This window comes from Dipodomys merriami, unplaced genomic scaffold (assembly GCF_024711535.1).
Source record: "Dipodomys merriami isolate MVZ:Mamm:240054 unplaced genomic scaffold, mDipMer1.0.p SCAF_30, whole genome shotgun sequence".
Taxonomy (NCBI): domain Eukaryota; kingdom Metazoa; phylum Chordata; class Mammalia; order Rodentia; family Heteromyidae; genus Dipodomys; species Dipodomys merriami.
The window spans coordinates 15,877,003-15,949,091 of NW_027204493.1; the positions used below are offsets into that span (position 1 = coordinate 15,877,003).

General features: G+C 40.6%; 1 pseudogene; it reads right to left on the bottom strand.

The window, feature by feature from the left end:
- Nucleotides 1–20,773: 20,773 nt before the first annotated feature.
- Nucleotides 20,774–23,707, bottom strand: LOC138840697 (ubiquitin carboxyl-terminal hydrolase 17-like protein 6; annotated as a pseudogene).
- Between the last annotated feature and the right edge of the window lie 48,382 nt (nucleotides 23,708–72,089).

Consider the following 72,089-nt stretch of genomic DNA (forward strand, 5'->3'; position numbering starts at 1 on the left):
AATTAAAGGTAGAAGCTCGTGGACTTTTCTGGGTTGGTTTTGAACTGTGATCCCCCAAGTCTCAGCCTCTTTTATTGCCAGGATTACAGGCATGACCCCCTGGTGCCTAATTAAATTATTTAAACATTTTTCATTTTAAAATTAAAATTTATGGAAAATATACTATCAGCCATTGTACAAGATTCTGGGAACCTGCATGAGACTTTTAATCAGTGAAGAGATAGAGAAGTTAACAAGGCAGCATTGCAAGTGTTATAACTTAGAAAAGCCAGTCTGAACATTCTCTGTGTAGATAGCAAGTTCTTGTTTTACTTTTTAAAAATTATTGCTTAGAAGAGTTTTCCAGCTTTACAACTTACAAGTTTTTTAAATCATTAAATTTGAGAAAAAATTGGTGTATTTCACATAGAACTGTGAGGTTTTTTTTTTTTTTTTGGTCTGTCATGGGCCTTGAACTCTGGGCCTGAGCACTGTCCCTCAGCTCTTCAGCTCAAGGCGAGCACTCTACCACTTGAGCCACAGCGCCACTTCTGAAATGTGAGGCTTTAGGTATTTGAACTTGTCTTGTTCAATGGCCGATGTTAAGCAATCCTTGCAATGATAATACTCCTTAAGCAGCTTCTCACTGTTCTTACTGAAATGATATAAGTGGTCTATTTTTTTTTTTTTTTTTTTTTTTGGGTCCGGTCGTGAGGCCTGAACTCTGGGCCTGGGCGCTGTCCCTCAGCTCTTCAGCTCAAGGCTAGTGCTCTACCACTTGAGCCACAGTGCCACTTCCAGCTTTTTTCTTTTTGCTTATGTGGTGCTGAGGAATCGAACCCAGGGCCTCAGGCATGCAAGGCAAGCGCTCTACCACTGAGCCACCTTCCCAGCCCCAAGTGGTCTATTTTCTTTGACATTGCATTTAAAATCAGCAAAAAATAAGTGTCTAGCTGAGATTAGACTGAAAGAAGAGTTTGTGTAGAGGTGTTTGCTAGTAGTGGTAAGAGCTGCCAGTGCTCAGAAAACACAAGCAAAGCTGCAGTAGGCAGGAAGACTAGAAAAGTGTATTGGAGCCTGGCAGAGGTAGAAAATGATATCAGATGCTGGCAAATGGCTGAAGTTAGCTTGCTTTAAGTCAAAGTGTTAAAGGCCTGGGATGATCACTAACCCCTTGTGTCAGAACTTTGGTTGAATCTTTATTCTTGTCACTTACTAACCTTGGACAGCAGGAAGATCTTGTTACTAGTAACTTACATTCCTAACAAAGTGGTGGTGAATTGTATAAATCCCTCTTATTAAATCCACACTAACATAAATGTATGCCTGATTCAACTTACTCTGTCAGATCACGAAAATGCAGTTCAGGGTAGGTGACTCTTTAGGCATTTGGGGAATTGTAAGAACAATAGTAGGAAGTTAAGTTAAGAAGTTAAGTTATTAATTGCTTGGCCCTATGCCAAGTCTTTTTATATATTATCTCATTTAAATGTGGAACTTTCCAATCCCTTGTGATGTGGTGTTTGCTTATGTCTATCTCTCTAGTGGACAGAGGTCAGGATCAGATCTTCATCTTTATACCTCAGCACCTTTATATCTTATGTTCTCATGGGAAGGACTTGATTGAGCCCCATTTATGCATTAAGGCATCTACTTTATACAAGCTTTATGCAGTATGTACTTTGGTATCTCAATGGACCCATGGGTTGAACTATCCTAATGAAATTGATGTTCTCTGGCCTAACCCGGAACAAGGGAACTCTCCAGAGCAAGGGTTGACATTTTTTTTTTTCTGTAAGGGGCCAAATAGTAGATACAGTTGGCTTTGTACGCTTTTGATTCTTTTGTAAATTCCTTTTCTTTCTCTGCAATACTGGGGTTTGCTTGTTAGGGAAGCACTATAGCATGTGATCAATGTCCCCCCCAGCCTCCATGTTAGTTGCTTATTGTTATTACTGTAACTTGTCTTAAAACAATGTAGATTTATTAATCTTATAGTTCTATGGGTCAGAAATCTGAAATGGGTTTCACTGGGCAAAAAAAAGCATTGGTTCCTTTGAGAGATTGGGGAGAGAAGACTGCTCTCCTGTCTTGGAGAGGCCACCTGCATTTCTGGGCTCACAACCATCTTCTAGTTTCAAAGCCAGCAATCATATTACTCCCAAGCTTTGCTTTTGTCCTCCCTGTGCCTCCTTCTCCCACCTCAGAAAGAGGAGATTCTTAGGATCATTTTGAGTTACACTGGTGTGAAACTGGCAGTTCTAAGATGGAATCACTTTGGTTAGGGAGAGAGGATTCCATTGTCAAGCTTGGAGATCATCTGATAGGTTCCACAATGACTTGCAGCCAGGCTTGAGTGAATATTAACGCAGCTGTAAAGCAGGTTGCCCAAATGATCTGGGATCTGCTAGAGTCCTAGAATCTGATATTGACACAGCAATTTGGACATTACACATGTCTGAACCAGACAACTTTTTTGGGAGGTCATTTTGTCTGTCATGCTCCCAAACCAAGGAGCTCTTACCAGGTAGAGGAAACAGATGCCAGGTTGGAGAAATTTGGCCTAGTTTCTAGTTAATGTATTTGAATAGTTGCATGATTTGGATATGTTTAAGAGTATTTAGTATTTTATTTCTTGCCTATCAAACAAGGAGGTTATAATGAATGGTCATTCTTAGACCTCTTGCAAAGCCTGTATTTGCTAATAGATAACAGTATCCAAAGCTGCTGAGAGTGGGAGAAATCTGTACCCTCATGCAGTGTTGATGAGGATGTGAATCATTGTCTTTTTTTTTTTTTTGCCAGTCCTGGGGCTTAAACTCAGGGCTTAGGCACTGTTCCTGAGCTTCTTTTGTTCAGGGCTAGCACTCTACCACTTGAGCCACAGTGCCACTTCCAGCTTTTTCTGTTTATGTGGTACTGAGGAATCGAACCTATGGCTTCATGCATCTTAGGCAAGCATTGTACCATTAAGCCACATTCCCAGCCCTGGAGATATAGATTTCATTGTCTAATAAACCCATAAATTTCTTTGTCCTTTCATTCTGCATTCGGGTGGGGGGGAATTCCAGTATGTAGAAATAGCTTTCATTTTTTTGATAACTCATATAAACATGTTTCTGGATATGCAGATGTATTTTCATCATCATATGCATATGTATATCATATATACACATTATGCTAGCAAAAATCATAAAAACATCAGACATGTTCATAGAGATTTTTTGAATAAATTTTGATATATTCATGCCATGATTATTTAAAACTATTAAAATTAACTATATATGCTATTTGAGGAGATACTTTTGAAATATTAATTGGAAAAAGTAAATTTTAGAAAATGAAGAATGGCATGATTTTAGTTTTGAAAAAAAATACGGTATATGTGAATCAGTGAAGGAATGTAACCTATGTATCTTTGAGCATAGAATAATTACTTCTTCAGAGGTTGGATGGGATAGGGGGTAGGATTGTAGGAATGTACAAGGCCTGACCAAATAAGATAAAAATATTATCTAACTTTTGAATAAAAAAAAACATAAAAGTGTCTGGGAATTCCCTATGCCCTCCATATTTATGGGAGATACCAGATGGATTTTAAACTGTCTTGATTCTCTCCAAGGAATCTTCCCACTGAGCAGTAAATAGAAAAGATAGCGACTAGCAAAGAGGGGGGAGGGGACATCCTCAGAGAAAAGCTTTTATTTTAGGTCTTGGGGCTTCAAGAGAAGCTTTTATCCATGTAGAACTGACAAGCAAGAAAAGGTTATAAATTCATCATTTACGGTTCTATTTACAGTTTTAGCATTAGGGGAAAGCATCTCTGAGCTATATGGACATATTAGCTGAGGGAAACAATTTTGAAATGATTCCTCTCTGTCATGGCTAGTATGTAGAACATATCTAGAGAGCTAAATGGGGATATACAGAAATGACACTACTCCATTAATGAACTTGTTAGATTGAAGTTCTTAGCTGAAACACCAGAACACTCTTAATATTTGTTCACAAATATATTACTGACCAGCAGAGGGAGCTAAAGGGCTCTTCATGTTTTATCTAATGATGCAGCACATGGAATAAAGTTTACCCTGGACATCCAAGAAACACCATACCTTTAATTTTCTGAAGTTAATTTACATATAGAATTACAGGTAGATTGTTAAGATGATACCAAAATTTTATACAGAAAAGCTTATATATATATAAAGTATAAAATGACACAAAAGATTACCTCCCTCCACTGATCTTCTATATAATTCTAAGAAATGACCATTTAAAATTGCTCCTTTTGCCTTGAGAAAAAGTATCTTTTAAATAATACAATAACTGGATATATATTTAAAACATATTGGAGGGGCTGGAAGGTGGCTCAGTGGTAGAGTGCCTGCCTTTCATACATGTAGCCCTGAGTTCCATTCCTCAGAACCACATAAACAGAGAAAGCCGAAAGTGGTGCTGTGGCTCAAGTGATAGAACACTAGCCTTGAGCAAAAGAAGCTCAAGGACAGTGCCCCAGGCCCTGAGTTCAAGTCCCAGGACTGGAAAAAAAGTATTGGGGGTTTCTTAGTGAAAAAATATTTTTCTGTCCCATTGTTTCTTGGCTTCCCACTTCTCACTAGTGTCATCAGCTGTGGGCATGTGGTAGAGTATCCTGAAACAGATTACATGTAATGGGTCTTACTAACAAATTGATAATTCTAAGAACAAGCAATACATCCACATAGATCAAAATCCAAGAAGACTCTAATAGGTTGGATATAACATTATTATAGTTACAGGTCTCTATCAACCTAAAGTTGAGAGAGAAGCCATACTATCCTTTCTATCCCTTTGAATTCAGGGCTTGCAATGGCCAGAGAAGTGTTCTGTCTATCACTTGAGCTACACCCAGGCCACAGGTTAATAATCTTTTTTTTCTGCAGAATTCTCCATTGCCTTTCAGCACCTCATGCTATACTTCAGACATTTGCTGTCATCTAGATTCCCAATCTTTTGTATGTGACCCCCTCCCTCTTTCCCTCCTTTCCTCTTCCTTCTCTTCCTCCCTCCCTCCCTCCCTCTCTTTCTCCCTCCCTTCCTTCCTCCCTTCCTCCCTCCCTCCCTTCCTTCCTCCCTCCCTCCCTTCATTCCTTCCTTCCTCCCCTCCTCCCTTCCTTCCTGCCTTCCTGCCTTCCTGCCTTCCTGCCTTCCTTCCTTCCTTCCTCCCTCCCTCCCTCCTTCCCTCTCTCCCTTCCTTCCTTCCTTCCTTCCTTCCTTCCTTCCTTCCTTCCTTCCTTCCTTCCTTCCTTCTTTCTTCCTTCTTTTCTCAGAAATTTTGTGGTGGGTAGGATTTAATTTTGCTAGATACTAAACAGGCTTTTTCAGTTCTTGACAATTTTTTTTGCATTTCTTTAATTTTTTCTTTCCAGCAGGATATCTGTTTATTCTATTATGTGATATAACTTTGTCACAACAGGGTCATACCTCTCATAATCTTTTCCTATTATTTGGTAGAATTGTAAAGGGAAAGCAGTTGGCCATATTTAACCAGGCATCTCTGACCCACATACTGTTCGAAGGTTTACTGAATGAGGAGTCTGATAGTTTCTGATCCATGTAAAACATTTGCCTGAGCACTAGAAACAACTTAGTACCTAAGTTTTTTTTTTTGTAAAAGAAATATTTAGAAAGTTTCTCTTTGATTTCATGCTTGCCTTAATACCAGAATTATAGTAGAAACGATAGGTATAGAACAGTCAAGTTTCAGGGAAAAGGGTGAAGAACAGGATTGGCTGTGGAAAAGAAGATCAAAGCGCATGAGACTGATTGAAAGTTCTGGTTTTGGGACAGGTAAGTGGCCCTGACTTTGAGCTCTTTTTCTTAGCATTTCTGAAACATCCTTGTTTCACTGAATGTTTCTTCTTCCAAATCAAAGTATTATCCACCATGAGCCCTGCTTAGCCTTAGACTGAATCTCAAGTTCTATTGAACTTTTCTTGCTCTTCTCACTCAAGGCTGGTGATCTACCACGTGAGTTGCACTTCTACTTTCTTTCTTGACCTTCTCTACCATCAAAATGTAACTTAAAAATATTCATTCATTGTGCTCAGTGGTGCATGCTTTGTAACCTTAGCTACTTGGAAGGTAGAGATTGGGAGGATCATTGTTCATGGCCAGTTCATGGCAAAAAAGTTACTGAGACCCATCTTGATGAAATGGTGTGTGCTTGTCATTTCAGTTGTGCATAAGATCTAAAGTAGGAGAAACATACCCCCAGGCCCAGCCAGACATAAAACAAGACCCTACTTATAAAAATAACTAAAGGCCAGGTATTCATAGCTCACATCTGCAATCCTAGCTACCTAGGAGGCTGAGATCAGAGGATCAATGCTCAAAGCCAGCGCAGGCAGGAAAGCTCATAAGACTCAATCTCCAATTAATTAACCCTCAAACCGGAAGTGGCACTGTGGCTCAAATGGTAGAATGCTACTCTTTTGGTTGTGTGTGTGTTTGGGTATGTGTGCATGCTTGGGCCAGTCCTGGGGCTTGAACACAGGACCTGGGTGCTATCCCTGAGTTTTTGTGATCAAGACTAGCACTCTACCCCCTGAGCCACAGCTACACTTCTAGCTTGTTGTTGTTGCTAATAGTTAATTGGAGATGAGTCTCATGGACTGACTTTCCTGCCCAGGCTGGTTTTGAGCCACAGTCCTCAGATCTCAGCCTTCTGACTACCTAGGATTATAGGCATGAGCCACTGGTGCCTTGCTAGAACATTGGACTTGGGCAAAAAATGCTCAGAGACAACACCTAGGCCCTGAGTTCAAACCTTAGGACCAACTCTCTCTCTCTCTCTCTCTCTCTCTCTCTCTCTCTCTCTCTCTCTCTCTCTCTCTCTCTCTCTCTCTCTCTCTCTCTCTCTCTCTCTTTCTCTCTCTCTCTCTCTCAAGCAAAAAGGGCTGGGAATGTGGCTCCAGTGGCAGAATGCCTACCTAACATGTGTGAACCCTTAAATTCAAACCCCAGTACTACCTCCCTCCTCCAAAAAAAATCCCTTCTCTTTGATCTGTTCTATACCTACCAGTCTTTTGCATATACACTAGTTCCATACACAAAAGTGTAGGTAACTTAAAAAATACAATTATCCTAGTTTTATATCTCAAGATGTTGTAGGGCTAAGTCCCAGGCTCTGTCTCATAAACCAGCCTGTTTTAGATGCCCAGCTTATTTTTTATTTTTTACTGTTATTGTAAAGGTTATGTACAGAAGGTTACAGTTACACAAATCAGATAATGAGTACATTTCTATTTGGACAATGTCACCCCTTCTCTTGCTCTCTCTGTTTTCCCTCCTGACTCCACAAACAAGTTGTATAGTTCATTTTCAATATAATGTCTAGTGAACAAACAATAAATTTTAAGCCAGTAATGCACAAATGAAGGCAAGTGAATCTATCTCCTTAAACATTTCTTTGTGGTAAAAATATTCAAACTTCTCCTAGCTTAAAAAAATACATGGTACATTATTGTTACCTGTACTCACTTTACTATGTGGTGTTACATGATGGTAACGATACCCAGGTATTTAATTGAACATACTTTGTAATTCATTTGGCTATTGCAGTGACAGTCAAAAGACTTGGGAGGGAAAGGATGGAAGATGTCAATAAGGATTCGTTAAGCTCTTTAAAAAAGGAGCACCAGAGGGCAGCAAAACACCATTCAAAGGCAGTTTTGTACACAACAAAATTCAAAGAAAAAAATGGTTCTGCAAAGGTGATATGTGAAACATTATCTCAAAAGGGCTGCTATAATGCGGAACTAATTCTGTCAGGAAGTTCACATTCTTCTGCTCTCCTAATTTTTCAATGCTTTCCTCTACACTCCCTGGAAATCCCCATATATCATTCTCATGAAGGACTTTCACCATCTATACGTGGCATCTGTCCAAATGCTGGGACCCAGAGGGGACATTCCTAGTACTTTCACAAACACTACTTTGTTCTCAAGGACATGCTATCCCTTCTGGGGAGAGGCAATTCGAACAGCTGGTTTCATGAATCTTGAGGGATGAGAAGCCAGAATTCTCCATTCTTTGGGTCTTTCAGTTAATGTGGAGTCTACCAAGAGCCCCCTCCTAACCCCAGGGATAGAGCCTGATTTAGGTGACCATTCCCCATCCCAAGGGAGATTCTCTATAGTAAAAGGTTAAATGGTATTTTGCCATGTGTTATATTCTAGTCCATCCATCTGTCTTCTCTGACAACTCTGGGAATGATCATCTTCTTAACTAAAACTTCCCACATTCACCTGGCTTTGGGGCAAAAAGCAGATTTGTTGCATTTTGGTTGTATAAGTATAAGGTGGCCAAATGTACTTGCAGAGTGAAGCTTTTCCTTCTGAACTCTTTTTTTTTTTTTTTTTGTTTGGTCCATCATGGGGCTTGAACTCTGGGTCTGGGTGCTGTCTCTCAGCTCTTCGGCTCAAGGCTAGCGCTCTACCACGTGGGCCACAGCGCCACTTCTGGCTTTTTCTGCTTATGTGGTGCTGAGGAATCGAATTCAGGGCCTCATACATGCAAGGCAAGTGCTCTACCACTGAGCCACCTTCCCAGCCCCTGCTCCTGAACTCTTGTGGTCTTGGTGCCAGATGATGTTTTCTTGTATGGGCCTCTTATGAGGGTGCTACCAAAGCCTAGACTATTGGGTCATTTTCCCAGGAGTATGTGGCTTCCACAGGTCACACAACCTCTATTTCTTCATTTATCAAAGAAGTTGATGTAGATAGTGGCTTCTAGTAAACACTATTCCTCTGAGTTTGATTTGAAGGGAGTAGATCTCTAGATCTAGGTTCCATCTTTTACAGAATCACACTGGCCCTGTTTGTTTATTTTACTGCTGGAGAGTGAACAGAACGGCAATGCTGGCTGGCAATGTGGGTCCCTAACATGTATTTGGGTGTTAGAGTCAGACAGATGGATACTCATTCCAAAGTTGTTCTGGTTTGTTCCATAGGACATGAAAAACCAGGCTAGCAATGGATAATATTCTTTCTGACCTTCACCTATTCATGTATTCATCAAAATTTTATGGAAATTATATTGAAGTAAAGGCCTTTGTCAGTACATCTGGAAATCTGATACACTTAAAAAATTTCACTTAGTAGAGTAATAGAAACCTAGGCTATAAAGAGAAAAGAGGGTTGGAGGCATGACTCAGTTGGTAGAGTGCTAGCCAATGAATATTAAATATCAGGTTCTGAGTTTGAGTCCTAGTGTCAGACCTAAAAAAAGAAAAGTTACCTGGATATCAATACTTATAAAGTTTGGTGACTCAATTGTGTTAGATAAAATGGACCTCCTAGGACACATGAAATGAGAAATAAGTGAAATTGAATTAACTGGCTGGTTTTTTAAGTGTTCTGGAAAGAGAACCAGAACTCTTCCCACCTACCGGCAGGATGATATTCATAAAGAGGGTTAGTGAGATGCTTTGTTTCCTTACTTTCCAAAGGGAATTATAAAAACTCACTGTTTATTTCCCTGGATGAAGATTAGGATTGAGTTCATGTGTGCAAAAGTACTTTTCACATTATAAGAATTTGTTCAACTTAATCATTGCTGCAGTACTGTCACTACTTCATAAAGCAGGCGTGATGGGAGCTCTTCTCTTTACTATTATTATTATTGTTTTGGGTCCAGTCGTGGGGCCTGAACTCTGGGCCTGGGCACTGTCCCTCAGCTCTTCAGCTCAAGGCTAGCGCTCTACCACAGCACCACTTCTGGCTTTTTTCTTTTTGCTTATGTGGTGCTGAGGAATTGAACCCAGGGCCTCAGGCATGCAAGGCAAGCGCTCTACCACTGAGCTACCTTCCCAGCCCCTTATTATTTTTTTATTTATTGTGAAAATACTGTACAGAGGGGTTACATGGGCAAGATAATGAGTACATTTCTTATCAAGCATTGTAGCCTCCTCCTTTGTTTCCCCTTCCCATCCCTTCCCATACTCCCTCCGCCCCCCCACCCAAATCTCCTCCCCCACCCACCAAAGTTGTAAAGTTCGTTTTCGACTTGTACATCTCATTGTTGCAATGGGTCCACTTGTATACCTATTTAAACCATTTGTTTTTTCCCTTCCCCTCCACAAATTATACCAGCATCAAATACAGTGAAAGCAGGGGTTATACCGTGGGGGGAGGGACATACAAAGCAACAAAGAAATAATCTTGTAAATGTGTTAGAAACAATAACATGAAAGAAAAAAATATTTGAATACATATCTTAGGGTTCATTTCCCTAACATCAGCTTATCTGACCTTTTCTGCTTGACTCAGACATATACTAGTTATTGCAAATAAGGGAAACCATGGGACCTATGTTTCTTTGGCCTTGGCTTAGTTCACTTAATATAATTTTTTCCAAGTCTTTCCATTTCCAAACAAATGGGGCAATGTCAATCATTCTGATGGAGGCATAGAATTCCATTGTGTATATATACCAATTTTCTTGATCCATTCATCTACTGAGGGGCATCTGGGTTGGTTCCATATCTTAGCTATGGTAAATAGTGCTGCAATAAACATAGTCGTGCTGGTAGCTTTAGTGTGGTCTTGTTTGTGAACATTTGGGTAAATGCCCAAAAGTGGGACTGCTGGGTCATAGGGGAGCTCTATGTGGAGTCTTTTGAGGAACCTCTCACTTTACTATTATTAAAGGTAGCCATTGACTAGGTTGATGTTCAGGTTGAATGAACATCATGCATAATCTTTCTGTTTTTTTTTTTTCTCTCTCTCACTTTCCCTGAACCATAGCAACCATATCTTCTGTTCTCTAGTCAGCCAACGCCTTTACTCAGCATTCATATAATCCACTAAAAATGTGCCCAGTGGTTTTAAGAAGCTCAGTTGAAGCCTTCCTATTATGATTGTTTACTTCTTCTGCAGATGTAAGGTTTTGTGGTAGACTGTGGCTTCAGAGATACACAGGCTTCAAGGAGGTTTGTTTGGGATTGGCTTTCTAAGAAAACACAGCAGAGTGAGCGTGAAAAATGCTGACTCTAGTGTGCCCTTGTGTTGTTTCCCTCCTCCCTTCCTGCAGGCCAGGATTCTTTCTTATCCTGATTTGGGCCTCAAATTAAGGCTTTTCTGCCTCATCTGTTGAAAGTCCTTTTCTACATGTTGAAGGATTGGTGCATTTGTATACTGTGTTACAAGAGGATATAAACAAGACTTATTGAAAGGGCATTTGGGGACCAGACGAACGCATGCACAGAGTCTGGAGGTATACAAAGTTGGCTATGTGGGTCCTGAGGAACGTGGCAGTCTGTCCTCTCATGGTCTCTTCCTTGGGTGGGGGGAAGAGGAGTTATTAGATGAACTTGCTCATGGTCACTTTTAATGTCAGTATTCTAGTGAAGCCTTCTGCGAGAAGCAGAAGCCAAGTTTGTTGCTCATTTTCCATCCCCACCACAAGGGAAAATTCCGGATGTCAAAAAGAACTTAACCAGATGGCTCGTGTTCTGTATTGTACCACCTCTTGCTCAGCCCCTTGATCTTCCCAGGGGCAAGTGGCTCCTTCATTCACAGGACATATGCTACACCACTGGCCGTGTGTCTTACTGAAGACAGATGTGAGATTAGAGTTATTTTCATCAACATTGGACTTAGGGGGTCTTGAGCTTCAGGATCAGGGTATATCACAGTCTCTGTGGTGAAAGTCCAATTAAAAATTCCTAATGAGTCACAAAGTGTTACATATACAAAAAATGGAATTTTGCCTTTGTGAAAGCCAAAATGAAAAAGTGTAATACAAGCCCTACTTTAAAACTGATTTTAGCCGGGCACTGGTGGCTCACGCCTGTAATCCTAGCTACTCAGGAGACTGAGATCTGAGGATCGAGGTTCACAGCCTGGGCAGGAAAATCTGTGAGACTCTTATCTCCCATAAGCCACTCAGAAAACTAGAAGTGGCACTGTGGCTCAGTGGTAGAGCTAGCCTTGAGCTGAAGAGCTGAGGGACAGCGCCCAGGCCAAGTTCAAGTCCCATAACCAACAAAGAAAAAAAAAAGACTGTTTTTATTTATTTATTTTTTGTGCCAGTACTGGGACTTGAACTCTGGGCTTAGGTTCTGTCCCTGAGCTCCTTTTTGCTCAAGACTAGCACCTTACCATTTGAGGCACAACACCACTTATGTTTTTTTCTGTGATTAATTGCAGATAAGAGTATCATGGACTTTCCTGCCCAGGCTGGCTTCAAATGGTATCTCCTTACAGGTGTGAGCCACCAGTGCCTGGCTTCCTGATTTGATCTTTGATAGATATATCACTGTCGAATTGCTATCACAAGTTTAAGAAAACTCAATTTCTATACAAAGTAGTTCTATGAGAATCAGGTCTCCTCTGAGGTGGGGATATGAACTACCCTTTGGGCAGCACTGCTCTGGAGGCCTCCAGTCTCAGCTCTTACTGTGTCCCTGGGACAGAGTATCTATTCTTTGTGCTTTGGTCTTTTTACTCACAGATGTCTGTCATCACAGTGCCAACTCATAGAAATGTAAGACTAATGGGTAGTACCTGTACCTCTTAGACCAGGACATTGCTTCACTGAAGTGTGACCCCCAAAGTGACCAGCCCCAATTTACAAGCAGCGTCTTTTGTGAGCGCCCTATGTCACTGAGATAGTGCCGGAACCAGGAAGCAGAACAGAGACCGGTAGCCACTGGTCCTGTGCTGTCTCTTTAGACAGCAGGGCTTTTCTGACAAGTACTCATTTAGGTGAGACAAAGTGGTCGGAACTGCAAACATTTCAGGCCTTTTGCCTTTTTTTGTTTCTCTGTGTGTTGCCTGTAGTTTTGCTTGGAGAAGGAGATTCTATCAAGCCATTCTGTTTATCTTATTTTATTTCTGGTTAGTTTCTCTTTCTAGTTAAAACATACAAAAATTTTAGATCCACAGTATGGTAGAAGGATGTTTAGCTCTAAAATAAATTGTTTTTATCAAAACTAAAAGCAACAAGGACTAACTTAATCCACATACCTTTGGTTTAGAAACCCCAAATTGTCTTTCAGACTAAAAACATACTTTTTTCATTTTTTACATTAATTTTTTATTGTTACTATAAAGGTTATATATTTCTGTTTCTATTACATGAGTCAGGTAAAGTGTATGTTTCTTGGGCTGGGAAGGTGGCTCAGTGGTAGAGCACTTGCCTTGCATGCATAAGGCCCTGGGTTTGATTCCTCAGCACCACATAAACAAAAAAAGCCGGAAGTGGTGCTGTGGCTTAAGTGGTAGAGCGCTAGCTTTGAGCTGAAGAGCTGGGGACAGCGCCCAGGCCCAGAGTTCAGGCCCCACAACTGACAAAAAAATAAAAAAAATGAAAGAGTACATTTCTTTTTGGACAACTTCACCCCTTCTCTCACTCTCTTGTAGTTTTTCCCTCTTGTCCCCACCTACAAGTTGTATAGTTCATTTCAACATCGTGTCTAGTGAGTACCACTGCTAAATTTGTTCACCCTTTGTCCCACCATTTCTCCTCCCAAAGATGGATAAATGAACAAACATGACAAAAAGAAAAGAAAAACAGTAACAAAGAAAACAAAACCCTCTTTTTTCCATTTCCTGGAGTTCATTTTGATAAATATTATTTTGTATGATCAGATGCACATAGGCATTGTGCCTTTGTATTCCTCTCCCAAGAGTCATTTAATTTGTATGTGGTATCTTATTTCTGGTGATAGTTTAGGTATGTTCTAAAGGCAGGACATATTAGTGACTTTTTGTTGTTGTTGTTGTTCGTGGGGCTTGAACTCTGCGCCTGGGCGCTGTCCCTCAGCTCTTCAGCTCAAGGCTAGCTCTCTACCTCTTGAGCCACAGCGCCACTTCTGGTTTTCTGGTGGTTAATTGAACTGCAATCCTCAGATCTCAGCTCCTGAGTAGCTAGGATTATAGGCATGAGCCACCGGCACCTGGCGTGACATGTTTTAAAGCATTTAGTGAGATCATTCTATCAAATCATTGGCCAAGCTGAATTCTGTAGCATGTACCATAAACAGGCAACCTAGCCTTATGTTTGCATTGGAGTTTTCCTATAATACAACAACAAGTTAAAATGGGTAAGAAATCTCTCTTTGCAGGGCGAATTCTAGTTTCTACTGGCTTGTATCTTGCTAAGGAGTTTTCTTTCACAGCGTTTTGAGCACCAAGTAGAGGCTTTGCAGTAAGTCTATGTTTCAATATCCCACTCAATTCTTTAGGGAAAAGTGTCTCAGTTGAACAACAGAGCTTTATCTCTATACACCTATAGAGTCAATACGATATCCTGAGTAAGGTAGAGTAACATTGTTCAGAAGGATCTCATTTGTCTACGGTGATTCCTAGGTGTCTTCAGTTTGTATTGCAGGCCTTCATCATGAATTATAAAGAAGCAGAGGGAATGTTAAGTACTCGCTGTTCCCAGGGTTAGATGTCCACTGCAAATGCTGATGGGTACTTGCTTTACTATGGCCTTTGCCCCCACCAAAGATGTACTTAGGGCTCTTTGCTCTTTATGAATTGCTGTCTGATTGCTTCATTCCTTAAAGTTCCAACTGAGCAATGATCAAACTATGTTTCTTGGTGAATCGAGGTGAATCACAAGACCAGCTATAAGCTATTCTCTGTCCCATGTATACCACAGTTCTTTACACTTCCGTCTTCTGCCGAAGGCCATCTCAGAATATGGTGCATTCCTGCATCCTGCATGCATAATTGTGGGGGCTGTGCACAGATAGTGCTGTGGTTCTTCATTTTTTCCCAAGGTGCTTTAAAGATCTTCAGTAAGTTGATACTGCCCATTCAAACGAATTTCGTTCCCCAAGTTGTCTAGAGTTGCTTAGATTTACTATATAAATGCCATTATTTGTGTGTGTGTGTGTGTGTGTGTGCTGGTCCTAGGATATGAACTCAGGGCCTGGGCACTGTCCCTGAGTTATTTTGCTCAAGGCTAGCACTCTACCACGTGAGCCACAACTATACTCCCAGCTTTTTTGATGGTTAATTGGAGATAAGATTTTCATAGACATTTCTGCCTGGCCTGGCTTTGAACTGTGATCCTTAGAGCTCAGCTTCCTGAGTAGCTAGGATTACAGGTATGAGCCACTGGCACTGAGCCATGTGATTATTTTTTGATAATATAACATCAAAATTGTTGCCAAGTGCAGGTGGTTCATGCCTGTAATCCTAACTATTCAGAAGGCTCAGATCTGAGGATCATGGTTCAAAGCCAGCCTGGGTAGGAACATCTGTGAGACACTTATCTCCAATTAACCACCAGAAAACCAGAAGTAGCTCTGGGGCTCAAAGTGGTAGAACACTAGCCTTGAACAAAAAGAGCTCAGGGACAGAGTCCAGACCCTGAGTTCAAGCCCCATGACTGACAAGAAACAAACAAACCCCTACTAGTTTTGAATTTGATTTGGAATTAGCATGAAAGCATGATTTATATATTCGAAGTATTAAATGTCATTGATTGAAAAAGTGTTTATGTGAAATGAATAAGTGTCTTTTTCTAGCCCACGTCAAGCACAGTGTCTCTCACTGAGTTGTAGAGTATAAAGTCACTTCTGAGAGTTCCTTGAAAGCAATCACTTTATGAGACTTAAAAGAGAAGTCACCGGAGGAAATCAGCTTCTGTGTCTTCTCTATCTCCTCCTTTCTGGGTCTCTGACAGTTCCAGTATCCTTGACAGCTCAGATCCACTTCATTGCCTGGACTCATTGTGCTTCGTTCTTTTTCTTCAGCTACATCTTCTCATCTACCAACTTTGTCTTCAACTCTCTCTACTTTGCCAGTATAGCGTGCCTTGGTGACCCTGAATTTCAATTTGTTTTGTTTGCAAATCCACAATGCCACTTTCTATCTTCTCCCATTCCCTATTGAAGTTGTTTAGTTTTGTTTTGATCTCTTTGAACACACTAATCTTAATAGTTTCTGAGTCCGGTCTGGGAATGTTATGATCTAGACTCTCTGTGTATGTGTCTTATCCTACTATCATTTGTGCTGGTTGTTGTTCATGTCATGTTTATGTTTCTTTGAGGCCTAATGATATTTTGTTGTGTATTGCATATTGCATTTGAAAAAAATTACTTGTTGAAATAATTTGTGGCCTAGCTTTATCCCCGGAATGGATTTTCTTTGGCCTCTACCAGGAACCTGGAGGTATCTGGTGTTGGCATCCAGGATAATGTGTGCCTAGTTGCAGGACCTTGAGGGTTTTGGTCACCCAAATGACTTGCAAACAGGATGCATGTGAGAGTAAGTTTAACTGCATTTATTTCTAGAATGCAGCCCTCAGGGAAACAATTCCAAACACCAGGTGGCTCATGAAACCTCCTTTTATCAGAGTCTATGCTCAACCTTCCCCTCACCAGTCTCAAAAAATGTTGACAGTACTTCTCTGTCTTTTATCTGCCTTTTCAGGGCAAAGGCAGACACAGATGTAGGTCCTACTTTTCTGAATATCTACTTTTGATTAGATCATTGCCAAGTAATTCCTCACTCTCTTGTTCACTATTTGATCCTTCTATGGTAACATGTTTGTATATTTCATCTGACTTGAAAGTTGTCTTTAGCAGAAGAGTTGCTTTCAATTATCTAGTCTCCCTTTAATGGAAAAAGAATTTGGGAGCAGAAGCAAAAAATTCCTGCTGTTTGTCTCCAAAGTGATAGCAGAGGTCAGAGGTTAGAACTGCTTTTTCTGCTCCTCAGGCTCCTCAGAAGTCAATTGGGGTCATCAGGTTCTCTTCCAATTGCACTATTCTCACTGGATCATACCCAGCTAAAATGAAACATGAAAGAATAGTGACCTCTTCTCAGTACACTCTGCACTCTCACTTTGGTGGCAAAAGCTCAAAAGCTATGCACATATGACCATATAAGATGATGCTAAGTGAAATGAACCCCAAGATAGGGACACAAGAGGTTTTATCTTTGTTGTTGTTGTTTTTAATGTACTATGTGATTTTTTTGTTTCCTTTGTATGTTCTTCCCCCTATGGTATATCCCCTGTTGTCACTGTACTTGATTTTGGTTCTCTATTCTTGTATACACATTTGTCTAATTTGGGGAAGGGAAGTAACAAAAAGCTGAAACAAGGACACAGGATGACCCATTGCAACAATGATACCCACAAGACAGTATATTGGAAATGAACTTTACAACTTGGGGGGGAAGTGACGGAGGTGGAGGAGAGAAGGGATAGTGGGAAAACAACAAAGGAGAGAGTAACAATGCTCAACAAGAGATGTACTCATTACCTTACTCATGTAACTATCACCCCTCTGTACAGTATCCTTACAATAAAATAATTTTATTAAAAAAAGAGAAAACATGGAAAGTCACCTTCTCCAGACCTGACCTGCAACTTACCCAGAGCATGTACCTGCTTTCATCCTGCCTTGTGACATGGGTTATACATACATGTTCTGATCCATTTTGAACTTTGACAGTTGTCTCTGACTTTCTACTATTATCATGTCTGTGAATTACAGGAGAGCTTGCCACAATGAAGACTTCTGACCTTACCCAAAATTTCTGATTTATTGGTTTAGGCTAGAGCCTGATTGTTTGCATTTCTTCTAAGTTTCCATAGGATATTGCTGGTTTGAGGACCATTTTATTAAGATCCCTAGTCTCCTTCAGCCTTTTGAAGGTGGGGAATGGTAATTCACTCTTCTTGGGCTTTGTCATTAACCAACTTAATGTTAGAACATATGAAGAATTTGTGTATGTCATATTCATGGCCCCAGGAATAATTTGGGGTTTGCTGTTGTTGTTTTGATTTTGATGTTGGGATTTCCCAAAGTGTGCTATGGGGTTCAAGATTGCTCTGCCGTCTGTGGTAAGATGCACAGAACCCTGTGTCTATGAGTTTTCCCTATTGTTGTAGAGAGAGTTGGCTCTAGACCAATAACTCCTTTGAGGCCCTTTCCTCTTAAGGATAGTTCTTCACTTGGCCTTGATACCTGAGCATGCTCTCTTTGATGAATACACATTAGTGATAACTGCTAGAAATCAGTGTGGTAAATTTAATCTGAAACCAGATTAAAAAAAAAAGAGCATGGAGCCAGGTGGAGAAGCAAAATGAATGAGAAGATAAATACCTAAAAGTAAGAGGAGAAAAAAATCCTTCAGTTCCTAAAGCAGGTGGCCATACATGAGCTCTGGCAAGTTTGAGATAAATATCCCACAGGAAAGCCTCGTGTTCACTGTCCCCAGCTGGTGGATGGGGACAATATGCTCTATGGGGGAGGGTATGGGAATAGGCACAGCTTTTCTTGCCACGTGCTGGTCTTTTGTGTGGGCCTTTCCACCCTTACAGCCCAGTGTTCTCTTGATAGGAGGAATTTTGCCTGTCTGGTGAGCTGGTAACATCATTAGAAGGTTTGCGACTGAAGGGCATTTCATTTGAATTAAATTCAACAAATGGTTGACCATCTGCCACATGTCAGGCATCTCTAGCCACTGGAAGTAAACAACAACAACAAAAAAACCCCTCTAACACAGTTTTTGTGCTTTTATTCTAAAGGGAGAGGCAAGGCGATATGGTAGGGGTGGGCTAGAATGGGCAAGAATGAGTAAGTAAGTTGACCATGAACTTTTATTTATTTTTGTTTTTTTAATTTATTTTTTCCAAATTGAATAGATTCCATATTTATTAGAAACTTTGGAAGAAAACAATTCAGTGTTGGATGAAACACTTGAAGAAGACTGTAGTTTAAATTACATATACCTGGGCCCCTGTGGCTATTGCCTGTAATCTTGGTTACTTAGGAGGCTGAGAGTTCAAAGCCAGCCTGGGCAGAAAAGTCCCTGTGAGACTCTTATATCCAATTAACCACTCAAAAACTGAAGGTGGTGCTATGGCTTAAAGTTGTAGAGAGCTAGCCTTGAGCAAAAAGCTCAGGGACAGTGCCCAGGCCCAGAGTTCAAGCTCTGCAACCAGCAATAAATAAAAAGAAAAAATTAATAAGTTACATATAATTTCTTATCAACTCTGTACAGGGAAAATAGGACATGAGACATGGCAACATAGGACTTCAAGTTACCAAGTGCTGGGACATTTTCCCACTCTTGAGAACGAGGAGTAATCCCTATTAAAAACATAAAAAGATGGGCTGGGAAGGTGGCTCAGTGGTAGAGCACTTGCCTTGCATGTATGAGGCCCTGGGTTCGATTCCTCAGCATCACATAAGCAAAAAGAAAAAAGCTGGAAATGGTGCTGTGGCTCAAGTGGTAGAGCACTAGCCTTGAGCTGAAGAGCTGAGGGACAGTGCCCAGGCCCAGAGTTCAGGCCCCATGACTGGACCCCCTCCCAAAAAAACCCCAAAACATAAAAAGATGAACAATTTATACCAAAGTTCAAAACATACCATATGTTATACACAGGAGATTCAATGGCCATGAATTTCACAGACTAGTAACACCATATGGTATAAAGAATCCTATTAACTGATTGATAAAAATCAATACAATGTAGTTGAAACATCCAACATGTCAGGTGTCAACTCAGCAGAATACTTTCAATCCATGATGTCTGCTTTGTTTATTATCCAGCTCTGTCAATCCTGGAAAGGGAGACGGTTCTTCTCAAGAAACTCCAGAGACCACTTACAGTAATATAGAGTTGACATCCATGGAGGTTAGCCAAATCATGCACACCACAGAACAGTTCAGACAGAAGAGGTCAGCAGGGTCTTGTGCTGCATCATGAGCATTTTCAGGGTTCCAGGGAGACCCGTATCACTTTCAAAGCTTCTGGTACACCGCCACCATAGAACTGCACTTGTACTGCTGATGACACAGAATTCTCCCCTCTAATTCAGCATGCACAATTTTGAAGAGGTTTAGAGCAGCTACAATGCTGATTTGTCCACATGAACATGGTTGTTTCTACCTAATTACAATTTTTTTACATTTATACATTACTTTTATGTTTCATCTATTGTTCTCACAGATATATGCAATTGATTTAATCCTATTCACATTTATTTATTATCCCTTGCATTACCACCTGGTAGTTTTTCTACCCTTCAATATGGGACAAGCTAACTTTGTAAATTGAGATCCTTTCAAGATCCCAGTGTCTCAGGCTTTTCACCCAAGCTACACAGGAGGTTGGGATCTGAGGATTGCCCTTTGAAGCCACCAGGGGCAAAGAAGTTCATGAGATTCTTATCTCCAATTAAACATCAGAAGTGGATCTGTGGCTCAAGTCATACGTCCCTAGTCTTGAGGATAAAATCTCAGGAAAGTGCCACACTCCAAAGTTCCAGAGCCAGGACCAGCACCAAATTTAAAAAGTCAATGACGTTATGAGAGCACCAAAACACACTTCTTTCCTTGCTTCCCTGGCGTGTTCCTTCTCTTGTTAGATCTGGCCCTAGTGTCCTCACAAGGGTGTTGGCCACTATTTCTGGACATCTGACCAGTTGTATTCTGGCAAAAAAAAAATTGAGTAAGGATTTTTCCTTATCAGAATGACTTTCTCTCATTTCACCTCTGTGTTTTGACGGGTGAATCATGACTAGATTGGGATCCTGTGTGAACTCTATTTTCCTGAAGTTGACCTCAGACTTTGGCCGGTTTTGTTCCTGGAAGAATTCCCACTGGACGAAGGAAATTTCTTTCAATGCTGCACTTTCCACATCTGGCTGTGGCTCTAAGAATTTCAGAGGAGAGTACTTTTTCATATCTAGTTGGTGTGCTCTTCTCTCCTTTTCTCCTGCCTTGGGTTCTATAGGTCCCTGCCTGTTACCACATCATCACTGTGTCTGTTATCACACTGCTTTTCTGTATATAACAGAGGGCATGGTCATGCTGATCAACACAGATGAAACATCACAAGTGGTCACCTTAGCATAATCCATTTTATATCACTGGACATTCCCAGCTTTTATGTAAGAGAAATAATGTCCACTGTGACTGCTCAACTCAGCATGAACCAGCATAGCATAAAGGTCAGACATAAGCAGTTCCTCACTCTGCTGGGACATGTAGGGTTGCACGTCAAGTCTCTCAGGAAACTATGCCTCCCTCTTAACTTTGTCCCCTGTCAAAGAAGAAAATCTTTTAAGTACAAGAATGAGGACCTTTCAGGCACTTTGCGGCGTCAAGGTCTTAGAAGCAGACACTTTCTGTAGACAAGCTGCACAGTGATAGGAGTCTTTCCCACTCAGCTCTTTGGGCTTTTACTAGTCTTCCCAAAGCCTGGCCAATAGTCTGAGTTCCTGCGATATCCAGCGTGATGTCCAGATAAGGGTCAAAGGTTATTTGAAATGCTATGGCACTGGAGACACTTGATTTGAGACCTCCAAAGATTTCGTGGATTAGGCTGGGCTCCTGAGCTGGAAGATCTAAGTCCTTAGGACAAGACTGGCAGGATTTCTCCATGGAATCAAAGATGAACATTAGGAATGCATGGGCATCTTCCTGCTTGTACATAGTACATATGGAAGCCAGCACCCAGGGCATATGAAGGCTGACTTATGTCCCCAGAGTGCTGGAAAGCCCTTTTCATGTGAGCTTGCATCACACACAATATGCAGGTTTTCTGGTGGCAAGATATCTGGGAGGTCCCACAGGACAGCTGGTGGCCAGCAAGTAGGCCAGCAAGTAGACACTGTTTCCTATGTTGTGGAGGCTGGCACCAACAATGATAGATTGCTTCCAACTCAGACAAATGTGCCGACTATCAAGGAGACACTTCTTCTGAAGGTTTGTATCTTTCCCAGGGTGAGTGGAAAGACCCTTCCAAATTCAATTCAGTGCTCTCCATAAGTCCAGGAGCAATAAGCATAAAATCCCTCTTGAAATCAGGAGCAAATGATGATGCTTCCTCTTTAGAAGTAGCTGCCAAATGATGAGTTTTTTGCTCTGCTCCAGTTTCTTTTATAGCTCAGCCCCTCCTGCCATGCCTTCTCCTTAGAATTGTTTTCTGCCTGAATCCCTAAAACCCACCCATCTCTACCTACAAGTAAAACCATTCAGCTTCTAGTTTTTGAGTTGAGATGGTATGATAGGGTGTGGTATTTCACTTTCTCGGAGTGCTCAGGGTAAACCTGTTCCCCTTCTCTATGGATAGACTGAATATTTGAAAACTTGCCAAAGGCACAAATTGGGACTGGATTCCAGTAATGACATTTCAGATCTCTGAAAAAAAAGGAAATTGAAGACAGGGAAAATCTACCAGATCCCTGAAAGATTTCTATCATTGTGCTGAAACTTCACCCTTCTACTCACACTTATACAAATTGCAGTAATTTTCACTCCAACCACATGTCCAAAAAATTGGTTTTCCAAACATTCACCTGTTTTCACTTTAATAAATCAAGACACAATATTGTGAGCCCATTTTACTTAAATGATCAGCTATATTTGGCCCAAGGGATAACTGACCCAAACAATTTCTTTTCTTAAATTTTAGCTCATTATACAGTCATGTCATAGATCTTGATGTTAAAAATATCTATCCATATAAGTCTGCCTTATATCCTTATTCCTGTTTTCCCTCACTTGTCATGTTTTACATATTTGTGTATCCCAGGGCTTAGTCCCATAATCTTTCTTCTCATGGTTCTTTCCACTGTGTACTTGCAATTATTTCCATTTTTAAAATTCCCAGCTCTGTTCTTTAATTCAGGTCCTTAATAGCATTCTGCCTACTGCCATCTCCCTTTGGTTATATCAAAAGATCCCAAATTGAGCTTTGGGATATTTATCTACAAACAAATCCTTCATTAGTATTCGAATAAGTACTAATTCTTCCAGTTGCCTTGTCAAATACCTTGAAATCATTTCAGACTTACATATCTTTTCACATCTCATATCTGCTCTGTGATTAGGTTTTGAGAAATTAATTCACAGACTATTTCAGGAGCCAGTCTTCTCTTTCCCATTCTAATTGCTATCACATACAGATTTAGGAGTCATTCTGTGAAAACTGACCATGAACTTTTAAATACAAATTAAGACACTTGAGTGAGGGAAAGGGAATCCTAAAAAAAAAAATGGAAAAAAAGGAAGGAAAACATTACAATGGGACAGTGGAAAGAAAGATGTAGGATTACCTTATCTTGCAAAAGGCCATAAAAGCCACAGAATGGGGCTACTCAGTGTAGCTTGGCCTAGCTAGTACTTGTGGATGGGTGCTTGTAATAGAATTCCCAAAGACCACTTACTGGGGCTAGCCTTGAGTAGGATTTTGAAGCCTGAAGGACATTGCATTTTAAAATCAGGAAATAACTGGAAGAAGAGCAGTGTTTTCCTTAAATCCTTTAAATTCTACCAATGAAAGTTTCCAATCATAGTACTTTGGGAGATCATACATAGGCCTTGGCATAGTGAATGCTCATCATGTGTGCTTCGTTTTGGAAAAATCAGAGTTCAGTTGATTCTCTCACAAACACTTGGAAAGACAAACAGCCCATCCCCTCCCATCTGTCTTTCTGATTCTGTCTCTGGCTCTCTTGCTGTATAAATAAACCTTTATCTTAAAGTCAAGGTTATACCAAGGTCAGTTCTGGGCTAGATGGCAAGTACTCTATATAGCTTTCAATGTATAGACAAAGCTAGATTCTTTGCATTAGAGCTCAATGTTGTCTACCCAGAGTCAGCATTCCCTCACTTTGTCTCTGCCTCCAGTCTTCTCTTCACTGCTAGGTTTCTTTCCCAATTACCTCACTCGCATTTACTTTCTCACCTGCTGAGAGCATGTTCTCACAGAAGCATAATTGCATAGCTATGGCTTATATTTTGCTACTACCTTGGGTATAGTTTGCTGCAAATCAGGACATTTATAATACCAAGGAGATGTTGAAATAGTCTCCAAATAGCAGACATGCAAACTTTTTGCCTGATTAGCTGCTACTTATTAAAACATATGGTTGAAGGACTGAGTTGTCAATTTTGTGTATCTACAAAGTACTGGATGGCCTTGTATAATGAGGCAAATTGCAGAACACTGATGTTTATGGAGCAGTAAGAGCTGTAGATTTCAGAGGCACAGACCATGAATTTTCACTAGGAGTTTCAAGTTAATATAAGCTTTCTGCATTATGTATTTTCAATGTCTTTTGCGCTTGAAAAGACTGAGCTCTATTTGTTTCCCTTGTTGGATTACACTTCAGTCTACTTTCTTTGACCTTGTAATCAGGAGATGTTTCTGTGTATGACCAAAGTGGAAAAGGCTTAAAGGTTTTCCTTTCAGAACTTTGCTACTAAAACGCAGTGTTTGGCTGTTATGAGTTGAATTGAAAAAGATATTGTAGTTCTGACTTTCAGCATGCCCAGAATGCAGCATTATTTGGAAATAGATTGATGGTGGATGTACGTAGTTAAGCTGAGGTTACACTGGCGTAGCTGAGGCCCCCAGGCCAATGTGACTGTGCTCTTATATGAAGAGGGCCATGGAAAGACACAGAAGACAGAGGACACATCTATATGCCAGGAATCTTGACGATTGTTGATAAATCACAGGAAGCTAGGAAGAGGTAAAGAAGGATCCTCTATAGGTTCCCTGACAGCTCCATTTTAGACTTCTGGTCTCTAAAGGTATGAGCTAATACATTTAGGGTGTTTAAAATTACCTCATTTCTCATAGTAACCCTGGAAATCCAATGGCTCAGGATGTCTGGGCCTGTGTTTTTCTCCTCTGGATGTTTCACTTATAATAATTGGTGGTGATGTGGTGTAATGAGGCCTGGCAGAAAAAGGGCTTCCCAGGACCCTGGGGCAGCCATCCTTCACACTGGTAGGTTCCTCTTTCTGGAATGTTCTAAGCCTTCTCTTGTGGCAAAATGTTCTGAGTGGATTCCTTAGCTCCTTTTTTTTGTTTTTTTTTGTTTTTTGTTTTTGCCAGTCTTGGGGTTTGAACTTAGGGCCTGGGCGGTGTCCCTAAGCCATTTTGTACCCAAGGCTAGCACTCTACCACTTGAGCCACAGTGCCACTTCTGTGAGTAGTTTTATTGGAGTCTCATGGATTTTTCCACTGGGCTGTCTTTGAACCTTGATCCTCAGATCTCAGTGTCCTGAGTAACTAAGATTACAGGTGTGAGCCATGAGCGCCTGGATTCTCCCGTCTTCTTTGGATGATAAGTAGAGGATGTGGATAGGGTGCTTTTGATTCTGACATGGCTACCCTTGTACCTTCTCCCCGTGCTTACAACAGAAGATGATGAAAATTTGCCCTGAGACACAGGGGAAAAAAACTCTTTATTTCCACTGATGCTGCTAAACTTGGGACCAAGGCAGCTGTCTATTCCCCTGTAATGATCAGGGTCAGCATCCCTGGGCTCATGCTAAGTCCCTGTTTCCTGAACTTTTGGCCTCTGTCTGGTAGTACTCCAGGGCTTTTCCTAGCTACAGGATTTACTACTGAGCAAATTAGAAATCTTTCCTGCAGTTTTCAACAATCCAGGCCTACCTGCAAATCTCCCAAACACTCCTCTTTTAATCTATTCTTTTTTTTCTTATTTTGCTCCTATTCCACCTTATAGATCTCTCTGTTAGAATACTGGATAGTAATTAAAAAAAACTGCTGTTGTTGGATCTAAGAAGCCTTGAATTTCTTTAATTAGGAACTGCATATTTATTTGTTTTCTTAGTGCTGTGCTTTGATTGTATCTAGAGGTCTGATGTTTTGGAAGATTTCCTAAACAATAAAGTGAAAAATGAAGCAATTCTATTGGAATCAACAGAATGTCTCATTGGCAAGAGTCTAAAGTTGTTTCTAACATAGTGGTTTTCAGTGTTTACAAGCAAAACCCTTATGTGGAAGCCCACGTGTGAGGCCCATGCGAGGTGGGTTGCTTGGGTTGAAGTGAGGTAGAAGGGCCAGGATGCTGCATTCTCTCCCTTTCTTCCTACCAAGTCCTTTAAGATGACCTCTGTGGAACTTTTAGGGTGAGTAGATAGATCACTCTTACATGATCATCTCGTTTAGTCTCACAAAATTTTGTTTCTATTTGGCTTCTCCTCTCTACAAAGTGTTTTTTAGAAACCATAAGTTTATGCCTCCCCTCCTCTTCTTCCCTCCTTCCTTCCCTCCCTTCCCCCTCTCTGTCCCTCTCTTTTGTTACCCCTCCCCCCCATGCTGGTAAAAATACTGAAGAGGATGACATATGTGATTCAAAGTCTCCTAGGGTCATCTATGGATTTCACAATTGCTGTGTTCTTTTGGGAATAGAACCAGTTTAAAAGATTTAAATTTGACTAAATTTCTGCTCTATACTAGGGCTTACGCATGTAATCTTAACTACTCAGGAGGCTAAGATCTGAGGATTGCAGTTTGGATCCAGGAAAGTCTGTGATCCCCTTATCTCCATTTTAACTACCAAAAAAAAAAAATCCAGAAGTAGAGCTGTGCCTCAAGTGGTAGAGTGTTAGCCTAGAGCAAAATAGCTCAGGGACAGTGCCCAGGCTCTGAGTTCAAACCACACTCTTTAACCTTTAACCCACCATTCTCATTGCACTTGAAATTCTTTCAAACCATCATTGTATTATGAGAAGTTAAAAATCAGTATAGTAATATGTCCTTTCTCTTCTTTAAAAAATGTTGTTGGAACTGGTCATGATAACTTATGCAGAATTCTAGGCATGGATATACACACAGTCAGAATAAAGGAGGATACTCTTAGAGGAAGAATCTGAAGACATAACTCCTCTGAACATTTAAAATACCATTTATTGAAACAACTTTCAGGAAATGGAAACGTGTTTTTATTTTGCTGTTGTTGTTGGTGGTAGTGATATTGTTTTCACATTTTTTTTTGTCTTTTTAAGGGGGGGGGCAAAAGGGAACTCAGGAATGGAGGGAAGAAGGGTGAACAAATACAGTCATGGTATTGAATATACACTATGTGGAAAATGAACTATGCAATTTGTGGGCAGGGATGGGAGGGAGAACTGGGGGAAGGTGAAGGAAGAGGTGACATTGCTCAAAAATAATTGTATTCATTACTGGACCCCTTCCACATCTAGGAGATATGGAATCATGATGAATAAGTTACTGCAATAAAGAATTCCATTTTATTAAAAATACTTTAATAAATGAGAATATAATGATACATAATTGTAAGGTCTGCCCCGGGCCGGGCAGGCCCTGTGTAGATGCCTCCCTATGCTTGGCTAAGTTTCTGCCCAGTACCTGCATGACCTAGGTCACTGGCACACCGGGAAGCAGTCATCTTCTCCTCCAAGGTCACTTCCTCGGCTGCCCAGGTCACACCTCCCATCAGACAGGGGGAGGGTCCCAGGCCCTGAGGTCACATCCAGATCCGGTGTGGCCACACCTTTCCCCCACCTGGCCACACCTCTTCCGGTCCCTGGCCTAGCTCAGTCCTGGCCTAGGGATAGGTCGTCCCTTCTGCCATGCCTCTCCACCATGTATGGCGGGGCAGCAGTTTGGTTATACATTAAACTCCTCTTCCTGCCTGAACACCACGTGGTGTTTTCATTGGCTACCTAATTAAACCTACCAATTTACTTTACAAAAATCAGATAAATGAAGCTGGGACTGGTAACTCATGCCTGTAATCCTAGCTATACAGCAGGCTGAGATCTGAGGATCATGGTTCAAAGCCAGCCCCGGCAGGAAAATCCGTGAGACTTTTATCTCCAATAAACCACTAGAGGGCTGGGGAGGTGGCTTAGTGGTAGAGCGCTTGCCTTGCATGCATGAGACCCTGGGTTTGATTCCTCAGCACCACATGAGCAGAAAAAGCCAGAAGTCATGCTGTGGCTCAAGTGGTAGAGCGCTAGCCTTGAGCTGAAAAGCTGAGGGACAGTGCCCAGGCCCAGAGTTCAGGCTCCATGACCGACAAAAACAAACAACAACAATAAAGCACTAGAAAACCAGAAGTGGCGCTGTGGCTCAAGCAGTAGAGTGCTCGCCTTGAGTTGAAGAGCTGAAGGATAGTACCTAAGCCTAGAGTTCAAGCCCCATGACCCAAAAAAAAAAAAAAAAAAAAAAAATTAGATAAAGGAACATTTTGATATGAATAAAAGAGAAACTATGTAAGGATAAAATAAAAAAATTATAGTTTTACTGAGAGCATTGTTTCTGATCATTTTTCTATGTCTGATACATGTTCTGATATACCTGAATCAAATTCTCACAGGGGATAAGCCACACAGATGTTTTATTGTATTTTTCTTTTATTTGTATCATATTTGTATATATTGCATATGCTATTATATATAGCATACTACATATTGCACACAATTATATATTTATTAATAGTATTTACACTATAAATCATATGTATACTATTATAGCACACATATTTATATGTGCACCCACATACTCTCTTTATTTGAAATGTAGTCTAGAAACCACTCTATAGAGGATTTCAGAATGGCATTGAATAGCAAAATGACCCTTAGAAAGTGGCTGCTGCCCAAGGAGCTGAAATTGGCAGGAAGGTAAGCAAATACTCATTGACAGCAGGTGCAGTCCCGTAAGCAGATGCAAACATAGCGTACTCTGCTTACATGGGTTGTCTGGCCAGAGGAAGCTAGAATAAAATCTGGGCAATTGTTCTGAAAACCACAAAAGAGCATCTGAGTCTTATATGATGTTCCACATTTGTTTCTGCTTAGCTTGAGAACAGGATGCTGCATCTGGCCACTGGTCACAATAAGGTTTCAAGTTTGACAGCCATTTTTTGGCCGTTAGGGAAACTTGTGTGAAGGGGTAAACTTTCTTTTTGTTCTTTCTAGTCTCATAGTTTTTCCTGCCCAGGCTGGCTTTGAACTGAGATCTTCAGTTCTCAGTTTCCTCAGTATGCTAGGATTACAGGCATGAGCCATGGGCACCCATCTGGACAAACTCTTATGGCTCCAGATTTGGTCATTCTGTTCTCTGTGTCTCTTTGTCCTATCTACCCAATGTGCTCATGTTGATCTACTCACTGGATAGTGTAGGGTACTGTTTCTCAATATAGGGCCACACTTCAGAGTGTTTTGGCCTAGTTAGTAATTTGGAAAAGTCAATACTTATGATTGTTTCCAATTTCTCCTACAGAAATTTGTTGAAACTAGGGAGAAGAGAAAGTTTTAAATGTACCTCTTTTTTTTTAAAAGAAACATTTATTAGAGAAACAGGTGGCGAGTGATCTTGCAAAATTGCAACTCTGAGCCCATTAAACAAATACCCATCCTCTCTCCCCTGACACCTGGGGAACAACCATTCTAGTTCCTTTTCTGTGATTTGATTAATGGAAGTACCTCTTAGAAGTAGAGTCAGAGTGATTACCCATTTGTATTTAGCCTACTTTGCTAAGCATGTTGTCTGTAAATTTCACTCATGTTGTAGAATATCAGAATTTTCTTTCTTTTTCTGTTTGTGGTACTCAGTTTTAACTCAGGGCATCACACTTGCTAATCCACCACTCTATCACTTAAGCTACAATCCGGACTGTGTTTGCTTTAGTGATTTTTCTGGTAGTATCTCAAGTGTTTGCCTGGCTGGCCTCAAACTCCTAACCTATGGCTGGGATAAGAGAGATGCACTCCCATGCATAATTTATTGGCTAAAATGGAATCTCAAGGTGTGCCTGGGCCACACCATGATCTTCCTGACCTTCTGCCTCTGAAGTACCTGGGATTACAGGTATAAGTCACCATGCTTAGACTCAAGACTGACTTTTTTTTTGGTGCTGGTCTTGTAGCCTGAACTCAGGACCTGGGAGCTGTCTCTGAGCTTTTGTGCTCAAGGCCAGCACTCTACCACTTTGGACCACAGCTCTATTTCCATCTTTTTTTTTGAGGGTGTGTGTGTGTAGAGGATAGGGGGCAGTTAATTGGAGATAAGAGTCTCACAGGTTTTCTTGCATGGGCTGGCTTTGAACTATAATCCTCGGATCTCCTCAGTAGCTAGGATTGATTGTAGGCTTGAGCTACTGGTGCCTGACTAAGGCAGACATTTAAAAAAGAACCCATAGAGTCTTGATTTAGACTCTATAGGGACACATAGAGGGCACTTTGTGATTTTTCTTGGCTTAGTTTTCCTGTGAAAGATTTTTAGTTGTTTAAATATTCATGTGTCCAAGTTTCAATATGCTGGGTCCAGTTGGAGTCTCTGGGGATATGGATGGAAGAACAGATCAGATGGTCCAGATTATTCTACAGGCAGGCTCTTTGCTTGGTGGCCTCTAAAGAAACAATGCTCCTTTAACTTGGGGTGATGGATCTCAGTGAAGATGGAGGATGGGGTATGACTCAGCCCCCTTCCCTTGGGGACATGTAACCATTTCTGTAGGTATTTTTGGTTGTTATAATTCGGAAAAGGTGCTACTGTCATCTAGTGGGTAAAGGCCAAGGATGCTACCGAACATGCCACAGTGCCCTTGATAGCTCCTGGAACAAAGAATTATCCAATGTGAGTAGTGTTGACGTCAGGAAGTTCTGACACAGCGACAAAAACTCAAGGAGGTCACAGTCAGCCAAGGGGGAACTTCCAGTCATGACATGTACTGATGATTCTCCTCTTCAAGAAGGCGTGGCATATCCTGAAATAGAATAACGTTCATCTACGTCAAATGCTCAAAGTTGATACAAAAGATCACATCAACAGCAGCCTTCTTACCTAAACACTGTTTGTCAAAACACAAAAGCCCTTCCAACAGCTGGCATTCCACAAGTGCAGCCCGGCCCTGCTCTGGGAGCCCCAACCAGGACACGTCAAGCTAATGTAAACAGGACGAGCCTTTTCAGCTGCAGCGTGTTTACCAGGAACCTGCTAGAGTAAACGAGGTTGTTGTTTAATGGAGTGGGCAGGAGTAATCACTGGGGTTCTTCCTTTTGCTGTGAGGCAACAGCTGTGGGGGTGCATTTGATAGGATTGGCCAAAGGGGGAAGAAGACTTAGAAGAGCTATCTAGAGGGATGTACTGATTGACTCTAGTGATGGAAGATTCCCTGAGAGAAGAGCCAATGTAGAAGCCAAAAGTCTGAGTTCCCTCCCCATTTGGGGCTCTCTTCCCTCTTAAGAGTTTGACATCCTTTGGGCTGGGAAGGTGGCTCAGTGGTAGAGTGCTTGCCTCGCATGCATGAAGCCCTGGGGTCGATTCCTCAGTATTACATACACAGAAAAGGCTTGAAGTGGTACTGTGGCTCAAGTGGAAGAGTGCTAGCCATGAGCAAAAGAAGCTCAGGGGCAGTGCCTAGTTCCAGAGTTCAAGCCCCAGGACTGCCCCCACCTCAAAAAAAAAGAAAAAAGAGTTTAATATCCTTGAGTCCAGGACTGAGCTGAAAATAATATATATATATAATGTACATAATATTATATATATATATATATATACACACACTATATATATTCCCTCATAGGTGGAGAAAATACGCTTTACAGTTTTAATAAAAAATGGCAAGAGGTGTTTTTTTGTGTGTTGTTTTTGGTCAGTAATAGGGTTTGAACTCAGGTTCTGGGTGCTGGTCCCTGAGCTTTTCTGCTCATGGCTACCATTTTGAGCCACAGAGCCACTTCCAGCTTTCTGGTGATTAATTGGAGATAAGAATCTCATGAACTTTCCTGCCAGGGCTGGCTCCCAAGGACGATCCTTAGATCTCCTGAGTAGCTAGGGTTATAGGTGTGTGCCACCAGTGCCCTGCTACGAGTTTTTTTGGTGGTAATATTTAAATTTTCACCTACAAAAGATCAAGAAGAGAGAAAGCTCTTAGAATTGAGAGAAAAATATAGGCCTGTTAGGCATTGCTAAGAGACTACACACTACTCTAATAAGAGTATATGCATCACTTTTTTTTTGACAATTATTACTACACTTCAGTGCCAACATGGATCACATTTTGAATCTGGCTGAGCTTAGAAAATGGTCTTGTATAACAAATACTTCCCAGCAAAACACAAGCAAGTCCTTGTCCAGGAGTTTCCATTTCAGCAGCAACTCTCCCACCATTTCTTCCTGCTTTGGGCTTCATTGATGTATTAGAGTTATGGTTGGTCCTCAGTGCAGTAGTTAAAAGTCCAGATATTAGTGGGCTGGGAAGTTGGCTCAGTGGTAGAGCGCTTGCCTTGCATGCCTGAGGCCCTGGGTTCGATTCCTCAGCACCACATAAGCAAAAAGAAAAAAGCCGGAAGTGGTGCTGTGGCTCAAGTGGTAGAGCGCTAGCCTTGAGCTGAAGAGCTGAGGGACAGCGCCCAGGCCCAGAGTTCAGGCCCCATGACCGGACCCAAAAAAAAACAAAAACAAAAAACAAACAAACAAACAAAAAAGTCCAGATATTAGGGCCAAGCATGGTGGTTTAGACCTGTGAATCTCAGCTACCTGGGAGGCAAAATTAGGAATGTTCATGTTCAACGCCAGACCTGGAAAAAAAAACAAAACATAAGACCTATTTGTAAAGTAACTTAATCAAAAAGGGGCTGGAGGTGTGGCTCAAGTACTAGAGTGCTTTCCCAACAAGTGGGAGGCCATGAGTTCCAATTCTAGTTTCTAGTACTCTGGGCATAGCATCAGTGCTAGGGTCAATCTCAGCTCTGCCACTTACTAGCCCATGGACTGTTGTTAAAAGCTTTTTGTATGCTATATAAAGTAAGGAAGAAAATACTTCTATCTCCCTAACACAGTTATGCTGATTTAAATGACAATCTTTGCAAAGCACATGTGGAACCATTTCAGGAGAATGGTGAATATTATTTGCTAAATAAATAACAGTTGGCATTTAAACCAGAAGCTCTAAATTCACACTTTAGATTGTAAAGTTAACAAATATGAGAGACTGTTGCTAACTCATTACCGGGTAAAGGTCTCCTAAAGGTTACTGTGCTCCTTGAACCTGAGGATGGCCAAAACTTTCTAAAGTTACTTTTTGAAGTTATCTTACTGGCTTCCCCTGTGGTAGGATTATCAGCTGTGTTATCAGAATGCTTTACAGCAGACGATGAGTGTGGCTTGACTTGTGTTCCTTCAGATTCCTAACATGCAGTCCTAACCCCAGTACCTGGGAATGTAACTGTATTTGGAAACAGGAATTTGCAGAAGTCGTTTGTTAAGATTCAGTCCTTTGGCTGGGCCCTCATCCAATACATGATGTACTTATTTAGAAAGGGGAAACTTGGGTACAGACCCACACTCACGAGGGTGCTGTGTGAACATGACGGCAGAGATCAGGGTGATGTCTCTACAGGCCAAAGAATACCACAGATTTCCAGCAAACCACAAGAAGCTAGGAGAGACACAGACACAGATTCTTCTTCACTGTCCTCAGAAGGGACCAACCTTGCCAACAGATTAATCTGCTAGGCCTGAATTCTGGCCTCCAGAATGGTTGGCAATAAATGTCTGCTGCTTAGCCTTCCAGTGTGAGACTCTTGGTTACCATAACCCATATCAATGTGAAATTCTGAACTTTCGGGAAACAAGCAAGTACTTCCTGAAAGATAGATCTGCCAGGTAGATCAATAATCCATTGGCTTTTGCCAATGTTTTGTTTAGTGATCCCTGGTCTCAGTGTTCTCTGGATCCCCTTATATTTCTCCAGTGGCAAATATCTGCTGTTCCAGGTTATGTGTGTGTGGGGACGAAGAATGGAGCTCTTCCTTTAGAATTTGCATGGTGTACATAAATAACGAGCATATGGAGAACTGTCGAGCCAGAGGCGTTTCAGAATTAAGCAAGGGAAGGGGGACTTCATTTGTCAAAGACATTTCCTGTTCAAATTCATCACGTGTCCCTATAGCCTCCCTTCCCTGAGTCCTGCCCTCCTCGCAAACCTCAGATATGAAGAAGCATTCTATGCAGTGTAGGCTCAAAAGGATGCTTCAAGAAATGGGTAAGAGGGGACAGCGGGGGAGGGAAAGTAGAAGAAAAATGAGGGAAGGGGTAAAAAGTTTGACAAGAAATGTACTTATTACCCTACTTATGTAACTGTAACCCCTCTATACATCACCTTGAAAATTAAAAAAAAATCCTATACCATGATAAAAAAAGAAATGGGTAAGAAAAAAAATAGTACACCTAACAGATGAATGGAAAAAAAGCCCATTTCTTTTTATGTGTACAGTGTCAGAATTGTAAAAAAAGAAATGGGCAATAAACATATTGCTAGTGAACATGCTAAGTGTGCCTAAATTGTTTCTATATAGGCTAGATTTTAGACAATAACCCCTGTTGTTTTCTTTCAGATACAAAATCATTCACTGAAAATCCACCTGTAGGCTTTTTGAATGGAAACCTCTCATGCTAGTCATTTGTGTGCCTGCCTGCCCAAACTGTAAGCAAGACTGGGCCAAGCTTAACGTATAGAAGAGGTGGGTTAAGTGGAAGGTGTAATACAAATACTTCCACGCCAAGTCATCACACTCTGAGAAGGAAAGGGTAGGCCTAGCCCTAAGGATGTTTTGAACTTCTTGCTCCTGAATTCAGGGCTCCTCATTTATAAATTCTATTTTTCACTGTTCTGTGGACGCTTTCTAGCAGCTCCATCTATGGGCTGTGGAAAGTCCCTTTAATGTGAATAGTCCATTAGCTGCCAGAGAAGGGGTGAAGCCCAGTGTGAGGAGGCAGGGCCATTTTCTCATCACTTGCATTGTCTGGTAGGCAGCCTGAGAGACCCATGGATCTCTCTCAGCCCAAACCAGGGGCCTGGAGAAGCCACCAGACTTCCGTTACTGCTGGTGCAAATGCTCATAGTGTTAGTTGAGGTAATTCCTCCCTTCCTCTCTCCCTTCCTCCCTGCCTGCCTGCCTTTCGGCCTTTCTTTCTTCCTTTTCTTTTCTTTTTTAAAATTGGTTGTGGGGCTTGAACTCAGGGCCTGGGCACTGTCTCCCGAGCTTTTTTGCTCAAGGCTAGCAAAGGGCCTTTGAGCCCTTTGAACCATAGCTCTACTTGTGGTTTTCAGGTTTAATTGGAGACAACAGTTTCACAGACTCTCCTGCCTGGGCTGGCTTTGAACTGCAATCCTCAGATCTCAGCCCTTTGAATAACTATGATTACAGGTGTGAGCCACTGGCACTGGACCTTGAGGTGATTTCTTATAAGAGTTCCAGAAGAGACACTTGTATGTTCAAATGTAGCCGCAGAAAGACGTGATAGTGATAAATATACATTATACGTGGATTGCCTTATGTTTTGAAATTTGATTCCTCTTAGACAAACCTTCTGATAACCAGTACATATAACTGAAAATTTGTAGAACCATTTGGAATATACAAATAACAAAGTTAGTCATGATTCTCCTAGCGTTATTTTTTGAATGTGTGCTGGAAAGGTAATCTCCAGTGATGGGACATTCAGGATGTGAGTAGTCAACAGGGGTTCTGTTCTCCTGACTGGCTCGTTGCTGTTTATTAAAATGTTCCAAGATGAGCTTAGTCATGATCTTCTCTCTTTTGTGTGCTGTCGGGCTTCCTCCCCTCTGCCATGGGAAGAGCAGCAGGAAGGCCTATACCACACAGGAATGGCTTCATCCTGGAGTACCCAGGCTGTAGAACTACGGAAAGCACCTCTCTGCCCTTTATTAATTGCCCAGTCTCACCTTTCTTTTTGTAACAGTGTGAAACAAACTGTAACACCTATTCATACAATCACCTATTCAATGGCATGGCACCTGTGAAGGAATACAGAACATAAAACATGAAACTGAAGGGTCAGTTTCAGGTAAAATCTACTGAAGAAGTATAGTATGCCAGAAAATGTTGTAAGTTCAACATCATGTGTTTTGGCTTGTTTGCTATGGTTTTTGGCCATACTAGGGATTTAACCCAGGGCTTCGAGAATTCTGGTGAGTGCTTTGCCACTTGAGCCATGTTCCTAGACCTTTTGCATTTATTTTGCTTTTGAGACAGTTGTCTGGACCGGTCCTGAACTCACAATCCTCCTGACTCTGCCTCCCAAGTAGCTAGGTATGTACCATCACACCGGGCTTGACTCACCCTGTATCGAATGCTGGCTCCAGAATGACTCTGAATGAAAACCATTTGGAGAACTTACTTTTTATTATCGGAGAGTGATAATATGTATGAATGTCAGGAAAAGTCATTTAATAGTTTGAGGGGAAGCTGAGAGCAGATAATTATTGTTTAAGAAATAATAAAATAAATCTAATCCCAGCAAAAAATTCCTTTCCTCATTCACAGAAGAGTCTAATCTCTGAATAATGTTTTCAAGGTCAAGGCGTAAACCTTACTTTGAAAAAACTGGCGTGTTGCCTAGATTCAGGAGCTTGGCTTTTAGACATAAATATACTAATCAAAAACAGCTTTCCGGGAGATTTCATTGTGCTTCAAGTCTACCACTTGCACATAGTAGGCCCTGAAATGAGTGTGTGCAATGGATAAATAGAGGATTCTACATTGGAAAGGTTGTTTGTTGAAGGCTGTTCTTAATAAAGCTCTCACTTTTCTACTTGTTCATCTTTTTTAAAAAAATGATTGATTGCAAAATTTTAGTGGCTGTGAGGGAACTTTGTCTTTCCTTTTTCAGGTTGGTACAGTCTATCAGGGTGAAGAGTTTGGCTGTCCCTTTATTTTCAAGTCTATACTTCACCACACATTTTGCGAGAGGCCCTGGGTGGATGACTCCTTTCTTGTGTCTTTTTTGTTTTCAAATCCATTCGGTCCTTCCTTGATTCACCATCTTTGTCCCTTGGCAGATGAAGCAGACCTGAAGTTTGGATCCTTCTGTGAAGCATCTGCAGTTAGGTGCTTGGAGGGTGACTTTGGTGAAAGAACTACTTCCAACCATAGCAACCTGAGAGGCATTTTTGTCATGTTAGGGCATTACCTATAAGACAAAATTAATGGGCTCCCAGCCATAAAGCTACAGATGATAGATATTACTACCTGGGTTCCAATTAAGCCTTCTAATGATGCGGGACCCCCTCGACCTCCTGCAGCGGGACCCCCTCGACCTCCTGCAGTAGGAATTTCATTCTAATAACCAAAGCTTGTATGTTCTAGTAGACTGCCCCATAACCCTCTGCCGGAACCACAAACAGGCAGGGACATCTCTGCAACCCTACACTGAAGGTACTTCCAGGAAGATGAGAGCTTTACCTCACTAAAACCAGGATTGATGTTTTCCTCTTTTTCTGTGAAGAAGGGAATGTGTACGCTCTTTCCTTTGCCCTTCAAGGAGGTATGACTGGGACAAATTACAAGGGCCTGGGTGGGATGAGGAATTCAAGGCCAAGCAAAAGAAAGTACCCTAAACATCTGCTTCCTGAATGACTTCACAGTTAGTACCTGCTGAGAAGACTCCCAGAAAGATACTAGTCTCCTGAATGATGAGACTCTTCTTACAGTCCTAACTCTCGGTCTTTTTGGCTGAGTCACTCAATTCATATTTTCTCAATTATGTTATAGTGTAATGGGAGTAGATGTTTACTAAGAATTGGTTCATTGGAGAGTAAAAGATAGCCACGAACCAAATGTATAAACAAAGTAGAAATGGAAGTTTAGAGGAAGGTTTTCAGTTGGTGGCATGGTCAGGAGTTGCTGCTCTCAGCAAAAGCCTTCTGCTTCTTTAGCTCCAGGTGTCAAGGAAATTCTAGGGAAGTGAAATGGGTGGGTGAAGAAGGGCATATTCTATACATATAAGACACTTCCCAGACGTTGAAAGAGATACTTTCACTTACATAGTACTGGCTAGAACTGACCTGCAGATACCCTAGCTTCAGTGGAAGCTTGAGTAATATGGGCCTTCATTTTGAGAAATCAGGCACTAAATACTAAGGATTCCATTGTGAGGGAGCGGAGGAGAATGATGGGCTGGTGTCACCTGGCAGTGTCTGCCGTGGGATGTTTGATGTCAAGGCTTATCACTGTGGCCTTGAAGACATTGCCGCACTCTCTAGCTGTCCAGTTACTTTTCATTTGGAATCTGCACTGGGAATTGCCTACACCACCTTTGGTTTTGCTCTAGGTTTTTCTAAGTAGCTTAATTTGATTTTGAGATCCTGGCATACCTTAACAGACCCTGAAGTCATTTGCTAGCGGTTTTTTTTGAGGCGGGGTGGGAGGCAGCTTGGGTTCATGGGAGTGCAGCATTGCTTTTAAACAGCGATTTAGTAGAAAAATGAACTTGGGGATAGTCTTGCTGGAAAAATCTGCATATCTAGCAAACTCAGAAGTGGTACATTGCTGCAGTGCATAGACCATGTTTACACATAAGAACTTAGTTCACTGAGAACAAGTTCTAGTTCTCAGAGTCTCAGTTTGTAGCTGGGCATTCAGGACCCGATGGGGTGGTGGTGGTCAATGTGTCTGACAGTGGTTTTAATTTGCTGCTGTTCATGCAAATGTCCTGGGGAGCTAATTAAAACATGGTTTGTATGATCCCAACAACGATTTTCCATGTGATAGGGCTCCAGTGGTGGACAACTGATTTTCATAACAGGTGTTCTGGGTAATTTCTGATACAAGTAGTCAAAGAGCCACATTTACAGGAACATTGGTACCAGGTGTCTAAGTAGTCAGGGGCGTGGTGAGGATTTTGGCTTCTTAGCTCATGTTACTCCTGGTATTCTTGGATATCTGTGTTTTTGTTTAGATTAATTAATCAAAGAGAGACAAGTTGCCGACCTTTATGTCTCAGGGAAATTTTAACAAAGGCACATTTCTAAGAGGTTGACTTTCATAAAAATCAATATAGCAATTTTGTGGTAACCATTTTTTTTGGGTGCTGGTCCTGGGGCTTGAACTCAGGGCCTGGGCACTGTCCCTGAACTGCTTCTGCTCAAGGCTAGTACTCTACCACTTGAGCCACTTCTAGCTTTTTCTAAGTAGTTTATTGGAGATAAGAGTCTCACAGACTTTTTGGCATGGGCTGGTGTTGAACCATGATTCTCATATCTCAGCCTCCAGGGTAGTTAGGATTATCAGCATGAGCCACCAGCGCCCGGCAACCATGGAATTTAGTTTTCACAGTTCTGGAGGTGGAAGTCTGAGATTCGGGGGCAGCATGGTCTGGTTGTGGCCAGGGCTCTCCTAGTTTGCAGGGAGCTGTCTTCTACAGCCACCTGCTCAAGCTCCAGTCTCTTCCTTCTGTTGGCCACATCCTCATGAGCTCAGTAAATCAAATGATTTATCAAAGGCTCCACTTTAGAATTTGGGGTTGTGGAGGACCAACAGCCAATCCATAACAGAGGCTCTGTACCACCAAGAACGGTGCTGGCTGGTTCACCAGAGGTTGGTGGGGACAGAGTCAGATATAGGGGAAGGGGTGAAGAAAGGGTCAAGGAGAGGCTGGGCTCTGGTGTTCCTCTGTGCAGGATTCCCCATTGAATAGACATTACTTTGTGTGATTCTCTGGACCACTCATGAGGTGCTGGCAATGTTCCCATTTTATCTCACACATTTGTTTTAATGATTTTTTTGAACATATTATATATTTTATTTACAAAAAGTTGGAGGACAGGAATTTTTGAGAGAGTCATGAAAACGCCAGGTGTTTGTTCCTCTCTTTTTATGCCATTTTCATTGCTGAAAGGCATTCTTTCTTGTTTATTGCTTTTCTTCCATCCTCAGATTTTCATGAGCAGTTTTGTGTTCGAATTGTCAGTATTTATAAAACCTAGTTCAAGTATAATGTAGACTTCTCTGTCATCCTTTTTTTTTTTTTTGGTCCAGTCATGGGGCCTGAACTCTGGGCCTGGGCGCTGTCCCTCGGCTCTTCAGCTCAAGGCTAGCGCTCTACCACTTGAGCCACAGCACCACTTCTGGCTTTTTTCTTTTTGCTTATGTGGTGCTGAGGAATCGAACCCAGGGCCCCAGGCATGCAAGGCAAGTGCTCTACCACTGAGCCACCTTCTTAGCCCCTCTGTCATCCTTTTTAGGAGACCTAGATCACAGATCCTTTCATATGGACTCATGTCAAACTCCAAATATCAAAATTCTCTGTTTTCCTTAAGTTGAAGAGATGATGAATGCATTAGCGTCATTTAATCTCTTCTTCAGTGGATCTAATAGCTCCAGGTCCCATTCACTGAAACTATTTTTCCTCTGAGGAGAGAAAAGTATGTTAGCTGTAGATGTTCATTTTTTTTTTAACCTTTTAGAAGATTAACAGACAGTTGATGCAGCAAAACTACATTAATTTTATTGAAAAACAGGCTGAGTCATACCCCCTGATTCTAGTCTTGTGTATGTGTGTGTGTGTGTTTGTATGTATGTGTGTGTGTGTGTGTGTGTGTTTGTATGTATGTGTGTGTGTGTCCTGGGGCTTGAACTCAGGTTCTGGACATCCCTGAGTTTTTGTGCTCAGGGCTAGTGCTCTGTCACTTGAGCCACAGCTCCATTTTTGGCTTTTTGGTAGTTAGTTGGAGATAAGAGTATTATGGACTTTCTTGCCTGGGCTGCTCTTTTGCTTCAAGCTGTGATTCTCAGAGCTCAGCTTCCTGAGAAGCTAGAATTACAGGTATGGACCACTGGCAGCCAGTTTCTAGTCTCCATTTTTAACAATACAGCTTTGTTAACAAGAGAGTGTCCAGTGCTATAGTCATGTGGGTGCCCCTTCCCCTGTCTGTGAGAATATTTGAAGCTTGATAATGGGTTCTCCTCAGTTAAAACACTGATGTATTATATCAATCAAGGTTCTCTAGAGAAATAGTACAATAGAAACAATCTGTATCTAGGGAGAAGTTTATTATAAGATATTGGTTCAACATATAGAAAACTGAAGTTGGATTCTTTTTTTTTTTTTTTTTTTTTTTTTGGGTCCAGTTGTGGTGCCTGAACTCTGGGCCTGGGACTGTCCCTCAGCTCTTCAGCTCAAGGCTAGCACTCTACCACTGGAGCCACAGCACCACTTCTGGCTTTTTTCTTTTTGCTTATGTGGTGCTGAGGAATTGAACCCAGAGCCTCATGCGTGCAAGGCAAGCACTCTACCACTGAGCCACCTTCCCAGTCCTCAAGTTGGATTCTTATATATCAACCTGCAAGAACTCAATATAAGATCAGATACCCTGAAAATATTACAGGAAGGGATAGGAGAAACATTAGGGCTACTTGGCACAGGCTGAAATTTCCTAAATAAAGACCTAGAAACACAACAAATCAAAGAAAGGCTGGATAAATGGGGTTGCATGAAGCTGCAGTGTTTCTGCCTGGCAAAGGACAGAGTTATATCCCAAAAATTTCAAGGAGGCATATTGGAGCCTCAAGTCCACCATCAACTGTTTTGCATTTTGTGTGTATGTGCCAGGCTTGAATTCAGAGGCTAGACATTGCCCCTGAGCTTTTTTTGCTCAAGGCTAGAATTCTACCACCTGAGCCACAGTTCCACTTCTGGCTTTTTTTGGTCTTTAATTGTTGCTAAAAGTCTCACAGACTTTCCTGCCTGGGCTAACTTGGATCCATGATTCTCAGATCTCAGCCTCCTGAGTAGCTCAACTTTCAAGCATAAACTACCAATGCCCAGCCTGTTTGTGTGTGTGTGTGTGTGTGTGTGTGTGTGTGTGTGTGTGTGTGTGTGTGTGTGTGTGTGTGTGTGTGTGATAATCAGTGAAGTGCTACTATAAGAGGAAACAGAGAGGGGACTCAGGACAAAGCACTGTGTTATATATACTCAAAGATCCTGATGTGAACTTCACCAAGTTTTGGATCCGATAGAGTAATTTCTATTTGCCTAGTCCCTGGCCAGGGGATGAAAAAGACAGAAGAATACTATATATGGAAATGTATGAGCTGTACAGAGGAGGTGTAGCTTTAGACGGTAATTTACATATCAAAGGTATGTTCTCAACTCTCCCTTTGCTATCTTCAAGAATTAGCTAGCCCTAGAAGCATGAGGGCTCAGGAAACCACATGTCCTTCATTACTTTTCAGTTTGCTATCTTCCTGTCTCTCATAAACACTATTTTCTACCTGTACCACAAGGTATAAATAACATGCTTCCATGAGCTTTTTGATAAACAAATTTCCAACTTTGGTCATTAATGAGTCCTGCGTTTGAGGACAGGTGACTTCCTTTGTGACAGATCATGGACAAGTAACAAATGGTATAACCATTGCTTTCTTTCTGCTTAATAACTATTCTATGGATAATTGAAGCTTGTTGAATTAATTTGGCCAGAAAGTCTTTTTCCTTCTTTTCTGGGAATACAGCCAAAGTTGTGCTTTAAAAAGGCACATGGACACATGTTCATATGGAACAAATTTGCTGGCAGAAAGAAAATAGTGGAGGAGTTAGGAAGGCAGAATAACGCAGGAAGCAACACCAGAGGAGAGACATATATAACAGCTTTAGAAGATTATACCAAATGAGTAAGATAGTCCCCAGGAGAAGGAGATGATGCTCTGTGTGGTTTTGTGCATTCCGTTTCTTTTTCTGTGGGTCATCTGAAAGGAACAAATGCTGTGGTGAGGGAGGGGAAGCTGATGTAGGACCAGAGCCAATACCTTGGGGTAGCAATGCTGCCTTTGTTCATGCTTCTTGAATGCTAATAGGAGCTGCTTTTCCTGACCATGCAGAAGCAGAACTAGTTTCATGTAGCCTAGAACAGTTTGGATGGGAAGTGTTTCCCTTTTTGGTCTCACAAAAGGCATGTGCCATGTTAGTCAATTCCGCTAATTTAAGTGGGGGATACTAGAAACAGAAACATGACTGTCTACCTGTAGTGGCAGATCACATGCATGGCTTTTTATGTGTAACTGGTTTTGAGGCCTTTGCCATTCTGTTTTTGCTCTTTAGACCTGCTTTATGGGGGACATCTGTATACTTATCAACCTGCTTACTTAAATATCAGTAATATTTTTTTTAATATAAATAGAGTTAGATTTCTCTTAGTCTACACATTTGGATCCAGTCTAATACTTAGATGTCAAGTTGGGATGTCAAGTTCTAAATTCCTGGATCTTCATGAGCTATGGAATATCTGCTTTCATCATGAAATTGTAACAAGGCAATTATAGTTTGTTGAATTTGAAGCTGAAGTTGGTGAGCCTTCTGGTGAACTTTCAATGTTGAACATCATTGACTTTCACTTTCATCTCTCTCTCTACCTTGATCTCTGACTTCCATGGGCCATATACCCCATGATGGCTGGATTGGGGGCCCAAGGCAGCAGGTTGAAGGCAGACAGACCTATCCTTCCTGGACCCTCTGACCCATTTCTTGGGAAGTGGTTGTCTTCTTCTCCCATAGGACTCAGCTCCTGGTGGGGTGCCTCTCCTTTGTTCTGCAAGTTACTCTGGGACCAAGTAATCTCTCTTTCTTCTCAAGTATTCTCAGGTCAGGACTGTAGCAATTTCTTGCTGTTGCAATCCCAGGGTTCTTGCTACTTCCCCCTAATTTTACCCACACCACAATTAATGGTCAATTGGTTAAATTCTGTTTACTCATTACTTTTCATAGGTCCATCTACTTCCTGTTGAGATCTTATTCATATACTAGAAACACATGGATTCAAAATTTACCCTTGCTATAGAGTTTTAGCCAGTGAAACATAGCTATATTTAAATAGATAACACATTCGAATGATCATAAAATATGATTCCCTAACCACATATCTTAGCATCTTTGAAATCAGGCTGAGATTTGCAAATGGTGATGTTTCCCTTGCCACCAGTGAGGCATCTGCTGGTGTCTTCCTGTACATGTGTGAACTTGCTCATTGTTGGCCACAATTGTTCATTTAAATTGACTTATGTTCATTTTGGGAAAGTTTACATTATGATTCAGCTCTTAGCTGAAGTAATTGTATACACAGAGGCAAGAAAGAGAGCAATAAGGCAGAATTTTGATGTCAGTCAAGCAGAGATCCATCTTGACAGAATGGAGACATTTCTCTATGTTTAAAGGGCTTTGTGAGACTTAAGACAGACGGCTACATGTAGCTAGAGCTGTGATACATGCATTATTGGATGTGTGGAAAAGGGTTACCTTTTTTGATAAGACAAGCAGTGCAAGTAAGGTCAAAAGAATCTCCACATCCCTCAGAATGTCATGAAGTTTTTTTTAAGGAGTTAATGCAACTGATTGGCAATATTTTTTATTTTTTTTTAGTAATATTTGAATGTAGACTACAAGACTGCTATCTTAAACTCTATGAGATATGGTATTCCATGGGATGATATTGCCTGCCCTCTGTCAACTTTCCAGGGAAATGAATAATGGCATAGCATTTATCTCCAGGCTGGTAGAGAATATGTTTCTCAATTCTTCTTTTAGTTCCTGATACCGCACTGTAGAGGTTTTGGTTTTGAAGGTAGTTACTAAGATGTGGGGAGCCCAGAGGCTCCCACAGGTCTGAGATTCCCAAGTGGACTGAATTACAATGAAAGCTACTTCTGGTGGAAATTCTCCTTACTGAGAGGGGGTAATTATGCATTTCACCTCCAGGTCTTGATGGGCCAAGAATAAGAGTTAAAATGAGTTTCCAGAAAGAAATTAGGGCACAATCCACTATTCACCAAGGTTGGAACAGGTGGCTCAAGACTTTCTCATTGTCTTCATTCGCTGGTTGCCACCAGTAGTATCTTATTGCCCTGATGGACAAGATAGGGAGGGGATTTCCAGTGATGCTATTCTCTGATGGAAGCTACAGAGTTGTAGCCCTTTATTTCAGAGAATTGAGATACTTAAACCCACAAACTCTCCCAAATGGGAAGAACTATGAACTTTTTGCATATTCCTTTTCAAATATGATCTTCCCAGGTGCCGTCTTCAAACGTGAAAGGAAAAACAACTGGAAGAAACGTAAGTCAGATCTAAAGGTTCATTAACAGTGCCCTAAAAGATAGGAAACAGAATAGAAGTAGAGATGTTGTTCTGTAGGTGGATAATGTAGTTCTGTCCATGCTGTGCCATGGCTTCCTTTTGTTCCCTGTCCATAATGCCTCCCCACCTGCATCTTTTTATATCTCCTAGACCTCTGCTATGAACAGCTAGCCAGTGAGAACCACATAAAGGCTGTATAGAATCTCTGGCTTCTAGATAGTTTTATCCAATGAAAGAATTTCTGGCAGAAAGTCTGAGGGAAGGATGAGTGGGATTAACATTTATTACCTTGGCTCATGGCTGGTAGGTTGCTCAGACTGGCTGTATATACCCATTGAAGGCCATAGCAATTCTGTGGTTTGATATCTACAGATTCTCATATCTTTGTGGGTTATGGTAACACGGCTACCACCTCCTCTCTTTAGGACTAGTTGGAACAGTTCCCTTCCCATTAAGCTCTGTGCTACCCCTGTGGCTCTCCCATGCCCTTACTTTTGTATGTAAATCTTATTTCAATTGTACCACCTGCTTGGCAGCAGACCCATGATGGTAACAGGTACCAGGTATTACAGTTACCTTATTTCCACAGAGATGCCATTCCTTGCCAAACGTGAAAGTGGTAGATTGGACTTCAATGTTTGTAGTCATAATTGCAAATGGTAGCCAAGTAGGAGTTGTGATACTGTGGGCAGATGCTGAGAATGTACATTGACTCCTGTGAGAGACACTAGGCATATAACTGCTAAGTGGTCTACAACCTGACAGACAGCAGTGTCCGACAACCTGAGAAAGATTCACAGTCACCTCCAGCGCATATGTGTCAGAACATGGTGGCGTTTAACCATTGTCCAGACTGCCTCTGGCCCAGCTGTATTTTAAGCTGATACTTTAGATATCTGATTTATGGTCTGAATTTTGCTTTTCCCTTTAGCTCTTCACATGCTGTAGCTATACAGCAATGTTTAAAGTTAATCTTACAATGTTTAATGCTTGAGGTTTCTCTCTGTGAGAGAAGGGAGCAGCAGGATAAAAAGAAAGAATATGTAGGAGTCAAATGGATCGGATCATAATGGGCAGGCTCCTTTTTAGGGCTCAGAACTTCAGACTTTCTAACTACACAACAGGGTTAATAGTGGCTTTTTCATAAGTTTTGATTGGTAAACAAGATTACATATTTCACAGAGCCTGACCCACAATAAATGCTTAGTTAATATTGGTTCACTCTTAGAAGGCAAAGCCCATAAGAGCTTCTTATAATGCTGTCAGATGTGAATTTATGCAAAGTATTCATATGTGAGCTTGTCAGGCACACACAACACGTTTCCTTATGCAATAAGAACTGTCTGGGAGCTTAGAGGGCTGGTTAGCTGGAGCTGAGCTAACTTCACATGGGTTTCACCTCTACTAACAGAGGTCTCAATCTCTGAAGAGTCCAAAATTGTTCCTGGTTTTTGTTTTGCTCTCCATGTACATCTTGAGTTTTCCAATTGACAGGGTAAACTGGCAAAGAGATATTCCTCTTTCCCTTGGAAATTTTTATAGCCTCCTTTTGTGTTTAGAGAAGTCAGGGAAGTTGGTAGTTGGATATTTCACCCTTATCCTAATTGGTACATAGCGCATGTGTACATTTGGAATTCAACTCATCTATTGGTGCTTAATGTTGGCCAGGTGATATTTAGATTAAAGCTATTATTTTGATGTAAGGGCTATCATATACTCCTCCGGGTAACTTGATTTTTGAAACCAAAAACTTCAGTCCTCTGTCATTTCAGGAGACAGAATAACCACGGACACTGGTTCCAGCAACAATAATGCCATCTGTTTGTCTACTGCTTTGTGCTTTGGGAAGCACCTGTGTAATCTCACTTGGTCCTTACACAAACCCAGAAGAGGTGGTTTGGGAGGCATTAATATTTTTATTTTATGGCCATGAAATCCAAGAAGATATTAAGTGTCTCGCCATGATCTCATAGAATGAGAGTGATAGAGCCACGTCTCCTGGATCTTAGTCTAGTTTTGTATTTTTAAAAAATATTATACTTCATCATAAGGAATAATCACATGCTTTAAAACAAAAGCTGTTAGTGAATTTTCAATATGGCCCTGTGGCTAGAAATAAGGAAAAATTACGAAAAGGTACATCATGAGAAGTAGGTCTGCCTCCCTCCTCCCCACGCCTTTAACTTCATAGTGACCTGGGTATGTTTATCACTCCATTCCTCTGTGTTCTCTGGAGATAGTTTATGCATTTATAACCACAAATGTATAACTTCTCTTTCCTCAATGGACGTTAAAACATAAGCATTATGAACATTTTTAAATGGGCTTGGAGAAGTTAGTGAAAGATCTTACTTAAGGCTTTATGAGAAATATAATTTTCTATTGCTTAGCTTTTAGGGATTTAAATGGCATGTTTAGCTTTTCAGATACAAGATACAATTACTTTGTACTTTAGATCTTGAACTTAATTGAGATGAGTATTTATTAGCAGTTCTTAGCCTTAGCGATAGTCCTAGCTACTTGGGAAGCCGAGACCAGGAGATTGCTGTCTGGGGCCAGTTTGAGTGATTTCATCTCTACTGATGACTCTCATGTGATACACACTTGTCATACCAAATAGGAGGATTGCCATCCAGGGCTAGGAAAATGGTTCACGTGGCAGAGAGCCTGCCTAGAAAGTGTGAGGCCCCAGGACGTCCTTGCCAACAAAGTTCTTACTTGTAGTCATTAATTATTTTTTTCTGGTCCTGGGGCTTGAACTTAGGGCCTGGGCGCTGTCCCTGAACTTTTTGCTCAAGGCTAGCACTCTACAACGTGAACCACACTACCACTTCCAGCTTTTTCTGTTTATGTGGTACTGAGGAATGGAACCAGGACTTCATGCATGCTAGGCAAACACTCTACCACTAAGCCACTTTCCCAGTCCTGGCCCCACATTCTTAACTCTATATCACTATGAAGAAAGTAATTCCATCAGGCACATAGCTCTTAGGAATGTTTCTGTCCAGGAAGCAGATGGTGTTGGTTCCCTTCTGGCTTACTTCTCATGCTAAAGTCATCACTTAATCTTGGTCCGCTTTTGCCTTCTCTCTATGGTTCCTTCCTTCTGCCTCAGCTTGTGCGTGAGGAACAGGAGTTTCCTTTTAGTTTATAAGGTCGTTTCCTTTCTTCCTCCACAATCTCTAAACCAGGGCTATACAGGCCTTTTCTCTTACAAGTATTTGACAAAGTTTTCTAGAACATAAAATCAAAGTGAAATCTGAAAATAGAAGTTGAAGAATGCTATTTAATATGACAGTCGTTGGGGCTCTTACATCCCTGATTTTAGAGTTAGTTCCCCTAATAAGGCCTTATTTTTCAAAAATGCAGTACCAGCCTATCAGCTATTCTATTACAGAGAATGCATTGCTTATAGTCTTGTTATCCCACTCTGAGTGAAGGACCAACTGTTCTTCCCGTCCATTGCACACCACCAAATACTCAAATTATTCCACTTGCAACTTGCCAAGTGAGTTCCACACCTGAACTGGTCAGACTTTTTTTTTTTTTTGGGTCCGGTCGTGGGGCCTGAACTCTGGGCCTGGGCGCTGTCCCTCAGCTCTTCAGCTCAAGGCTAGTTCTCTACCACTTGAGCCACAGCGCCACTTCTGGCTTTTTTTCTTTTTTGCTTATGTGGTGCTGAGGAATCGAACCCAGGGCCTCAGGCATGCAAGGCAAGCGCTCTACCACTGAGCCACCTTCCCAGTCCCTGGTCATACTTTTTTAACAAGGCAATCCACTTATCATGTACTTGAATGTCATGTCATTGTCAAATTGCTATAGAAAGTTCTCAACTGCAACTCCTTTTGTAAATCAACAGTTTGGAGACAAACAGTGGGCTAAGGCTTGTGTATTGGGTGCTCAGCAGTGGTCAGCCAAGTAAACACCTGCTGGTACTTGCTGCTAAAGGAAGAGAGTAAAATTAGTACTGTTGTCTGCCTTAATTTAAAAAAAAATTAGATTCAGAAAAGGGCTTCATTGTGACATTTCTATACATGTGAGCAATGTGTCCCTAATCAACCTCCCTGCTCTGTTTCTCATCCATCGCTCATGTTGTGGCTTCCTTTCTTTACTTTTCCTATCTTGGAAGGGACTGGTGAAGTAGCATATGTGAAGTAACATGTCAGTACCTGCCAACACTGCTAATCATGTTACAAAGGTGAAATAAAGTTGTCCTGGTGTTTGTGCCTGAGATTTTCACCCTCACCTGTATGCCTTGCTAAGCTATGTCCTCCATCCCCCAAATCAGTATGGACAACCCAGATCAAAACAACACAACAAACCAACAACAGACATAGCAAAAGAGAAGCTTGGAAGTGACAGCTAATGATATTCCACACGAAACCTGTGGCAGGCACAACCTGCTGTACTTTACCTCCATCTCAGAACACCTCATGACCCGCCCTCAGGAAGAGAACCTGTCATTTAGTTGACACCTTGCAATCCAGGTCCCAGGTACCTGGAGTCTAGGATATTCTACTAAAAAATGGACATGTGCTTAACTGAAACTTCTTTCCCTTATGTCAGTGAAATAATTTCTGCAAGTACTGGTGCTTTAAATTTCTTATTGTTATTATAATGGTGATGTACAAAGGGGTTAAGTTACATAAGTCAGGTAGAGTACATTTCTTGGCTGGGTGCCGGTGGCTCATGCCTGTAATCCTAGCTACTCAGGAGGCTGAGATCTGAGGATCGTGGTTCAAAGCCAGCTTGGGCAGGAAAGTCTGTGAGACTCTCATCTTCAGTAAACCACTCAGAAAACTGGAAGTGGTGCTGTGGCTCACGTGGTATAGTGCTAGCCTTCAGCTGAAGAGCTGAGGGGTAACACCCAGGCCCAGAGTTCAAGTCCCACGACTGTAAAATAAAGTACATTTATTTTTGGACAGTGACACCCTTTTCCTCTCTCTCTCTCTGCAAATTCACTTCCTATCTCCACCCACAAGTTATGTAGTTCACTTTCAACATAGTGTCTAGGGAGTAACACTGCTGCATTTGTTCACCTTTGATGGTTGTCTTCAAGCACTTATTAACCATGTAAGTCTGGACTACTGAGATGGTGCAAAAGATCCAGTTCCCTATGGCAATTTCTGTACATCACTGCAGACATCCTTCTTTCCCATCAATGAATCAGACAAATGTGACAACTTTATGAGAACTAATGGAGATATTTGGATGAAAGATCCAAGAAAGAAAAGCTCTCAAAGAACTGAGTCCTGCATAGGCCAGGTCATTTAGTGTTTCTAAACATGCAAACATCAGAGATACTGAACCAAATTCCTTAGAAGTAACATTATAGACTCCAGAATTTTTTTTTTGTCGGTCGTGGGGCCTGAACTCTGGGCCTGGGTGCTGTCCCTCAGCTTTTCACCTCAGGGCTAGTGCACTACCACTTGAGCCACAGTGCCACTTCCGGCCTTTTCTGCTTATGTGATGCTGAGGAATTGAACCCAAGGCCTCATGCATGCAAGGCAAGCACTCTACCACTGAGCCACCTTACCAGCCCCAGACTCCAGAATTTTTAACAATTACCCAGTGAGCTTAAAAATCTTAAACTCTGGTTTTTCATTTCTAGTATGGAATGAATAGTTCATATGACAAGGGATCATTTCAGAATATCAACATCTCTGGCTACACACAGTCTTAACCTTGAATTTGAGCCTCAGTCCAGATGAAGAACCTCCTGATTAGGCCAGTGCCATTGCAACATAGCCTGATTTGGTCAGAGCACTGTTTAGAATGTACAGGTCTACTGGTTATGTAGCTGCCCACTCAACATCTTTGTATTTTCCCAAAGACACTTGAATTCAAACGTTTTAAGGTAAATTCAGCATTTTCTCCAAGTTTCCCTTACAGATTTCTTCTTACAGATTAGTATTGTTCTCACAGGAAAGGGTACCTTTATCTGCCAGTTTCAGAAAACACAAAGCTTGAAGGCATCTTTTGTCCTTGATGTCATTGTGTCCCTTAATACTTGCATGGAATCCATCTCTGAGGCTATTCAATGATAACTTTTTCTTCCACTGTGTGTTTCTCTTATGTCCTTTGCCACTGTGCTGATATAAACCATATCATTCAAAAAGAATAACTGGACCACCTCATGGTCCCTTTATTATTATTTTTTTTGTGTGTGTGACCCACTAGTACCCTGTCCACTATTTTACCTGTGTCACATAGTATAATGAAAACACAAGTCAAACTATAGTACTATTCTCTCTCTCATAACTTTTCCTAGTATATTTTTGATATTTATTTTGCATGATCTTATTGACAAGTTTATATTGCTATATTTCATATTCATTCTATTTCACATTTAAGTGTAAGTTCTATAAGGACAAGAACTTTCTTTTGCTCACTGTAACTGAGGGCTTGGTGCATGATGCATATTCATTGAGCACTTGTTCAGTGAATGACCAACTTTAATGCTTTCCTATTGCTCTAAGAATAAGGGGCAAATCCACAGAATAGCCCACCAGGTCCTATGCACTCTGGCCTTTTTGATCCATCTGTCCTTAGGTCTTAACTTGAGAACTGAGCAAAAGCCAACTAACTCTTGAGCAGGTCAGACTATGGGCTGCTGCAAGGCTGCCTCTGTGTTGAGTCCCTTTACTTCACCTGGCTCACAGCTACTCCTTGGTCACAAGAGTGAACATCTTAGCTCCGCAGGGGTGTATACACGAGCCTCTCTGACTCTGCAAAACACAGGTATGCACCTATTTAAAGGATGATGTGATTACGATTTCTGTTTTAGTAGACAAGGAATTGACAGCATGACTGCAGATCCTATTGGCTACCTACCTATTTTCCATGTCTGAACACATAGCAGTGTTCATTCATTTATAGCTTTTTAGAGATGTTTTCACACTATTATGGCTTATATGGGCTGTTGGACAGAAAATTTTAAAATATTCATTCCCTGGTTCTTTATAGGAAGACTTGATTCTTTCCTGAACTATAAACAGCAAGAGAGAAAAGACATATCTGTCTTGTTCATTAAAATGCACAGTCAGTGTTCAGTAAATATCACTTAGATGAATAAATGATTATAAGTAAGTCAGTTGTATTTTCTTGTTACCTCTCTATCAGGTAATAATACTCCCCAGTCCAGGTACATTCTGAGAATATTTTAGGATTTCTTATTGGGATTTTGCCTGTTAGGCAAGTCCCTTACCACTTGAGCCACACCTCCAGGAATTTTTGCTTTTGTTATCTTTCAGATAGGGACCCTGGGGCTTGTCTTGGATTAAGATTCTCCTGCAGTTACCACCCATACAGCTGGAACTAAAAGCATGATCCATCATGCTTGTTTGTTAGAAATGGGGTCCTGCTCCAATGGAATAGAATTGAAAACCCAGAAATAAACCTATAGGCCTATAGCCACCTAATCTTTGACAAGGGAGCTAAAAAAATAGAATGGAAGGAAGACAGCCTTTCCAGTAAATGGTGCTGGCAAAATTTGTTAAATACCTGTAGAAAACTAAAGTTAGATCCATATATATCACCCTGCACCAGAATCAACTCCAAATGGATCAAAGACCTTGAAGTCAAAGCAGACACCCTGAAAACATTACAGGGAGGAATAGAAGAAACTCTAGGTCTCCTAGGCACAGGCCAAAATTTTCTCAGTAGAGAGTCAGAAACACAACAAACCAAAGAAAGGTTGGAAAATGGGATTGCATGAAGCTGCAGAGCTTCTGCAAGGCAAAGGACATAGCTAGCAAGATCAATAGAAAGCCCATGGATTGGGAGAAAATCTTCACTAGTCATACAACAGATTAAAGTCTCATATCTAAAATATACTTACAACTCAAAAAACTAAATCCCCCAACAACAAATCCTCAAAGAAACAACTGCCCGATAAATAAGTGGGCTAAAGACTTACAGAGAAACTTCTCTGAAGAAGAAATAAGAATGGCCAATAGACACATGAAGAAATGTTCAACCTCTCTAGCCATAAAAGAAATGCAAATCAAAACAACATTGAGATTCCACCTTACCCCAGTTAGGATGGCTATGATCAAGAACTCTAATAAGAAGAGATGCTGGAGGGGATGTGGACAGAAGGTAACCTTACTGCATTGTTGGTGGGAGTGTAAACTTGCTCAACCACTTTGGAAAGCTGTAAGGAGGTTCCTCAAAAAACTACATAGAGCTCCCTTATGACCCAGCAATCCCACTTTTGGGCATTTCCCAAATGATCATAAACAAGACCATACTAAAGCTACCAGCACACAACTACGTTTATTGCAGCATTATTTACCATAGCTAAGATATGGAACCAACCCAGATGCCCCCAGTAGATGAATGGGTCAAGAAAATGTGATATATATAATGGAATTCTATGCCTCCATCAGAAAGAATGACATTGCCTCTTTTGTTAGGAAATGGAAAGACTTGGAAAAAATAATATTAAGTGAAATAAGCCAGGCCCAAAGAAATATAGGTCCTATGGTTTCCCTTAGTTGTAATAACTAGTAAATGTCTGGGACAAGCAGAAAAGGCCAAAAGCTATGTACATATGACCAGATAAGATGATGTTAAGCAAAATGAATCCCAAGATAGAGACACAGTGGTTTTTTTCTTGCTATTGTTCCTAATGTATTTATAATGTACCATGTGATTTTTTTTGTTTGTTTGTATGTTCCTCCTCCACAGTATAACTCATTTTCACTGTATTTGATGTTGGTGCCTGCATCTTCTATATATACTTCTCTAGATTGGGGAGGGGAAGGGAAAAAAACAAAATGCTGAAATAGGGATACAGGTTGACCCATTGTAACAATGAGATGTACAAGACACTATGTTGAAAAATGAACTTTACAATTTAAGTGGGGAGGGGAAAAGGAAGAGGGGGAGTATAGTTGTAGAGGTGGGAGGGAAGGGATGGTAAGGGAAAAACAAAGGAGGAGGTAACAATGCTTGATAGGAAATGTACTCATTACCTTGCTCATGTAACTGTAACCCCTGTACAGTTTTTTTAACAATAAAAATATTAAAAAAAAGAAATGGGGTCCTTCTAATTTTTGGTCAATAATGGCTTCCACAACAATCCTCCTGATTTCTGTCTCTTAAATATCTTTGATCAAAGATGTGAGATACAAATCTGGCATACTCCTAGACTTTTGATTGACTTAAATTAGTAGTGGCAGAAAGAAAAATTATAGCCCTCAGGCATCCATTATGATTGATGTTGTATAAACCTAATACGTTATGGGATTGATTTTATGTATATTGTATGAAGGCTAGTGGGATGAGTATATGAACAGAACAGTGAATACCAAATTTGAAAACAACTAAAGATAATTGAGTGAGCATTACCTTTCATTTGAAATCAAAATTTCATAATAGATGAGAGCATTAGAATAAGAGGAAAAGAAAAGAAATTTATTGTCTGCTAACTTACAATCTTATTCCATCAGTTCTTCCTTCTTTACCCTGCTTGGAGGCTCTGAACTCCATAGTAATAGCTATAGGCTACAAGAAACATTTCTTTTTTTTTCAGGGGGGGGGGTCCGATCGTGGTGCCTGAACTCTGGGCCTGAACTCTGGCGCCTGAACACTGTCCCTCAGCTCTTCAGCTCAAGGCTAGTGCTCTACCACTTGAGCTACAGCACCACTTCCAGCTTTTCTCTTTTTGCTTATGTGGTACTGAGGGATTGAACCCAGGGCCTCAGGCATGCAAGGCAAGCGCTCTACCACTGAGCTACCTTCCCAGCCCAGGAAACATTTCTTGTTGGAAAATTCTGGTCAAATTCTTGAAAGCCTTTTGTGTAAAGCTAATAGTTTTCTTTTTTGTTGATTGGCTACCAGAGTAATTCAAATGAAAAATGATGATGTCTTGGTCCAGGATGCTAGTGGGAGTGCTAAGAAATAATTGGAATCCACAAACTTCAAGATGAAAGGCAGTGACATTTCAAGAGGTAGAGATGACTTTACTCTTTACAGTTGTGAGATGACCCTGGAAGAATATTTGGCAACCTAAACCTTTATAGACACATAATAGTTTTCATTACACCCCATGACAAAAGTAGAAAGATGAAAGAGAAGCAAACTCTACAAACTTCCGAAAGATATTTGTGTCAGTTATCATCTCATTACCCTTCAGTTCCATACTTCCCTTTTCCTGCTCTGAGATAATAATGAACTTGGTCTCTTATCCATTTCTCTTTTGCCGTGAACACATTGGTGCTGAGCTTCACCAACTGCAAGCTCAGATGGATACTACAGGAGGAAGAGGGTTTCTGTCACGAGTTCCAGTGTATGTGGCTTATCTGCCTTCCACTCTGACACTGGCTGATGACTATTAACAAATACTCTGTGACTGTAGTTTATCTGACAGGATCATTTTAGAGTGGATGATGTTAAAATAGCTATTCTCCTCCTAATGATCATTCCATTTGGCTCAGTCATAAAGATGGTCCAGATGCTGTGATCCACCAGCTTGCCTTGGATGGTCTCTATGTGTTTACTTGTAGATTTATAGGCACATTCTAGTCACCACATATGAGGGAAACCATGCAACCTATGTTTCTCTGTGTCTGGCTTATTTTGCTTAATGTAATTTTTTCCAACTCTTTCTATTTTCTTACAAATGGTATAGTATCATTCTTTCTGATGGATGAGTAGAATTTGTGCATATACACTACAATTTTGTTGATCCATTCATCCTTTGGGGGGCATCTGGGGTGATTCCATATCTTGTCTATGGTAAATAATACTGTAGTGAACATGGTTGTGCTGGTGGCTTTAGTGTGGCTTTGTTTGTACACTTTTGGATAGATAATGGCAAACATTTCTAATTGTTAGTATCAAATTTTCCATGACACAGGAGAAATTCAGAGATAGCAGCCTTTAGCTAAGACTAGGGAGAGGAAAAACTTTCAGGCTTGCTAATTTTGCCTTGTATTTTCATTTCTATATGTATAGCTACAGGGAAGAGTTACCTTATTTTGGATGTTTGAACTTCCTGAGCAAATCTAAGTTAGAATAAATAGGTTGAGTTGTTAGAGGGACCCCATGGGGCTCATGGTACTGAGAATTTGAATATATCCTCCAGTTTGGAAGGCAAGACTATAATAAGGATATGTTGACTGTTGTCATGGGACCTCATTTGCAGCACTCCCCTAGTGTTCTTGCAGTTTGGACAGGGTTCATATGCCAAGGTGTAGTGTGAAAGATAACCAGACCCAAAATAAACCCAGCAGTAGGACAAGTTTTGAATTTTAATGTCTATTAAAAATGATGCCCCCTCCTGGGGCTGCATTTGAAAAAGAGACATAAAACTAAAGGTGATATTGTAGGTCTGTATATTAGGAGCTGTTACAGTGCCATAAAAGTGGCTGCACTGACAGCAGCTAGAGGCTCCATGGTGAGTGTATTCTGAATGCTATGGAGAGGTTAGACATGGACTCTGAGGCCAAACTGCCTTGGTTTAGCTGTCACTTACCAGGTGAGTGGCTATGGGCAACTACTTACATCAGTTCTTCATCTACAAGATCTGGATAGTAGTAGAATCTATGCCATAGGGATGTTGTGAGGATGATTCTTTGGTAAATGATAGGAATGAAATTGCTGGATTTACCATATGATAGATATTTGGCTAAACTGACATATTCTTAATCCCTTTTTCCCTTGAGCTTTTCACTACAGAGGTGTGAAAAAGCTAACCTTTGCTCTTTCAGTTGTCCTTTTAGCCAGGAAAGGACATCAGTCCTTGCATGTATGGCCATTCACACAGTTCTAGCTAATGGGGTATAAGTGAAAGTCGATAGTACCATTTCCTAGAATGCTTTTGCTCTCTTCACATAAGGAACAATTGCCAAATGGCAACATTTGCTTTGACTATGGTTTGATGTCTGGAACTGCAAGCAGACATTTGTTATCCATGAGATGACAGGCAAGAAGGAAGCCAAGAGCCTCTCAGAGTTACCATCCATACCACCTCAAGTTGAAGAATCAATACCAGTACTTATCTACTGGACATTTTGCTTATCAGCCTCACTGGGTCAAACTCCTCATGTCCAGTTGAGATTTCTTAATTGATAAATACTTGTGGTAAATACATCTAAGTTGTTATAAATCTGTCTCAGTGCTGTGTTTTACAAAATGTGGCTTTTGGGATCTCTGATTAGTGATTTAAAATTCCTTGGAATGTTTTCTTGGAATCTGAACATTAACTGAATTTTTCAGGTGATCCAAATGCATGTTATATTTAAGAAATGCCAATCAAGTATTGAGTTGGCAAATTCATCTTTGTTGGATAATTATTGAATATGTACTAAACCCTAGGTCCTGTATTAGCACTGCAGAGGCAAAAATGGATAAAATGACTTTACCCTTGAAAGGCTTACATTTCTGCTGGCAATTTCAGCTTAAGGTGGTAATTTTTGGGCAGTAGGCCAGTCTGGGAGATGTAGAAACTCTACCTGGAAGGAAAGAATATTTCAGTCTTGCAGTTTATATATGCTTTTATCTTGCTCATTTGACTTCAGGGATGTTCTCATTCTCCATTTGTGGGACCCCTGACTGCCCAAATTTTAAACAGCATTTTTTATCTTTTTATATGCCATTCCTAGGGCTTGAACTCAGGGCCTGGATACTGTCCTTGAGCTTCTTTGCTCAATATTAGTGCTCTACTACTTGAACTATAGCTCTACTTCCAGCTTTCTTGTTGGCTAACTTGATTAGAGTCTCACTGACTTTTGTTCATGGCTGGCTTTGAATTGTGATCCTTAGATCTTAGCCTCCTGAGTACCTAGGATTATAGGCATGAGCCACCAGCACTTGGTTCATACAACATTGTTTTCTTAATGGAGCTAATTTCCTAATTTTATAGTCAGGATAGTTAAAATTATATATTATTTTTCATTTTTGTTATGATTTTTACCAGTAATTTTTTTTATTTGGGTCAGTTCTTTTTCATGGAAAATTTTACAAGGACAATTTACCAGTTTATAGCTGTATTGTTTCATTTTGTGCTCATGATACCAACTAAACCCAATTTGCTCAATTAAAATGCTACAGACACAAATTTTGTCAAGAGGGTTGATTTATATCATGTGATATTTTAGTTGTGGCTAGTTTCATATGCTTCTGATTAATATTTCTCAGATCATTTTTAATTTTTTAACAAAATATGATTTTTGTATTCAAGTATAAACATTTTGTGAATTTCTTTTCTTTTTTTCCTTTGGTTATAGGGCTTGAACTCTGGGCCTGGGTGCTGACCCTCAGCACTTCAGCTCAAGACTAATGCTCTACCACTTGAGCCATAACGGTACTTCTAGCCTTTTCTGTTTACATGGTGCTAAAGAATCGAACCCAGGGCCTCATGCATGTGAGGCAAGCACTCTACCACTGAGCCACCTTCCCAGCCCCTTTTGTGAATTTTTAAATGTATAGTTTGTCAGTTAATTTGAATTGATTATTTCAGGGATGTTTATTTTTACAAATTTAATAAAAGATTGAATATATATCTAAATGCATACATGTATATATATTTATACATGTATATATATATTTATATAAAATTCTAGTCAATTCATGAAAAAAATTGAAGCAATATTTCTCAGCTATTCTAGGGCTGATGGGTCAGGCAGCATATGTCAAGTGCTTTGACATCCAATAATTCTATTTGGTTTAGATTAATTCAGATGCTGGGTACTAAAGACCCAACCTTGATGGATAGGAGGGTAAGTGGGGATGTCTAGGTGGTGTAGCTAGGGTCAGCGTGGACAGAGTGGGCGTTCAGTGAGGACTAAGGCCAGGTTACTGTGGCAGTGTTGGAACAATGGGATGACAGGAATAATTTTGTATTTCTCTTCATGGATGATTAGGAAAGTTCATCTCAATAAATAGTGTCATCTTTAATCAGCATGGCTGAAAAAAGCAGAAGTATAGACAGAAATTAAGAATTAGAACATCACAAAATGGTGAGACAAAGAACAAAGGGTGAACCAATGCAACAGTGATACTCACAAGACACTGTTGGAAATGAGCTTTGCAACTTGGCGGGGGTGGGGGGGGTGGGGGGGGTGGGGGTGGGGGTGAAGAGTCAGGGAGCCATGGGGGGGGGAGGGAAAGTGGGAGAAAACAAGGGAGGGGGTAACACTGTTTGATAAGAAATGTATCCATTACTTTACTGATGTAACTGTAACCCCTCTGTACATCAGCTTTACAATAAAATAAAATAAAAATTTTAAAAAGAACACTTGGTGAAGATCGGATATGTTGTTGGGATAATGAGCAAGCATGAGTTGGGAGAAAAAGACTGATATGCAGGGAGAGGGGGTGGCGACTGTTAGAGCAGTATCAATGAGAAAATGTGAAGAAGTAAGAACACTGAGATCTGGATTTGTGCTGTGGCCAGGTTAGTAGAGGGCCTGTGTAGATCTGTGAGCAGTCAGGGTAGTTGAGGACTGGGCTTGGCAACTTGCTTTTGGTGTGCTCAGCATATTTCCCCACCTCCCTCCTGGCAATGGCACCCTCCTTTATGTGGGGAGCTCTCCCACGGTGGGTCCTAGGATTTGCATGTGAGCCAGGCTGGGCTGTTTATGGCTGTGAGAGTAAGAAGGTCAGTTTGAGCCATAGTAAATTACAGGTTCAAAAGATGATGTTTAGTAGGTTTTGGTATATATTAGTTTAGAACTCAGAGGAGAGTTTAGTTAGCATCTGAGTAAATGGCATTTAATGTCCTGGAATCTCATGAGGCTACCCACTGAGTAAATCTCTCATTAGTTGGAGAGAGGGCCAAGAGTCCTATCAGCACTAAATGATAACAGAAGAAAAAGATTTGAGCTACCTGAAGAATATGGACTGTGCGGAAGGCATGTGAAGGAAGCAAAAGTGGAAGGAGTCAGCTAGATAACAGGAGAGGGGAAGTATATTGAGGAATGCACTGATAATTGGATGTGGCATGAAGTCATTGACTTTGACAGGAGTAATTTTATTGGAGAGGTGGGCATTTAATGCCTCGTGTGTGTGTGTGTGTGTGTGTGTGTGTGTGTGTGTGTGAGAGAGAGAGAGAGAGAGAGAGAGAGAGAGAGAGAGAGAGAGAGAGAGAGAGAGAGAGAGTCAGAGAGAGAATTGAAGAAGAGGAGACAGGAAGCACAATATTATTTAGAGTATGTTGAGGGAGGTGGGCAAGGGGGAGTTTTTAAAATAAGGAGTTAATATAGCATGCACATGCATTGATGCTGGTGGGGATGAGCACATAGAGAGGAGAAGCTGAAAGATCTGCTCATAGATCATTGAGATTTTAAGTTTAAAGGGAAGTGGATTTTTCTCTTAGTTCATCAACTAGTGGCTACCATCTCAGCAGAACTGGACATACCTACATGTTGTCTTTAATTTTTACCATTTTATATTTTCAGGGTATCTATGAGCATGTACCATAACCCTATGACTTTATTTTCTTTCTTTCTTTCTTTTTTTCTGGTCCTAGGCCTTGAACTCTGGGCCTGGGCTCTGTCCCTAATCTCCTTTCACTCAAGGCTAGTATTCTACCATTTGAGTTACAGCACCACTTCTGTGATTAATTGGAGATAGAGTCCCCACAGACTTTCCTGCCTAGGTTGGCTTCAAACCTTGATCCTCAGATCTCAGCCTCCTGAGAGGCTAGGATTCCAGATATGAGCCCCTGGCACCTGGCTTGTGACCATGGTTTTATTTATTATTTACTTATTTATTCATTTATTTAGCCAGTCCTGGGACTTGAATTTAGGACCTGGGTACTGTCTCCAAGTTTCTTTTGCTCAAGGCTAGCACTCTATCACTTGAGCCACAGCACCATTTCTACCTTTTTCTGTTTATGTGGTACTGGGGAATTGAACTCAGAGCTTTATGCATGCTAGCAAGCACTCTATCACTAAGCTCATGGCTTTAATTTTAAAAAAATATTGTAAAGGTGATATACAGAGGGGTTATAGTTACATAAAACAGGTAATGAGTACATTTCTTTTTGAACAGTAAAATGGCTTTTGAAAGAGAAGTTAGGCTATGGATAAAAAGTTAATTTCCAGTCTTTGAGGAGAGTTTCATCCTCCTCAGGATCATTTTGGAAGTCATACATTTTGGAAGTGTTGATATGATTGATGCTAATATTGATTACCTGGATAAAACTATACCAATTGCTCACTAAAGCTGACTTTATAAAAGATAATACAGATATGCATCAAACTAAGTGAACAAAAATAAGAAAACCAATTATCTGAGTGCTAATGATGAAGTATTTGATGGAAGAGTCTTTTCAAATGTTTAGTAAAAAAAAGTATGTTTCTTGGCATGACTATGCAGCAGGGGGAGCAGCCAGGGAGAGAATGGATCTTTACAGAAGTGAAGAGTCATTAAAATCGATTAGAAACTGACTAGGCTAATGTGAGGACTTTTCTCTCCATTAGAAACAGACCATCCTGCTTTATCCTACATTATTATTTTTTAAAAATAATATGAAAGACTAAGAACATCTAATGCTTTCTAGATCTCAATGAACAGTTAGAACAAATCCTTCTTTCCTCCTTGTTCAGACTTCATTTTGTCAAGTTACTTTTCTGTGGTTCTCCTTTAGAAGATGGTTGCAAAATACAACAGGCTTATTATGTGCAGCCAACAATATTAATGAGTCATTTCTCTGTCTCCAAGATGAAGAGAATATTCTTTTACATTTATGTATAATAGACAGTGTAGTTTGGCACATCAAATGGTTGGAGGAGGAAGACAGAATCACCCTGGATGGTTATAGTGATAGACTGGTCTAGGTCATCAGACCTAATGGGTTTGCTATGGTCTATCATGTGTGAGTTTGGTTAATACTTCATTAATTTATTAAAGCCAGAGAACAAAAAAAAACCTGAAAAAAATAATGGCTTGGTTCCCAGAACAATTTTCCACAGATGGCTAAGAGTGTGCTTAGTAGACAAAATAAAACAAAACAAAAAACCAAGGGTACCATTTGGCCTGTCTGTTGATGGAAGCCTCTAAAAGTTCATATACTTCTTTTAATGCCTCAGAGATGGTGTGAATACCCATCCAGTATTTCTCTAGTAATTAGTATTGGCTTCAGTGTTGTCAGAACAGCCATTTGTAATAATGGGTAACCAGAGCCCTCCCTGAATTAAGTCTGCTTAAAGTCACAGTGGCTTCTTTTGGGAAGATTTTACTTGATAGTTACATGGATAAAAATGACTTTAAAAAAGTGACATGTAAGCCAGGCACCGGTGACTCCTGCCTATAATCCTAGCTACTCAGGAGATTGAGATCTAAGAATGGCGGTTCGAAGCCAGCCTGGGCAGGACTTTGTGACACTTTTATCTCTAATAAAAACTACTCAAAAAAAGCTTGAAATGGTGCTGTGACTCAAGTAGTAGAGCACTTTCCACAAGCAAAAGAAGCTCAGGGACAGTGCCTAGGCCCAGAGTTCAAGCCCAAGGACCAGCAAAAAAAAAAAAAAAATGACATATAATCTTTGGTATAAAGGATGAATAGTGTTATTTTTTTAAGTGACAAAGTTATTGTCATATTCTGAAAATTACAAAATCATTCATATATATGTTAATATTGATAACGTAAGGAATAATAAAATAGAGCCCATATATTCATGACCAAGTACAAAAACATTTACTGATGAGAATTAATTTCTTTCCTGGGACTCTCCCTAATCTCATTTTCTTCACCTTATGTATTTCCTCAGAAAGAATTTGAAATCAGCATTCCATTGATATTCTTTATATTTTTCTCTGTTGATAAAATCTGAATAATATATTATTTAGTTTTGTGTTTAAAAAGTTTTATCTCAGCCAGTAGTTCATACCTGTAATCCTACCTGAATATCTGAGTAGGAGGCTGAGATCTGAGAGTTATGGTTTGAAGTCAGTCCAGACAAGAAAAGTCTATGAAACTCTTATCTCCAATGAACCACTAAAAGGCTGGAAGTGGAGCTGTGGCTCAAGAGTTAGAGGACTAGCCATCAGCAAAAAAGCCCATGTACAGCCTCGAGCTCCTGGGTTCAAGCCAGGGATTGGCAGAAAAAAAAAAAACTCTTATAATTGAGAACTTAGCTAGCATGCATGAGGCTCTGGATTCAATCCCTTGCACTACCAATTTTTTTGTTTTGTTTCATATTAGAATGTGTATTTCTTTATCATCTGATTTCCTACCCCTCAATATAATCTTTGAAAGTTGGTATTTGTTTGTTGACCAGTCTAGGATAAATCAGAAAGGTTTGTTAAGTTTGATGTGAGAGCCAAAAGCAGACACACAGAGCGATTAAAGTCTTGGGAACAACAACAAAAAAAATGAAGTTAAATCTAGAAGTGGCACTATGGCTCAAGTGGTAGAGTGCTTACCCTGAGCTGAAGAGCTGAGGGACAGCACCAAAGCCCAGAGTTCAAGCCCCATGATTGACAAAAAAACAAAAAGGAAGTTAAAGTCTTGGGAAATAGAGTTTGTGAGAAAGAACAATAGTATTGGGATAATTGATATGCCACAGATTAGATGGAACTTCAATAACCTCTAAACATCCTTTCTGAGTCTCTGGCTTAGGGAACAGATTGTCTTTTCTTTGACTTTTTTGATGTGTCATTTCTTTTAGTCTGAGGTAACTGTCATATCTTACCTGTCAATCATTTCCTTGAAGGTTACATATGATGACTGGCCAGAGGTTCTACTTTACCCATTCATTTTCCTACCAATCAGATTTCCATTACTAATGCAGCTCCCCTTACTGCTTCCTCTTCTTCTACAGTGAGATGACCCAGGCCTGCAGAAAGCAGTCTCTAGAAGACCAAGAGAATACAGTCTTGTGAAAACCAGAAGGAAAGAAATCCCCTTGCTTTGATAGATAGGGAGAAATGAGATTTGGGAGTTTGTGTTCATAATATTTTGAGATAAAAATTATTCAACTCATATTTGTTAAAAAATAAACTCTGAATATGGTACTAGAAGCTCCTATCAGTGATCCTAGCTACTCAGGAGATGGAGGTTTGTTTGGAAGATCATGGTTTGAAGCTAGACAGAATAGAAAAGTCCTTAAGATTTGATCTCTAACATAAGCAGCAAAAATCTGGGGTGGAGGCATGGTTCAAGTGATGAGTGCCAGCTGAGCAAGCAAGCCAAACAAGGGCAAGGCCCTAAATTCAAACCTTGTTTTTTTTCTGTATGTGTATTCAAGATGCTCATACCTGTTTTTGTAGGTTTGTATTAAGTTACAGAATCACTGTAGCCTGTTTAAAAAAATAAAGTGATTTTTAAATTTATTTTCATTTTTAGTTTTGTGTTCTTTTTTATTGTAAAAATGTTATACAGAGGGGTTACAGTTACATGAGTAAGGTAATGAGTACATTTCATAGTGAGCATTGTTACCTCCTCCTTTATTTTCCCCCTATCATCGCTTCCCTCCCTACCTCCCCAACTCCTCCCGCCTCCCCAACCCCAACATTGTAAAGTTCATTTTCAGTATAGCTTCCTGTACATCTCGTCGTCACAATGGGTCAGCCTGCATCCTCATTTAGGCATTCTGCATATCCCTTCCCCTCCCAAAATTACAAAAATATATATACAAGGTGCAGAGTACCAGCATCAAATCCAGTGAAAGCAGGGGTAATATCATGGGGGAAGAACACACAATAGAAACAAAAGAATCACATAGTGTATAGTAAGGACATTAAAAGCACCAGCAAGAAAGAAAGGAAAAAAACCAAAAACCCCTTGTGTACCTGTTTTGGGGTACATTTTGCTTAACATTATCTCATATGGTTGAATGTACATAGCCTTTGACCTACTCTGCTTGTCTTAGACATGTACTAGTCACTGCAAACAAGGGAAACCATGGGACCTATGTTTCTTTGGGCCTGGCTTACTTCACTTAATATTTTTTCCAAGTCTTTCCATTTCCTAACAAAAGAGGCAATGTCAATTTTTCTGACGGAGGCATAGAATTCATGTATATATATATATACATGAATGGTTAACTACATGTAGAAAACTAAAGCTAGATCCTTATATATCACCCTGCACCAGAATCAACTCCAAATGGATCAAAGACCTTGAACTCAAAGCAGACACTCTGAAAACATTACAGGATGGAATAGGAGAAACCTTAGGTCTCCTTGGCTCAGGCCGAAATTTTCTGAATAGAGACCCGGAAGCACAACAAATCAAAGAAAGGTTGGACAAATGGGATTGCATACGGTTGCAGAGCTTCTGCAGGGCAAATGACATAGCTAGCAAGATCAATAGAAAGCCCACCGATTGGGAGAAGATCTTTACTAGCCATACAACGGACAAGGGTCTCATATCTAAAATATACTTGGAACTCAAAAAATTAAACCACCCAACAACAAATCCTCAAAGAAACAACTGCCCAATAAATAAGTGGGCGAAAGACTTAAAGAGAAGCTTCTCTGAAGAAGAAAGAAGGATGGCCAATAGACACATGAAGAAATGTTCAACATCCCTAGCCATAAAAGAAATGCAAATCAAAACAACATTGAGATATCACCTCACTCCAGTTAGAACAGCAAAAATCAAGAACTCTAACAACAACAGATGCTGGAGGGGATGTGGACAGAAAGGAACCTTACTTCATTGTTGGTGGGAATGTAAACTTGTTCAACCACTTTGGAAAGCAGTATGGAGGTTCCTCAAAAGACTTCACATAGATCTCCCCTATGATCCAGCAATCCCACTTTTGGGCATTTACCCAAATGTTTACAAACAAGACCACACTAAAGCTACCAGCACAACTATGTTTATTGCAGCATTATTTACCATAGCTAAGATATGGAACCAACCCAGATGCCCCTCAGTAGATGAATAGATCAAGAAAATGTGGTATATATACACAATGGAATTCTATGCCTCCATCAGAAAGAATGACATTTCCCCATTTGTTAGGAAATGGAAAGGTTTGGAAAAAATTATATTAAGTGAAGTAAGCCAGGCCCAAAGAAGCATAGGTCCCATGGTTTCCCTTATTTGCAATATCTAGTATAGGTATGAATCAAGCGGAAAAGGTCAGATAATGTGATGTTAGGAAAATGAACCCTTAAATATGTATTTTAATGTTTTCGTTTCTTTCATGCACGTGTTTCTAACGCATTTATAAGATTATTTCTTTGTTGCTTTGTATGTCCCTCCCCCACAGTGTAACCCCCGCTTTCACTATGTTTGATGTCAGTATAACATGTGGAGGAGATGGGGACCAACAAATCGTTTAAGGATTCAGGTGGACCTGTTGCAACAATGAGAAGTACAAAATGTCATGTCAAAACCAACTTTACAATGTCGGGGTGGGGGGGGAGGGGGGTATAATTTGGTGGGGGGAGGGGGGAGGCTGGGAAGGGAGGTGAAGGGTAAACAAAGGAGGAGGCTGCAATGCTTGGTAAGAAATGTATGCATTATCCTGCCCATGTAATTGTAGCCCCTCTGTACAGTATGTTCTCAAATAAAATAAAATAATGTTAAAAAAAAAACATAGTCGTGCTGGTAGCTTTGGTATGACCTTATTTGTGATCGTTTGGGTAAATGCCCAAAAGTGGGATTGCTGGGTCATAAGGGAGCTCTATGTGGAGTCTTTTGAGGAACCTCCGTACTGCTTTCCAAAGTGGTTGAACAAGTTTACACTCCCACCAACAATGTAGTAGGGTTCCCTTTTGGCCACATCTCCTCCAGCATCTCTTCTTATTAGTTCTTGATTATAGCCATTCTAACTGGGGTGAGGTGGAATCTCAATGTTGTTTTGATTTGCATTTCTTTTATGGCTAGAGAGGTTGAACATTTCTTCATGTGTCTATTGGCCATGTGTCTATTTCCTCTTCAGAGAAGTTTCTCTGTATGTCTTTAGCCCACTTATTTATTGGACAGTTGTTTCTTTGAGGATTTGTTGTTGGGGATTTAGTTTTTTGAGTTGTAAGTATATTTTAGATATGAGACTCTTATCTGTTGTATGGTTAGTGAAGATCTCCCAGTCCGAGGGCTTTCTGTTGATCTTGCTAGCTATGTTCTTTGCCTTGCAGAAGCTCTGCAGCTTCATGCAATCCCATTTATCCAACCTTTCTTTGATTTGTTGTGCTTCTGGGTCTCTATTAAGAAAATTTCGGCCTGTGCCAAGAAACCCTAGAGTTTCTCCTATTCCTTCCTGTAATGTTTTCATGGAGTCTGCTTTTATTTTGAGGTCTTTGATCCATTTGGAGTTGATTCTGGTGCAGGGTGATATATAAGGATCTAGTTTTAGTTTTCTACGAGTGTTTAACCAATTTTGCCAGCATCATTTACTGAAAAGGCTGTCTTTCTTCCATTCTATTTCTTTAGCTCCCTTGTGAAAGATTAGGTGGCTATAGGTCTGTGGGTTCATTTCTGCGTCTTCAGTCCTATTGTTTTAACATTAGGAAAATGGGTTTGACTGATATTAACATTTTCAGAGAAGTTTGTAGGTAACAGAATTTTAGTTGGAACATTGATGCAACTGATACTAATAGTTAAATCTCATAAAGCTCTTTTTTGTAGTTGTGTGTGTGTGTGTGTGTGTGTGTGTGTGTGTGCCAGTACTGCCTTGAATATCTGCTCTCAATGTGTGTGTGTGTGTATGTGTGTGTGTGTGTGTCTGCCAGCACATCCTTCAATATCTGCCCTCAATTCTTACCTTTTCTCCTCAGATTTCCTAGTTATTGACTCTTGTAGTTTATTTCCTAGATTCATCTGTCAGAAGAGACAGGCTATCTAAAGAATACTGAATTCTATCACATCAACACAATTTCGTGCAATCCTATTTGCAGGTCATAATTCTTACATTCAGTTTGCCATTTATATAAGTTTAGCTGTACTATTTGTGAGTGAGCTTTGGCAGAGTGATTGATTGTACTTCAAAGAATGGGCAAAAGACTGGCTTTAGTCCCACTTTCGTACTGCAGTCTAAAGTGATAACCTGTGCTATGACTTAACAATCCTGACTAATGACACACTGTTGGTTTTCAGCCAGCAGATAATAGTTTTCTTTTCCTATGAGAAGAAAGAAGCCTATAATCTCTTTCCATATCACTGACATTTATTAATACCTTTTGATTAAGTAATTCAAGTTGTGAGTGCAGTTTCTACCATGTTTTAAGGGAGACGTTGATGGAGTAGGAGATTTTATGTGGCTGTCAGCACCTCCAGTTTAGTCATTGAAAGTAATTGTGGGGTTTGTGAACATCAGAGATCTCTAACTTATAGTATGACACCTCCTACAAATTAGAAGTGGATTAAGCCCAGGAGGAGCTTTGGGGTAATTGGTTGACAGAGGTGAACTGGCATGCCCTCTCACACACAAGGTACACTTGAGTGTATATGTATCCCATTCTGAAATGTTCCATTCTAGAAATGAATTGAGGCCCTTAGAGTGAGCAGGTATGGTCTAGATACTTGTTCACAGAACACTTACTGGGGTTATGAACATTTATTGAGGATCTCAAAGCCAGGCTGAGTACATTAATTAGCATATATTTCATGTTTGATGGATTACAACTACAGAAGATAAAGTAACAAGGCCTTTTTTCAGGGATCCACAGGTCCATTAGCTTACCTGAACCTGGAAACTTGCTAGAAGGTTTTGCTGAAGAGTCACAATGTAATGAAAAGATCATTGAATACTGCATAATAAGATCTAGATCTCAGCTCCAGATACCATATTTGCCATGCTATGACTTCAGGGAAGTCAGCACAGTTTTGAAATCTATAATAGTAATAATGACATTAATGACAATAAAATAACAATAATATCTAACTTACAGGGTTATTTGGAGGATTTGAAATGATGTCTATAAAGGCAATTTTATGAATAGAAAATCACTTTATAAGTATTGCTTTGCTTCACAATAAGAAATTCATTGGCTAGAGAGATTTCTTTTCTTTCTTTCTTTTTATTTTTTTGTCGGTCATAGGGTTTGAACTCTGGCCCTGTGCACTGTCCCTAAGCTCTTCAGCTCAAGGCTAGAGCTCTATCACTTGAGCCACAGCACCACTTCTGGTTTTCTAGTGGTTTATTGGAGATAAGAGTTTCATGGCCTTTCCTGCTCGGGCTGGCTTTGAACTGCTATCCTCAGATCTTAGCCTCCTGAGTAGCTAGGATTACAGGTACGAGCCACCGATGCCTGGCTGAGATTTCTTTTCTTTTTTTTTTTTTTTGGAGGGAGGGGGTCCGGTCGTGGGCCTGAACTCTGGGCCTGGGTGCTGTCCCTCAGCTCTTCAGCTCAAGGCTAGCGCTCTACCACCTGAGGCACAGTGCCACTTCCAGCTTTTTTTTTTCTGCTTATGTGGTGCTGAGGAATCAAACCCAAGGCCTCATGCATGCAAGGCAAGCACTCTACCACTGAGCCACCTTCCCAACCCAGAGATTTCTTTTTTTATTAAAAAAAAAAAAAGTGTGTTAGCCAGATGCCAGTGGCTCACGCCTGTAATCCTAGCTATTCAGGAGGCTGAGATCTGAGGATCGCGGTTCAAAGCCAGCCCAGGCAGGAAAGACCATGAGACTCTTCTCTCCAATAAATCACTCAGAAAACTGGAAGTGGTGCTGTGGCTCAGGTGGTAGAGTGCTAGCCTTGAGCTCTCTTCAGCTCAAGCAACAGTGCCCAGGCCCAGGCCCAGAGTTCAAGCCCCATGACCGACCAAAAAAAAAAAAATGTGTGTTGCCAGTTGCTACTGGTTCATACCTGTAATCTTAGCTACTCAGGAGGCTGAGATCTGAGGATTGTGGTTCAAAGCCATCCCAGGCGGAAAAGTCCATTAGTCTCTTATCTCCAATAAATTACTCAGAACAAGCCAGAAGTGGCACTGATACTCAAGAAGTAGCCTTGAGCACAAAGAGGTTCAGGGGACAGTGCCCTGGCCCTGAGTTCAAGCTGCAGGAGCAGAAAAAAAAAAGTGTAATACTGAGAAGCCAGGTTCCAAAAATTTGAACAAAATAAAATACACTAACAGTAAAATTCCAATGAACATTTAAAAAATGTGAATGATTTAGAGGGCCTATTAGGGTTTTAGCTTGCCTTGTAATTCTAAATCACCTCACTAATTACTCCAGTAAATGTAGGAAAGTAGAGAATTAGGAATTAGTAAACCTTGGGATAACTGAAACAGATTTTTTTCTATATGATGTTTTAGACTGGACCCTATTGTCCTACCTATGATTATGACAGATGCTCTAGTGATAATTCCTAGCAAAAATATTCATTATAATTTGTTTAGCAGAGTCTGGTAACTGCCGTGCTAGGATGGACCCCAGCGATCGGTCTGGGCTCAGATCTTGGCTCAGGTAGATGAGAATGTTGCCTAGGCTTTGGTTCAAGTTTGCTGTTACTTTATTTTCTACCTGCTTGTCTGAAGTATAGAGGGGAACACACACATGGCACTGACTGGATATGGGTCCCTGTTGCATATTTTCTATTTTACAGACGTGCTGCCAAGATCTGTTGGCATTACCCCACTTTGCTAAGTGGAAAGTCTGCCAGCATACAAGAGTTCATCTGCCTTTTCTGTTACAGCACCCAAAACGTTGTATTGAGGCAAACAGGACAATTAGTTTTGGGGCCTTAAATTCACAGGGCCAGCATTGTGAAACCATATTCTTCTCTTAGCCACCGGGCACTCCATTCTCATAGGATGAGGCTTTGGGGGCTGCCTGCCTATCTGACCTTGTCATATCTATAACCCGTGTCTGGGTTCATGGTCTGATTCAAAGTCTGTTGTCTAGATGAGATGTGAGACAGAAACATCACAAAGTATTTCAGCATTAGGAATGAATTCCTTGGATTATCATTGTCTACTCTCTCTGGTCTGGTTTTCTCCTAAGGAAGCACCAGAATGTTACTGTGACTTAGTTTTTCCTCTACCTTATTAAACTTTTTCTACAGTGACACCTGAATGTATAAACAGCCTGTGGAATGAAATGAGGTTTAGGTAGGTGAAAAGACTGGATGGGAAGGATATGTAGAGGCCACTAAGAACATCTACTTCCATCCTGATTTTGTCTAAGGCCTACCTAATGCAGAAATTGCTTCTTCAGTTTTCTTTGTAGTCAGTATTGCATGGTTCCTTTAAAGACAAACCCTGTGGACTTGCTCACAGTAATAGATAGGCAGGTTGCTGTTGCCTCAGTTTCCAGAGCTTCTCAGGACCAGTTGGGCAGGATGGCTAGCACCCTAGTTACGTGGGAGGCTGAGATCAAGATTGAGGTTGGGAAGTGGAGGTGTGGCTCAGTGGCTCCATTGGTAGAGCACCAGCCTTGAATTAAAAAGCCAATCAAAGCCTGGCACTGGTGACTCATGCCTGTAATCCTAGTTACTCAGGAGGCTGATGTCTGAGGATGGAGGTTTGAAGCCAGCTGGGGCAGGAAAGTCCTTGAGACTCTTATTTCTAATTAAGCACCAAAAAAAAGGAAGTGGAGTTATTGTTCAAAATAGTAGAGCTCTTGGCCTTGAGCATAAAAGCTAAGGGACTGAGCCCAGACCTTGAGTTCAAGCCTTATAATAGACCAAAAGAAAAAAAAAGCCAGTTGAGAGAGCTTAAGGCCTGTAGTTCAAGCTCTAGTATTAGGGTGGGGTTGGGAGAGATATCAAGGTTAGAGGCTAGAGTAGATGATCACAAAACTCCATCTCAACAGAACAACTGTGTGTGGGGGTATGAGTCTGTTGTTTCAGGTATAATGGGAAGGGTAAATAAGAGGATAGTGATTCAGGCTGGCTAGGGGAAAAAGAAAAACCTTGTCTCAAAAATAACCAGAGTAAAAAGGGGTGTGACTATGGTTCAGTGATGGTGCTCATGCCTAACAAGACCAAACCCCACTACTGCCAAATAAATAAACAAGTAAATGAATGAATGAAACCAAAACAAACAAAAACATCCATCCAAGTCAACAACCCTGTTTGGGTTCATCTTGAATGCCTATAATTAGCTGTGTATGCCGTACTTTAACATGTTTGTATATATATGCATATGACCTTGTATATGTTATCATATATATTTATAATTTAGATCTAACTTTTACATATGAGAGAAAACACAAATCATCTGTTTTGCTGAGCTTGACTTAGTTTACTTAGCATATTTTTTTTCAGGTACATCCATTTCCCTGCAACTCACATAATATTCTTTATGATGGATGAGTAAAATTCCATTTTGTGTATGTGTGAGTGTGTGTGTGTGTATGTGCATGTATATGTGTGTATGTGTGTGTATAGTGTATACCACACAATTACACACAAAATGGGATTTTAATCTCTCTATATTTTACTCAGTATAGTATATATACTGTATATGCAACATATAAGTATATACATATATCATTATCTTACATTTTTCTTGATCCATTTTTCCACTGAAAGGGCATATGGAATGTTTCCATAAATTGGCTCTGGTGA